Consider the following 65,872-nt stretch of genomic DNA (forward strand, 5'->3'; position numbering starts at 1 on the left):
GTACACGCCTTTAATCCTGGCACTTAGGAGGCAGAGGCAGGTGGATCTCTGTGAGTTCCCGAATGCTTGGTCTACATAGCCAGATATATGTTAACTAAAGTCATGTGATGAGACTCTGTTTCTAAAAACAAGAACAAAAAGAATGCAAAGGCACTAACATCTACCCTCTGTGACTGCTCCCATGTCCCTTCTGCTTCTCCGATCAGTCTTGCTATGCTTTGGCAATCCATTTTTTCATGTCCTCAAACATTCAACTTCCCTCAGGGAACTGTGCGGGTTAGCTTTTGGGTTTTTGTTGTTTTTTTTGTTTTTTCAACTTGATACAACTGGGGTAGCCTGGGAAGAGAAAACCCCAACTGAGAAAACATCTCCATTAGATTGGCCTGTAGGAAAGAATGTGGGGCATTTTCCTAGTTAGTGATTGATGTAGGAGGGCTCAACCCACAGTGGGCAGTGCCAACCTGGGCAGATTGTCATGGGTTTTATAAGAAAGCAGGGTGAGCAAGCCATGGGGAACAAACCAATAAGCATGCTCCAGTTCCTGCCTCCTGGTTCCTGGCCCGACTTCCCTTAATGATGGACTGAAAGCTGAAAGAATGAATGAAACTCTTTCCTCCCTAAGTTGTTTTTAGTCATGTTTTATCACAGTAACAGAGGCAGGGGCTTTTTTTTTTTTTTTTTTTTTTTTTTAGCTTCTCTTCTCTCATGTCTCCCTGTCTATGTGCTTACTTACAAAATTTGGGCTGAGAAGATGTCTCAGTGGGTAAGAGCACTTGCCGTGCAAGCATGATGATTTGAGATTGAATCCCTAGAACTCCTTAAAAAAAAGCCAAGAGGGCTGGAGAAATGTTTCAGCAGTTAAAAGCATGTACTGCTCTTACAGAGGAACCTAATGTGGTTTCTAGCACCCACATCAGTAGCTCATAACCATTTGTAACTTTAGCTCTACAGAGTCCTAGCACTAATGTGTACACACCCACACACAGAAGTGAAAGGCAGGTATGGCCTCATGGTTGGAGTGAGGACAGAGACAGGAAGGTCAGTCACCTTGCTGGTCACCAGCCTAGCTCCAACCTAGCCATCCTAGGTTCAGGGAGAGACCATGTTTCATGGCAATGAGGCAGAGAGTTATAAAATAGAATACCAACATCCCCTTCTGGCCTCCAAATGCACACAGGCATGTAGATCTGCACATGTGTACTGCATGTACCACAAATGTACATAACATTGTGTGTGTGTGTGTGTGTGTTGCTAGGAATCACACCCAAAGCCAGCACTCTACCATTGTACCATGAATGTCTCTTAATTAAGTTTGTTTATTCTTCCCTTTTTGTTGAGCAGCATCAGTTTCTCCCTTTCTAGAGAAACCTGTATCCCTCTCTGAGCAGACTGATGCTGCTTTTCTCTGTGAAGACTTTTCTGAATCTTTCAGGCAAAACTAGTCACTCTTTTTTTTTTTTTTTTTCTGTATTCCTTTCATACTGTAAACAAATGTAGCATTTCAATGTTTTATCCCAAGGGCCCTCACTGCTAGCAATTAAAGGATTCCTCTCTTCTTCCAGCCAGTGGACAGAAATGGTAATTATTAGACAGAATTAAGAAGAATATAAGATTGGGAGATGTTAGAAAAGGTTGAATTCCCAGCATAGAAAAGTGTCCCCCCCCCACCTTAGGTCCTAAGAGGGAAGAACTGCAGCCCCAATGAGGTAGAGGACATGTAGGTAGGTGCACTTGAAAAGATTCAATCTCAGGACTCCAGGAACTGTAGAAGTGACCCACTGTCTCAGATGGGAAGATAAATGTCCACTCCTCACCCCCAAGCCAGGCAGTGGTGGCACACACCTCTTAATCCCAGGATTCAAGAGGCAAGCAGATGGATCTGTTATTTCAAGGCCACACTAAATTACATGAAATTGGTCCACTCAAAAAGAGAAAACAGCTCCCACAAAGGTGATCTCAGCATTTGGGATCACACACTTAATCCTAGCACTTGTGATACATACAATAGGAGCAGATATTCAGTCTGGAGCATTTTGGTCTCCAGCAACGTTTGGAGAAGTAGTCTCCTGCCACACTGAGGACAGGGTAGCCATTTTTGTCTGAGGTAGAGGTAAGAGCTAGTGGCCAGCTGCTTTGCTTTTCTGCCCTTTAGCTTGAAGCTCGACCCAATATCTATCTCTGGGTTTTTATTTTTCATTTATAGCTTGGTAAGGACAGGATTCACTAGGAGAAGAAAAACAAAAAAAGATTATGTACTAAAGTAGCCATAGGGTCTGGCTCTCAAGTATCAGGAGAGTATGCTTGGGGGCTGGATAAATGATAGTGAGTTTTAAAGTTGTATTGGGAAGAGTTTACCAACATTGAAGTACTTTCCTTTGATACAGGATTAGACTTGCAAGGGACCCAAGAGATGATTCTGTATACCACTGAATACCCCCCTTTTGTTACTTTATCGATATAAATCTTGTTTAGAAAAAATAAAAAAGAAACCAGAGCTTGCATGGATCTACACTACAACCTCTGCATGTGTGTTATGGTTATTGGCTTGGTGTTTTGTGGGTGGACTCCTGACATTGGAAGTCAGGGTATCTCTGACTCTTTGGCCTGCTTTTGGGACCTTTTCCTCCCACTGAGTTGCCTAGCCCAGCCTTGATGTGAGGGTTTGTGCCTGGTCTTTTGTATCTTGTTATGCCATGTCCAGTTGATATTCCTGGGAGGCCTGCCCTTTTCTGGGGGAAGATGGGGGAGTGAAGGAAAGGAAAGCTGTGGTTGGGATGTAATATATGTGGAAAAATAAATAAATATTAAAAAAAGAAAAATCAAGTTCATTGCTCTGAAAAAACAAAACAAAGAAATATGTAATGTTTCATGAACCCCATGCCATCCTTCCACAGGGACCATCATAACCTCCTTATCATCTAATATTAGTTGATGTGCTGTTGAAGTAAAACTAGAGGATGCTCTTTTGACACTGAAGAAAACAACAAGCCTAATCCACATTGAAGCAGAGATTACCGTAACTGCATAGGAAACTATGGTGAAATGAATCAGAAGACTCAGAATACAGACAGTGTAATGCAGACATGCTGTAAGAGAGGCCAACTGACAACAGCCAATACACTAAATCAAAACCTGTCATATCATGTGGAGTAACAGAATTCAGTGCCTCCTTCAAAATTTTAAAGATGCAAGGATGGATCCAGGTGTGGTAGCACAGGAATGTAAGCCCAGTCCTCAGGATGGAAGATCACTACTTCATGGCTCCTTGCTCTGCATACATAGTTGCAAACCACTCTGGGGGTGGAAAGGGAGGGAAAGGTAGGAAATAGGGGCAGGGGAGCAACTGAGAATGAACACAATGGTACCTGTCATATTCCCACCTAATTCAGAAGTCTGTATTCTGGGGAACATATGGATATGATAGATGATAAGTAACCAGCTTGGTAAGCAGTGGATGGATACAACTATAGCTGCTATTCTATCTATACACAATGTAGAGAAACTTATCATAGCTTAGTTACCTGGTGTACAGCAGAGATCTGGCAAATGTGCTCTTTCCATGCTTAGCTAGAAGAAGACCACTATAGGATGGGAACAGTATACAATCATAATAATTGTCCTAAAATTAATGTTCACATGCCTTCTGTCACTTCTAACACAAAGGGCCAAACGGTTTGGCCTTTGTAGAAGATCACATCAGTCTAAATGTGAAGTACACTGGAGGGCATACTAAAGCATGGAAGAGAAATTACAGGAAAATCCAGAGACCTGACATACCCGTTTTGAGGGTTTCAATGATCTGGCCATTTCCCTCCAGAGTGAAGAACAGCCATTTCCACTTATTAGGACCAGCAAGTACATTTTCTAGACTCCTTTGGGTTTTAGAGATGACAGGTTTTTCATTTGGAATACTTCCATAACCCCTTTGTCAGTTGATACAGAGGCTGGTAGCCTAGGTTGGGGCCCAGGGTAAGAAAGATTCAAAGTTGAGTATGAGTAACACCATGACTTGGTCCCATGACACTGTAAAATCTCTAGCTATCTGGCTCAAATAATTAGTATTTCACAAATTGCTAAATACAATTGATCCAAAGTCTAACTGATATGCACTTAATATATGCTAGTCCCTATGCTGAAAGCTGTAAACAAAGAAATAAAACTTAAGCCATTGTTCCCAAGAAGCCTAGAGTCCAATTTTACTTGCATACTTAACTCATCCATTACTTTTCCTTCCTCTGACATTTTGCAAGAATTTTATTTTTTTTTTTTTTCGGGGGGGGGTCAAATGGGGAAGACACTTAAGAACAAGTTTCTTTAATATATATTGCAAACCAGGTGTGATGACACAGTTTTGAGGTTGAGGCTAGGACAGAATGATCACAAATTCAAACCCAGCCTAGTGAGATCTGTCTGAGCCAGGAAATATTGCAAATTGGACTAAACCATTATCTATTATTGATGAAAATAGTTATTCTTTGCCAATAAAATCCAATGTTTACTGAGTACTCACTATGTGCCATGTTGTTTCAGCAAACAAATCACTCAAGGCACATAAGGGGTAGTAGAACTAAGATGAGGATATGGGGCCACTGCTGGCACCCCAAATGTTTTTCCTTGCACTAAGCAACTACATCCTATCTCCTCTGTAGTGAAAAACTCTTTGATCTATCCCAACTCCATTCTCATCTGAAGCACTCATGGCAACAAGCATTCCAAAGAAGTCTTCTCATCTGTTCAGCAGCAGCAGGGCTGGCCTCACACATGCCAGGCAAGTGACTTTATAACTGCACCACACACCCCCCAATCAGGACTTTTTTTTTTTTTTTTATCCTATGCTCCTATGTTGGCCTTGAATTTATAAGGCACATGCCAATATATCCAGCCCTTCAATAAATTTTTGTAGAGGATATTCAAATGTCCTCCCTCTAGGATCATTACTTGCCAAGAACTGTCTCTCAAGCTAACTTTGACAGTGACAATGGCAGAAGAAAGTGTTTCAAGAACACAAAAATCCTGCTAGTAAGCAATTCAAAATCAGAAGAAAAAAAAAAAAAAAAAAGCACAGCCAGACATCACAGGAATAGAAACTACATTATTTTCTGAGGCTAGCGTTGCCTATTTTATTCTTATCAGCTTCCACACAGACCAACATTTATTTGTGCTTCCGTTCAAGGGTACATCATCATACTCTATTTAAACGAAACTATAAATCCTTAAAAATAAATGCTAAATACTCAATTAAAACAAAGCAATCAAGTATGTTTTATATACAGCTTTTCTGTTAGGATCTGGTAGGCTTCTTAAAATGAATTTAATGGAATCCTATAAGCACTCATTGATTCTTAAACTATCATCTGATAGAAAAGAGATAATAAAATAAATATTGATAGTCCAACTATTTGTGTGTCCCCTAAATAAATAAATGAGATGCTTAAAAAAAAAAAAAAAAAAAAAAAAAAAAAAAAAAAAGACAAAGGCCAGGCGTTGGTGGCACACTCTTTTAATCCCAGCACTCAGGAGGCAGAGGCAGGCAGATCTCTGTGAGTTCGAGGCCAGCCTGGTCTACAGAGCTAGTTCCAGGACAGCCTCCAAAGCTACAGAGAAACCCAAAACAAATAAATAAGTGAATAAATAAAAGATGAGGGGCTGTAAAGATGGCTCAGCAGTTAAGAACACTGACTGCTCTTTCAGAGGACCTGGGTTCAACCCCCAGCATCCCACATGGCAGCTCACAACTATCTGTAACTCCAAGATCTGACACCCTCACACAAACATACATGCAGGCAAAACACCAATGTACATAAAATAAGAATAAATAAATTATTTTTAAAAAGACTATACACCTAATCAGGTATGGTGTTGCATGCTGTTAGTCCCAGAACTTGAAGGTACATCTGTGAGTTTAAAGCCAACCTAGTCTACAAATCGACTTCCAGGTGGACCAGGAATATACAGCAAGACCCTGTCTCAAAAATGAAACAAAACAAGCTACACATCAATTTCCTGCAATCTGTACTTCCCCTTCCTTCCTTTCTTCTTTTCTTTCTCACCTTTCCTTGCATTATTCTTAAAATTTAAGGCAAATATCCCTAGGAAACTCAGGCCTAGGATGCATTTAAAAAGCATATACTTAGCAACTACTTAAACATACATTTATAAATATAACTACTGAATTCAATATTTATGCCAAGAACTACAGATTCCTAAAGTTTCACCCACATTTTTACCTATATTCTATGCCCATTTACCCTGAAAACAGAAGTTCTTTGTTGAGCATTTCGATTTATTTTTGTTAGAAAAGGGAACATATAGAATTCATTTTTATTTCATATAAAAATATCTTTTTTTCCTTTTTTCCCAAGACAGGGTTTCTCTGTGTAGTCCTGACTGTACTTGAATTCTCTGTGTAGACAAGGCTGATCTTGAACTCACAGAGCTTTACCTTCTTCTGCCACCCAAGTGCTGGGATTAAAGGCATGCACCACTACTACCTGGTCTTTTAATTTTATTTTAAAGTGTGTGTTTATACAAGTTCAGTTGCCAAGGAAGCCAGAAAAGAATGTCAGATGCCCTGGAGCTGGAGTTGCAGACAGTTATAAAACACCTGATGTGGGTGCTAGGAACTAAGCTCGGGTCTTCTACAAGAGCAGTACCCTCGCCAGTGTTGGTGGCCCACGCTTTTAGTCCCAGCACTCAAGAGGCAGAGGCAGGCGGATCTCTGTGAGTTCGAGGCCAGCCTGGTCTACAGAGCTAGTTCCAGGACAGCCTCCAAAACAATACAGAGAAACCCAGTCTGGAAAAAACAAAAACAAAAAACAAGAGTGCATCCTTAACCACTGAGCCATCTCTCTAGCCATCAGAGTAATGGTTCTTTATACAAAAGAAACGCCATAACGGAGAGCTGAGAGCTGCTGACAATAGGATAAAGGGGGAAACTGACCAGGATTAACTCTCAGAAGCTAAAATGTGATGACAATGCAAAGGGAAATATATATATATATAAAGTTCTGGAGTTATGAACACTGGCTCTGGAGTTATGAACACTGGCTCTCTTCCAGAGGACCTAGGCTTGACTCCCAGTACCCACATGGTGCCTTACAAATGTCTCCAGTCCCAGGGTATGAGACACCATTTTCTGGTCTCTATAGGTACCAAAAATGCACATGGTACATACATATACATATAAGCAAACACCCATACACATAAAATAACAACTTAAAAAAAAAATAAAGGTGCCTCTGAATAGATGACAATATCCCTTCCTAAGAGAATTCCCAACATGAGACTCCCAGAACTGCAAGAGTAGAACAAAGTTTGCTCTCAAAAGTCTTGTGCTGCATTGGTGATGAAATTTACAGTAGTCTGGTGATGTGGGTGGACACGGTCACACATGTCAGAATCTGGGCAGAACACAGATTTCCTCACTTCTAACCATACTCTCTCTTTTCACACACTACACTGCCCATTGCTCTCTGCTTCAGGGTACGTGCCTTTGGGCAGTTAGAGGAACAAAATTCTGGAGTAATTAGAGCAGTTACAGATACTGACCTCACAATGGATGAGACTATTCTAAACAATGACATGAGAATTCATTTGAGTATGGAGAGTAGAGGGAAAATAGAAAAGGGACTGTAGACAACAACAGAAGCACTAGAGGAAATAGTCTCCTCTTTTGTACTGTTATTTTATTATTGTTATTTATTTTGTTAAGTCCATATATTATATAAAACATAACAGGAAAAAAATCAACAAATTTATAAAGTAAATTGAAAATGTTTGGATGAAAAAACACAGGAGCTTTGCCTTCATGTCTATAGATCTCTCAGTATGCTATTGGTCTTGCATCTTAAGCATCAAGGAAAGATATCTAGCTTGAAACAAAAGTTGACATGCTGTAAGGTTAAGGGGCAGTCAGTCTGGTGATGGGCCAGGAAATAATAGTCTTTAAACCTTATCCTAAAATATTGGCTATAATAAATGCTGATATGCAAAACACAAGCTTTTATCAGACAGCAAGAAGAAAACCTGAGTGAATGAATACAACTTACCTCCAAGTCCTCTGAAAGGAGGTAAGTCTTACCATTGTTCCCCCCAAAGCATTATTCTAAGCATGCAGGAGGGTGTTATGAGCAGCTACAATCAATCAGTTCTACCCAGAGGTAAGTTCAAGGCCAAGAAGAGGAGAGTGGCTGAAGAAATTCTCCTGGGGCTAGTACCATTTCAGACAATGCCCATTTATGCTAGGAGATAAGTCTATAGCCTATGTTCTTTTCATTCAAAAGGACAGTCCCAGTTTCAGCCTTGCTGAAAAAGAGGCACTCTTTCACCTGCTACTGACAACAGCTAGAAAACAGGATAAGCCTGGCATAAAGTTATTTAGCAAGCACATGCTAGCTATTCCAGTTTGAAATCTACCAAACCATAAATGTGAAGGGAAATAAAACGTTGAAGATGGAGCTGTTCTTCAAGGTGAAGAACAAAAAGAGGGATTAGGCACTCTCTCAACTCTGTATGGAGAACTTCTGTCTCAAGCTAGGCAGGAGATACGAGTATTATCAAAGGCTGACCAGCCCATTTCAAGACCAAAATAGAGAGGTGGGGGCAGCAGGAAGAAAGCTAACAAACGGAGTATTTCTGGATCTGACTAGGAAGTAAGTCTAAGGCAGCCACACCAAAGGTACCTGACTTATGGCTCTGGCAGCAACCCAGGGATAAAATATTTTAAGATGTTTTCAATCCAGAGAAGTGTATAAAAAATATTAAAGTAAATTGAGCAAATTAAAACCAAACTTCCAACAGTAGGAATCGCTTCAGATCTGTAATCAAAGATACTCACTTTTTATCAATTTTGTGCAGTATTAGGAAAAAAAAGGTAACAAATGTAAAGATTTGTTTTATTTCTACTGGGGAAAGGTGAAGGGTGGAATAACTGTTACCAATTGGCTGTCCACTGTATACACACATACCCACATACATACATATACATACACACCAAAAGTTCCCCCCAAAAAACAAAAACCACCCTCAAACTGTACCAATACTTCATATTTTGACCAAAAGAATAGATCCTGGGAAGAAGTGCAAAATGCAAAATCAAATGACCGAGAAATGCTGAACAAACAGCATTATTAATATACAAAATATTTATATTACTGAACTAGTAACAGGTGATGTTCTCTGTGTCTGTAAAACTTTGGAACAACAGAGCTGATTGTTAAATCTAGTCCATGCCAGCTTCCAAAACCCAGAGGATTTTAGTTAGCTTCATTTTTCGATGCTTCATCAAAATTTTCTACAAGATCTGACAAAAAGAAGAAAGGGGAAAAGATAAATAAAATGCAAATGAATCAAAATCATTACAACTAGCATTAGTCAAAAAACAGAAAAGGCAGAAATGAACTAATGATACTTCAGTTAACAACAACTTTTATAAAACAGTGATCTTATGGAAAGGGCCTTTAAAAGTGTATGTAAAAATACTAAAGTGACATTTTTATGTCAGTTTAATGCCAATAATTTTTTAAACTTATTTTACTATTTTATGTATATAGGTGTTTTGCCTGAATGTATATCTGTGTACTATGTGCACATAGTACCCGAGAAGACAAAAACAGGGTGTTGGATCCCCTGGAACTGGGGTAACAGAAGGCTATCAGCCACCATGTGAGTGCTAGAGACTGAACCCAGGTCCTCAGGAAGAGAGGCCAGTACTTTTAATTGCTGAACCATTTCTCCAGCCCTCCAATAAAGAATTTCAACAATAACAATGTATACTAATAAGAGGAATTTCAATTTAATATATGCAGGCAACAGAGCTTTGTGGAATATTTTCTGATTCTAAGTTCTGAGTGAGGGAGTTTTTGTATTTTTATTCATCATATCCTATCACTGGGATCTCAGTCTGGACTCTCTGGTCTTTATGATCTCTGTCTAAAGAATTTAGACAAAACACAAAGAAACAGCATAAAAGACAGGTAGATTCATTTACAATTACTCAAGGAGTTAAGTGTGTACAATGCTTAGGGACCATTGACTCATGATATCATGTCTCCTTCCATGGCCAGAGATGGAACTTAGGGAACATTTTCCTGACCTGAAGTTCCAGTCCTTGGTTTTACAGGCTGATGACTATGAGGGAGGAGGCCATAAGTTGGCCTTCCAAGCCAACTAACATCTACCTAGGAACTTAACACTATCCATATCACTGTAAATCAAATTATACTCAGTCAAAAAAAAAAAAAAAAAATCTGAAAGTCATCAATAAGGGAAAGGAAATAATTTATTTTTCTTAGCTTAAGAAATGACACTATATTATTTTATGTGTGTGTGTGTGTGTGTGTGTGTGTGTGTGTGTGTGTGTGTGTAGGTCAGAGAACAACTTGTGCAACTGGTCTGAGACAGATTTTAACACTAATAAATGTCATTTACCTGGAACATCATCATCCTCTTCGTCAATGTCCTCTGGTTTTGGTGCTTTACTATCCAATACTACAAAGAGTTTATGTGAATATTAGTCACTGAGAACAAAGAACACCTCTAATGCTTATCCTCTCTCTGTCTAAATCTCCTATGGCTATTAAATAAAGGCAGTCTAAAAATTTACTTTTATTTTTTTGTGAAAGTAACATTAAAAACTACTATTTTACATTAATTATATATATACATATACATATATGTATATATATATATATATATATATATATATATATATATATATTAACTGTAGCAATAATTCCACTGTACAGTAAAGGTAAAAGTTACATGAAAAATGAAGAATTTTACAAGCTTGGGCAAAAGTATTTTCCATATAAAAAAATATTCAAGACCTCTTCTCCATTTCATTTTATCCAAGTAACTAGCTATGCAGTATGACCATATGACCACTGAAATAAGAGGCTTTTTGATGGCTAGAGACAAGACATGCCTGAAATCAAGACGAACTTGGAAATTCAGAGTTTATGATTACCATGTTTATAATGGTAATACTGTATCTAAATGTTCTATAATACATACTTCATTAATTAAAAAAAAACTAAGTTTTATGAAGCACAGAAGTGGTGTTATAGAAAAGTATAAGAATTATCCTTGTAGGTAAACCCTCTCAGTTTAAGTAAAACACTGTTTTTTTGTTTTGTTTTGTTTTTGAGACAGGGTCTCTGGCACAGGCTGATCTCAATTTCCTAGACAGTTGAGGATAGCCCTGAATTTGTGTCCCTTCTGCTGGAATTACAAGTATGTGCCATCACACCCATCCAACCAAAACCTCATGCATACTAGGCTAGGATTCTGTCAACTGAGCTACACCCTTAGTTTCAGATGGGGTGTTTTTTTAAATTACTAAGTTTCTTAGCTAAAGTGGGGAAGAGGGGAAAAGTACTAAATTGAAATACATACCTTGTCGTGGGAACTGTTCAGCTAACTTCCTAAGGCTTGTTAAGCTGTCAGCACCAAGCTGACTTAATATTCCAGGAAGCATTTCTGTGATTGGTTTGGCTTCTGCATGACCAGTAATTGCAAAGGTGTTAGCGGAGAGGGAAGCTTGGACTTTGGGGTTATTGAAATGAATGACTGTCCCATCATCTTTAATCATGTTCACCTATATGGGCACAGAAAACAATGTATTTCATATATGAGACTCAACTAAAAATATCTTCAAAAAAGGCAGTTCTATCAATTATAGCATTTTACACAGTAGCAATCCCATAGCAATAATTAGCTCAGCAGTGAATATGGCAGAGAAAGTTCCTTGCAATGGACTACAATGGCACTGGATAGCAAAGATTACTGGAATTGTTAAGAAGTCACCCAGGCCTAGAAGTGGAGGAAGTGGGGGTGGGGGGGGTTAAATCTCTCTCTCTCTCTCTCTCTCTCTCTCTGTGTGTGTGTGTGTGTGTGTGTAGCCCTGGCTGTCCTGGAACTCAAGAGATTTCTGGCCTCTGCCTCCTGAGTACTGGGATTAAAGGCGTGTGCTTCTCTTTAAAATTTCTTTTTTTTTTTTCTTTTCTTTTTCTTTTCTTTTCTTTTCTTTTCTTTTCTTTTCTTTTCTTTTCTTTTCGAAACAGGGTTTCTCTCTACTGCTTTGGTGCCTGGCCTGGAACTCGCACTGCAGACCAGGCTGGCCTCATACTCACAGAGATCTGCCTGCCTCCATCTCCTGAGTGCCGGGATTAAAGATATGCGCCTGGCCTTAAATTTTTTATTTCTTACTTTTATTACTGTATAAGGGCATGGTGGGGGTGTACATGTGGAGGTCAGAGGCAACACTATAAAGTCATTTCTTTTCTCCTTCCACTGCTGTTGTGGGTTCTCAGGTCATCAGGCTTTTGAAGAGTGTCTTCCCCATCCAGAATTATTATTTTTAATTAGATACAAGGGTCTTGTGATGTCCTCAAGTAGCTGAGGCTACAAGTTGGTTGCTAGTTTGTTTGGCATGCTCTGGAGAACTGTGGTGTATGTCACGTGCTAAGCTAAGTCTATCCCCAGCTCTTTACTTTTTATTTTGAACGAGATTCTTACTAAGTTGCCAGGCTGGCCTGTAATTTGTGATTCCCCTGCCTCAGCCTTCTAAGTATCTGGAACTACAAATCTTCACTTACAGGCCTGATAATTTTCTCTAATTCTTAAACACATCTTCTCAACCACCTTCACTAATGTCTGCAAACAAAGCTCTCTCACCACTCACCCTCCATGACTTGTATTATTAATAATTGGGAGTCCTTTAGCACCATCCTGCCACTATTTCTTTAGCTTCTATCAATCTGATCTCATTATTTCACATTAATTTATCTCACTGTCTTGGGATTTATAGAAACAGAAGAGTGAATACATGCTATTTAAATTATTTCTCTCTTATGAATTTCCTTTCTGCATTTGTTTTGTTGTTGTTGCTTTGGTTTGGTATGATCTCACCCACACAAGTTAAATGTGTAAATAATTTCATTCCACCATGTGTTTGACTCCACTATAAAAGTCACCTTGATGATATGTGCTTATTATATAAAAGGTCAGGAGAGTTACACTTAACTACTTCAGAGGCATAAAACTGTGCTGTCCATCATACAGGTGCCTTGTGCCCTCAGTGTCAGTGGGAAGTGGGCTTCTCTTCTTCAGGGGGATCCCTCACAGCACGGGGTGGACAAGGGAGACAGGGGCTTCTAAAGTTTCAGGCAAAACTTTAAACAGAGAAAATACAACTACATCCCTGGAAATTACAAAATAACCCTACAAATTATTTCTAATTGTGGTGTGTGTGTGTGTGTGTGTGTGTGTGTGTGTGTGTGTGTGTGTGAGAGACAAAAATCACTATCTGGGTGACAGTAGTGCACACCATTTAATCCCAGCACTCAAGAGACAAAAGCAGGGGAAATCTCTGTGAGTTCTAGGCCAGCCTGGTCTACAGAGTGAATTCCAGGACAGCCAGGGCTACACAGAGAAACTATATTTCAAAAAACAAAATAAATAAACAAGCAAATAAATAAGGCATTCACTATTTAATTTTATATCTTTTCTTTTTCTCAGTACTGCACTGGACTGTATTTAGCATCTTTTAATGTTTTGTTTTTAAGACAGTCACACTATGTAGCCCTGTCTGGCCTTGAAATTATAGAAATCTACCAGCCTCTGCCTTCAAAATGCTGAGATTAAAATTGTATAATACCATGCTCAGTTAATTTTAGGTTCTTTTAAGTATATCATATGTAGTAAGCATTCAATACTACTGCTTTAAACAAGTGCCATTATAATTCAATTTATAACAACTTTAGAAGATAAATTATATTATTTTGAGGATGACTGCAGCTTTGGTAGAAAAGTTAAATATTTTAAAGTGGCTAAGAGCCTGGGAGGCCAGGGAGGTAACAGTGGTTACAAAGGGAACTGCCCTGGATTTGCCAAAAGACAAAAATAAAGGAAGATTGTTACAATGGTGTTTCCCAAATCACATGGCTCAATAAAGGATTTCTACAAACACTTCTGGGCATAGAAAATGGAAACATTGGAATCTGAGACAATCTTGACGTACAGACATTGAAGTCATAATTGATTTGAAATCCATATTATGCTAGAGAAGTAAATACAGAGGACAGTGCTCTTGTTTTAAACACTATACCCCAGGAAAAACTTAAGTATGAACTAGCTTCCCAACTTACTGTTTAGTTTCTTTACTCCTATGTCATCCTCATGCTTAAAACATTCATTTGTTTATAAAACTCCAATTCTATGCAAACTTGTCAAAAAGGAAAAGAAAAAACATTACACATGTGTGGAGAAAGAGTGTGTGTGTGTGTGTGTGTGTGTGTGAAAGAGAGAGAGAGAAAGAAAGAGAGAGAGAGAGAGAGAGAGAGAGAGAGAGAGAGTGTCACTGGCTACAAAGAGGCCAACATATGATCAAAACCAACTCATTTATGAGTTTGGGCTTCTCTTTCAGAGACTGGAGGTTGAGTCCTACATGTCTTTTCATTGTAAAATGCTGTTTGTCTCACCTGAGTGTGACAAGTAAAATGAACTCCATTTCAGACTGTGGGTAAATTTATTCATGATGGTTTTAAATGAGGTGGTGTAAAGGATGCAGCTGCATGAATAGAAAGGCCCAGAAGAGTGGAAAGCTAATCTTAGAATATAGAGAATGCAATACTAGAAATTAAAAAGGCCAGACTATTTCATTTCTGGTGTGTTTTCTTTCCATCCTACTAAGCAAATGGCAGTTATGTAAATCTCCTGGGCACAAGCTGTGAGAAACAACCAAAGGATGAGTTACAGGGCTAAATAAGATCAGGCAGAACTTACAAAGCAAGCTGTACACATTTCCTAAGTGTTTGAGTAATGCAATGTATATACAGACAAAGGGCAGTCATCCTGCTGGCCTCAAACTTGTAATTAATAGATTTCTCTTATTCTAAGACATTTCTAAACTCTCCAATCACAGTATTTCTGAAAATCATTATATTGTTCAAGTCAGGGTGTCACAGGGTGTCAAGTCTTCGAAAGCCATGAACTCACTATGTCACTATGTATACCAGGCTGGCCTCAAACTCACAAAATCCATCTACCTCTGCCTTGTGCATGCTTGGACTAAAGGCGAGAGCCACCACAACTGGCCCATTACATGTTCTCATACATGCATATAATGCTGAAAAGCTTCTTTTTTTCCCCCTCATAAGAAGCTGTATTTAACCCAAAAGTACATGAATAAGTCATGGTATCTATAATCCTCTACATGCTCCTTAACAAAAATAGTTTAAAGCTGACAAAGGTATGTAAGCAAATGTCTTACTACTGAAAAGATTAACTTCATAAAGGCAAAAAAAAAAAAAAAAAAAAGTAAAACTTCTCACCTTCTTCACCTTCTTGGTTCAAATAATTGAAAACCTTACAGTTGCTACTTTGTATCATTAATTACTTCAGTATATTTTCCTATACTTATAGCCTGTGAAGACTAGAAGATAATATGCTGGAAATGGAATGGATAGGAAGTGGTGAGGGTATGCATGCGCCTATTATAATAGCCATCACTAATTCTCTGTGTAGTTCTAGGGACTGTGACTCCTCAAACAATTAGGACTTAGTGGGGGTGGTATATGGTTTTAATCTCCACTCAACACTTGGGAAGCTAGGCAGGAAGATTGTGAATTTGAGGACAACCTGATCTACATAGCAAGACCTTGTATTTAGAAGAAAACTGGAGTGACAGTATCAACAAAGGAATTAACAACACAGTTTAATAGATGTTACAACAAAAGTATGTAGGGGCTAAGAGAATTCAGTGACAGAAAATTTAGCTAGTGTGCATGATGTCCTGTGTTTGATTCCTAGCAATATGCATGTACACATGAGCTCGAGTTTTCGGGAGCTCACGTATACACACACGTGGAAGGAGACAGAGAGAGAATATCTAACTTTTCTTTCTATAAATATTTGATTGCTACCAGAAAGGCTTCTTTGAAGAAGTCATTTGTACATGAAGATTTGAAAAAATAAGAAAGTCAATATCCTTGGAAATACTAATGGGAATACTAATTTTCTGTTTATGCATGGCCACAAGGCTTACTTTTTTGGGGGGTTAGAAGGTGATGTGGAAGGGATAAAAATAGAGGAAAAGGCTAAAAATAGGAAAGTACAACTGAAAAGATCAAAAGTGAGCTAACAGTATAGTATGAACTTTGGTTTTTAACATTTCTTAGTTCAAATCTAGAATTTCAGTTATTATCTGTGACACTATGGGGTGGTGAAATTCTGCAAGCATTACCATTTCATTTGTAACTAATAACTCATGGGGTACTATAAAGCTGAAGTGGAGTAATACATATTTATATGGCTAATTGTCTCATAGTTTCCCACAGATTATGTTAGAAATGACAGAGGCTATGAACAGTATTTCCTCACCACCTTTGACTAAGTGGTTAGTATAGCAGATATGCAGTAAGTGTTGACTATCATTAAACCCTTTAGTATGACAATTATGATAGGCCTGTGACCTTAGCACAGCATTACAAGATCGATAGTAGTTGAAGAGATCAATGAATACTAACTAGGGCTGAAGATACAGCTCAGTAATAAAAGCATGCTTGCGTAACCCTGGGTTGAATTTCCAATACCTCAAAAAAAAAAAAAAAAAAAAAAAAAATACTATGTCCTTATTTCACTATGAAACATTTATTTTAATAAATTGTAATATGAAGGGCCACAGGAGCTGGAAAGATGGTTAGGTAAGACCTGCGTTCACATCCCCAGAACCCATATAAAAAGCTGGGAGTGATTACTGGTGACTATAACCCTAACACTTGATGAAAAGAGGGAGACAGGAGGACTGCTGGGGCTTGCTAGTTGCTAGCCTAGCTCCAGGTTCATTGAGATAACCTGCCTAAAAGGAATAAGGCCAAGAATGAGGATGATGGCTTCCACGAAAGCATGCAATACTGGCTGGTTGTGTGTGGCAACTTGACACAAGCTAGAGTCACCAGAGGAAGGAGCCTCAGCTGAGGAAATGCCTCCATGAGATCAGCTGTGAGGCACTTTCTCAATTAGTGATCAATGAGGGAGGGCCCAGTTCATAGTGGGTGGTGCCATCCCTGGGCTGGTGGTCCTGGATTTTATAAGGTAAGCTGAGCAAGCCATGGGAAGCAAGCCAGTAAGCAGCACCCCTCCATGGCTTCTGCATTAGCTCCTGCCTCCAGGATCCTCCCCTGTTTGAATTCTGTCCTAACTTCCTTTAGCAATGAATAGCAACATGGATGTATAAACTGAAAAAAACCTTTTATACCCAACTTGATTTTTTTGGTCATGGTGTTTCATCGAAGCAATAGAAACCCTGACTCAGACACATGCAACACATGCACATATGCATGAACCTCCACACATATGCTCGAGTTCATGCACACACACAGAGCATTCTGGAGCTGAGGCAGAACAAACAGTCATGAAGCCTTCTGAATTTGAACAAATCATTTAGAAATATATGTCCTTGGAGATAGATAAGTAAACACCACAAAATGGGTTGGTCTACACTTATAATCCCAGCTCTCAGAAGGCTGAGGTAGGAGGATTACTGAAAGCTAAAGGCAACCTGGGCTACATGAGACCCTATCTCAAAATAAATAAATAAATAAATAAAACACAAGCTGGGTGTTGGTGGCACACACCTTTGATCCCAGCACTCAGGAGGCAGAGCCAGGCGGATCTCTGTAGTTCGAGACCAGCATGGTCTACAAGAGCTATTTCCAGGACAGGCTGCAAAGCTACACATAGAAACCCTGTCTTGAAAAACAAACAACAACAAACCAAACCACCAGTGTGGTCTACATAGCAAGTTCCAGGCCAACCAGGGCTACGAAGTGCAATCCTGTCTCAAAAAAAAATATACATATATATAAAGAGAGGGAGAGAGGGAGAGAGGGAGAGGGAGAGAGGGGAGGAGGAAAGAGGAAAGGGGGATGGAGAAGGAGGAGAAAAGGGAGAGGGGAAAGAGGGGAGAGAGGAGAAACAGGAGCGAGAGGGAAAAGGAAGGGGAAGGGGGAGGGGAGAGAACAGAGTACCAACATTCACTTCTCTCTGATTCCCAGATGGATACCAGCTCATGTTCCTGCCCAGGCCTTCACCATCATGATGAACTATACTCTCAGACTAGGAGTCAAAAGAAACCCTTCCTTCAAAATGCTTTTATCAAGCATTTTGTCACAGAATGAAAAAAAATAATACAATAGACTTTTTTTGGGGGGGGGGGTGTTAAGGCAGGGTTTCTCTGTATTGCTTTGGAGCCTGTCCTGGGACTAGCTCTGAAGACCAAGCTGGCCTCGAACTCAGAGATCCACCTGCTTCTGCCTCCGAAGTGCTGGGACTAAAGGTTTGCGTCACCAAAGCCCGGCTACAAAAGACTTTTAAAAGTTATCATTTTTGAAAGATCCCTAATAAATCCAATCAGCTAAGTACAATCATAGCATTATGGTGGTGGAGGCAGCTATCCAGTGAGACAATACTTAAGCCAGACATAGTGACAAACACCCTTAATCCCAGCACTCAGGAGGCAGAGGTAGGAGGATCTCTGACTTCAAGGCCAACCTGGTCTACATAGTGAGTCCCAGGATAGCCAGTACAGATAAACCCTGCATCAAATACACCAAAATAAATAAGTAATAAAAATAAGGAAGGAATCAAATCAGTATAAAGTTTGTGGAAGACGTAATAGAGACTTTGTAGTACAGAAAAGTGAATTTAGGGTACAAATAAAAGTCTCATTTAAGAAAATACAGGGTTTTACTTCTATAAAATCATAAGAAAAAATAACTTGCTAGGCATCGGTGCACATATTGTTAAATGGCAATACTAAGGAGGCAAGATAACAAGTTAGAGGCCAGTCCAGGATACAGAGTGACCGCGGGGGGGGGGGGGGGTGGGACAGAAAAAAGAAATCTTATTTTACATTAAAATTCAAGAGCAGTTTCATGATTGTCATACTTGTAAATACCTTACATCTGAAAAGTCTGAAGAAAATCTCTAACTGCCTACTAAGACCATTTTATCCCCAAAGCAAATTTAACCCCTATACTCTTTCAAATGAAATAGTAAAGATTCTTCCAAGCTATAGTTTTAATTTGAAAAATCAAAAGAACTGTGCATGTGCCATTATATTTTATTCATACCTCTTCAATACCAGCTATATTGTTCACAGCCAGTTTCTTTAGAGAACTCTGAAGCTTTTTGTCATCAGCAGTAGCTGTCCTATGTACCACCTTCTTCTTTCTGCGAGCTGTACCCTGGAAAATAATTAGACAGAGGTGTCAATATGCACAGTGACTGGCAACAGCAATCACATCCTCCTGGCCACAATCTAAAATCCACATTGGAAAAACTAACTAAACAGCAGTGATTAACAAGACCATGGAATCGTGATACTCAGCTAACACCTGAAGGGCAGCTGTAGGGAGTTCTTACTCTTACTTTACCATTTCAATACACTATGTTTTAAAATACTATTTGTTAATAGAACACAATTTATAACTCTTAAGACCATCCAATGTGCTTTATAACAACTTTCAAGGATTGTATGCTTCATAGAATACCTGTTAGCCCCTGCTAATAAAGTCTAAAGATGATCCAAAATCTTTGTAACTATTATATACTGAGAATCAAATCCCTACTACGTGTGTACACCAGAGTACAAAAACCCAGAAAGGAAAAAGACAAAACAAAACAAACCAAAAAAAAAAAAAAAAAAAAAAAAAAAAAAAAAACCAGGATTTTACTTAAGTTCTTATATTACAATAAAAGGGAAGTGTCAACAAGTGCTTAAATAAATTAAATCACAGGGTTGGAGAGATGGCTTAGAGGTTAAGAGCACTGGCTGCTCTTCCAGAGGTCCTGAGTTCAATTCCCAGCAACCACATGGTGGCTCACAGCCATCTGTAATGAGATATGGTGCTCTCTTCTGGCATGCAGGCAGAACAGTGTATACATAATAAATAAATCTTTAAAAAAAAAACAAAAACAAATCACTTCCAACAGGGTAAGGGTATGGGGAAAATACACACACACACACACACACACACACACACACACACACACACACACACCTAGAATGGTTGAAGAGCAAAGCACAATTTTACTAGAAATGAGACCCATAACCAGGGAGGAGTGATCCAAGCAGAATGAAACAAGACTTTCCCATCTAAGGTTGCATCAGGGAAACTGGACCTAGAGGCAATGAGACCAGTCAGGGGGCTGGAGCACAAGTATGGTGAGAGGTGAGGGATGGTCACAGGCCAGACTGTCACCAGAGACAAAATAACTTTTGATGGGTTAGATGTGGGAAATGACAATAAGTCTTAGGATTTTGGCCTGAAGTTAAAAATAATACTATTTACTAAGTCAGAAAAAGCTCTTTTCTGTATTGATAATGAGAAATACTGTGGTGGGACATGGCTCAGTGGTTAAGCTCACTTGTTGCTCTTCTAGAGGATGCTAGTTCAAATCCTAGCACTCATGTCAGACAACTCACAACTGCCTGTAACTCCAGTTTCAGTGGATCCAATGCCTTCTTCTGGCTCCTAATGACATCAGCAGACACAGAGACACATACACACAAATAAAATTTAGTATCAGAGCTGAAGTACTAACAAAAGCATAGGCTCTGAGGTTAGCTCTTTCTGAAATAAGGAGTGATAGACAAATGAGGTCTTTAGTCTCCTAGTAGCTCCTGCAGCAGTCCTCAGGAACTCAGTCTTACTGAAGAAAGGCTGGGGTTTCTGTCTCAGCAATCCCAGTGGGAGAAAAATGTTCTGGTTGCAAAGGTTATGAGGACATCCAGTTGCTAACAGAACACTACATAAATGGTCATTTATTTGTGAAGCATTCCTAACTCAAGGATAGCTTAGTTGCTTGCTCTGTATTTTTGTACAGGATCTTGCTATTCAGTGAGGCAATCCTGCTTCAGCCTCCCCTGTGCTGTGATTACAGAGTGTGCCACCAGGCAGAGCTACTCTATTGAAAGGGTCTTCAGGTACTTTGATTAAGCTACTATGTAAGTAGCTTATACACACCTGTAATCCCAGCATGCAAAAAAGGCAGGAGGATTGCTTTAAGTTTAAGGCCAGTCTAGCCAACATATCAAATTCTTGGGCACATGGACTTCAGAGTGAATCTCTGTCTCAAAAAACAAAAACAATTCAATATATCTACAGACTTATCAGTCTGCTAATCTTCTTTCATCTCCTAGATTCTACAGTTAGTAAAAACCACAGTCCCACATTCTAAAATCAAAGCTTAGGAAACACCCTCAATTTTTTCTCTCTGTTCTTCATCCCCCCCCCATATTCCATTTGTCATTAAATCGTGTCAGTCCAACCTCTAAATTTGTGTTCCATGTTGTACAATAGCTTCTACATTGTTTTCCATTTGATCCCATTTTCTACACTGCCACCAGTTCTAAAACAGCCACAGCCATCATTTCCTCCTTTTTTTTTTTTTTTTTTTTGTTGCCTTTTGTTTTTTTTGTTTTTTCAAAACAGGGCTTCTCTGCATAGCCCTGGTTATCCTGCAGACCAGGCTGACCTGGAACTCACAGAGATCCACCTGCCCTGTCTCTGAGTGCTGAGATTAAAGGTGAGAGCCACCACCACCTTCTGGCTTTTTGTTAGGGACAGGGTCTCACTATGTAGTTCTGGCTGTCCTGGAACTAGTACTCCAGGTTGGTCTCGATCTCACAGAGATCCATCAGGCTCTGCCTCCCAGGTGCTGGAATTAAAGGCCTGTACCATCACACCTGGCCATTGCCTTCTTAAAATCCTTCAATAGTTGTCCTCTGTGGATGGTTAAAATCCTGAGCTCTTTAGAATGGCATACAAAAAGTAAGATGGAGCCCAAACTACTTGGTCACCTCACCCTTCCATTTTCTATCTAGACTAGCTGTCCCAAACTAAAGCCAGCCATCAAGTTCCATTTTTTTCTCCAGCACCCAGTGGGAATTTGCACATATGCAAATGACAATGTCCATTTTAGCCTACCCCCACTGTTTCACCTGTTGGTCTCAGGATAAATTCTTATTTATCCCTTAAATCCCAGCATGACTCTTCTAAGTAAAATACTTTGTTCTTGCTATTCCTCATTGTAATTGTGAGCATGGCTTTCTTCCATGTTTCACTACGTTCAATGTCAAAAGCAAGAAATCTTGTTTATTTACTATGCCTGGTACAAAGTATTCTGTTAACAGCAGATACATTAATGTGTGTACCAACCACTACATTAAAAAGACATAATTATGGGGCTAGGAATATGACTCCATAGATCAAGTGCTGTGTCAAGCATAAGGAACTAAATATGGACAACCAAAATAAAAACTGGGGACGGCAGTGCACACCTGTAACCCCTGGAAGGTAGAAACAGGAAGATTCTGGAAGCTCACTGGCCAGCCAGATTACCTCAATCAGCAAGCTTCGGGTTCAGTGAGAAAACATCGAAAAAAACTGGGTGGGGCTGGTAAGATGACTCAGTAGCTTAAAGTGCTTACAACCAAACCTAATAACCTCAGTTCAATCCCCAGAACCCACATGGTAGGAATGATCTGTTGTCCTCAGATCTGCAAATGTGTGGTTTACCACACATTTTCAGATATGCATGTATGCATGTACACACACGTGTTTATACCACAAAATAGATATAAAAAATATGGTAGTAAGGAACAGAAGATATATAATGCTCACCTCTGGCCCCCACATATGCATGTGTCTATAAACACACACACATGGATAAACACACACTAAATAAGTAAATAAATGTAATCGTAATAGGGGCATTAGGCCCTTCTAGGTATATCTAGTTGTTACAAACCTCTAGTTTTGAATTGTTGACCATTGTGGCTATCAGTGTGTTAGTAAGACTCCACATCACCTAAGTCTGTCACCAACAGAGAAAAGTACTAGTCACTTCTTCCCTTCTCCCTCTACTGTCTCTACCCTCAAGAGCTGTGGTTATGATCAATGTAAAGCACAGTAACAACAGTTATATAGTGTCCTATCTGCCCTTTCTCCATAGTGATCTACATAGGAAATAAATATTGGTCTTTCTCTTTTGCAAACATTGTACTGGGCAAAGATGAGGGTGCAGTATTCTCCTTGAGCCTCAGGCCACAACTGAAGGGAAATCAAGATTTTGGTGCTCACAACTTCCTGAGGCTTTAAGTATGCAGGATATAGAAACTTATGTTCATGCTCAACAGTGTGGAAGAAAAATTAGACATCTGGGAGGAAAACCTGGCAATCCACAAAATGTATATTCTCTTCAAACATCCCCAGTTAAATCACTTGTGCACCTAACCACACAGTAGCTACATTTCATCAAGATAAGGTACACCTAAAAGCTACCATTCCCTACAAGAGAGGCATAACAGCTACCCTTTATTTACCATTCACCTTGTGTCAGATACCATGTTAAGTGTTTTTAAACAATGATCTGAGTTTTCTTTTTTTAGCTTTTCTAGACAGGGTTTCTCTGTGTAGTGAGACTGTCCTGGAACTCACTCTGGAGACCAGGCTGGCTTCGAACTCGGAGATCCACCTGCCTCTGCCCCACAAGTGCTGGGATTAAAGGTATGCACCACCATTGCCCAGCCAATGCTCTAATTTTTAGAAGCACTTTTTATATTTATTTCTATTCTGCAGATGAAAATAACGAAAGCTTATTGGTAACTTATTCATGTCACACAAGTAGCTGCTGAAAGTTGGGATTCAGGGGCTGGGACTGTCTCAATGGTTAAGCACAAGCATGAGGACTGCTTTGGGTCCCCAGAACCCACATAAAAGCCAGGTGGGTGTGGTGGCCCCTACAATCCCTGCATGTGGGAGGAGCAAACTGGGAACTCTTGGAAGCAGCTGGAAGAGATTCTGCCTTGATATGTACGGGGGAGAACACATGAGAACGACCTTATCCCACATTACCCTTGGGATTCCACATGCATACCACACACATACATACCAAAAAGAAAGAGCAGGAGGGGCCAAACAAAGGTGTCTATTTTCATTGCCATCAGAGAGAAAGTCTTCTAGTTACCTGTTTTAGATCTAGACAAATTGTTATCAAACAGGAATGTGGTCTGATTTTAATCACTGAAAAGATTTTGGACTTAATGACCACAAATACAAAGTAATAACACTCTCTCACAATCAAACATTCTCCTACTAGTTTGTCTTACATCACACTCACCTTGCCCCCTATCCGGACCTGAGCTTGAAGTTTGGCTAACTTTTCTTGATTCATGCTGTTGGTAAATCTAGGGGGGGAAAATAGATTTGTTAAATTTACTCTTTTACCAAAGTTAAAAATTTATTTATGCAAATAATACCTTTTGTTTCACTGAGCTTGAAGTATGTATTAACATCATAACCTTATCATTACTATCTATATTCATAATGGTGATAACCTGTTCTAGCTTCACAAACCAATTTTTAAAATAATTAAATACCACACTAGAGTCAAACATACAAATAGCAAATGAATGGGGTTCAAAGTCGCCTATTTAAAGATCCTTTCTTAAAACATGACTCAGTTCTCTGGTATTCAGAAAAACCTAACCAATTATGAAATCTCAGTAGGCAAGCAGGCTTTTTCTTCCAAAGACTTTCAAAGCAGAGAACAGTTACCCCAAATGGTATTAGCAAAACCTTCAAGGAGATTGTTTTCTCTGGAATCACATTCTGTATTTCTTATAAAGGAAAAATATGACACGAAGGAAAAAGGATAGGCAAAGAAGAAATTGAACAATGGGCTGTCAGGCTGTCAAATATAAGCAAGTCACGTCCTCTGTTCAAGGTCAGATGTGTTCATAATGGGAAACTACCAGATTTACGAACACCGGCTAATTCACCAGCACTGAGTTAGTTCATCCTAGACCTTGCACTGATAGAGTATGTCACACTTAACAAGGTATTATTGCATATAGGGTAAAATGTTTCACTTTTCACTGCACAATTTGACAAAGATGTATCTTGGCTACATTAAGTTCGGAGAGGAAAAAAAAAGCTTTTCTAGCAAATTTTGACATTTGAAGATTCTAAGGACATTATAAAATCATGAATTCTAGTCTGGTTAGTGACACTCCTGCTGGAGAACAACATGCCATGTTCTAGAAACAAATAAAAGCTAATTCAAGTCTTGTTTGACTTGCTCTGTGACTCACCAGATCATTACTAAGATGTGAAGAAGGGAATAGGCTATTATTAAACTTTTTTTCTTTTACTAATTCTCTAACCTTGTAATTGGGTCATTCAGATGAGAAGAGTACCATTTTTTACATTTGAAAAGAGAAAAAAAAAAAAAAAAAAAAGAAAAAAAAGAAAAAGGAAGAGAGAACCAAAGCATGTAAAGCATGTAAAACTACTAACCATTCTGAACTGGCATTGGACTTAGGGAACTGACCTGATATATCACTGCTGTAAGGCTGAATCCATTTCCCAAATAAAAATTAGAACCCATGGCTTCTCACTTTGTTCAACATTCTATCACGATGGTCAAGCAGCTACAACTCTTGTACAGGAGGAGCTGTGTGTAGAATCCAAAGTCTTAGATGTGTGCCAATCTTAGCTCTGCCACAGACTTAAATTTGCTGACTAAACCTCAATCTTATATTCAAACATTCACAAAAGAACTAATGTTCATTTTCCTCTAAGGACTACAGCTATGAAGGTATGGTGAAATAAAGCATTTACATTTCTTGCAAAAAGGAGGTCAAGAGAAAATATTAGAACTAAACATAGGACAAGCACTTTGGGACTATTCTGCATTTTGAGTAATAATCCCAAAGAAGAGAGGTGAAGGTTGAAAGACAAAAGAGTTCAGATTTGTTTGAAGCAAAATTCTTTCTTATGATGTAGAGGAAAGAATGATCCCATTCCAGGTGGTCTGGGTAAGAAAATTAAGAAATCTCATCCTAAGGAGCACCTCGGAAAAGAGGGACACTTTAGGGAGCTTGGGAGCTTAAAGCAGGAGGGGAGGGAGAAATGTGGCCTTTTGTCTCTCAGCTGTTGGGCTGTGTAGGATTCAAGTAGGAAAGAGATTTAGATTCAGTTTAATCTTTACTTGGTATCTTTAATTGTACCTGTCATTCTTGTTTTGTGTGTGATATCATCTCAGATACCCGATAGTGCAGCAGGGCATAAATTATAAACAAAACAGCCTTATTTCTGGTTTAACCGAAAATAAAGGCCTCCCAAAGGGAGAAGCCATTTCCCAGGGCCACATGATCAGAGTTGAGTCTGCAAGAATCCCTTTTGGAGGGATTCGTTTCTCAAGGATTCCCGAAAGAGTAAAATGAGATGAATCAGTATTTATTGAATGCCCAAGTTCAGGTACTTGCATATACATCATGTTTACACAAAGATAAAAATAATTTGAACTTTCGACCCTGACTTTTTAATGTGAGATTCTCTAATAGTAGCAAAAGCTGTGGAATCAGAAAGCCCAAGGTTTTGCCTCTTAGGGCTTTGGAAAGGTATTTAACTTCTTTGAACTCATTTGTTTCTCCTGCATTAAGAAAAGTATACCACCACATACTTTACTGGGTTGAAGGATAAAGCTTAGATTACCAAGTTAATGCAAGACACTTAATAGTTGGTAACTATTGTTACCACTCTTCCAGAGGACCACTGATGATATAATGAAAGAACGTGGGAACGGAAGTTGAAACCGCCATTCACTAACTGTGTAACACTGTGCCTGGCGATCAGTCAATCGGTGTGATGAGGTTATAAGGACCGGCTAACTGTCTCAGAACCAAGTTAGACTTGTAAACAAACACTGCCATTAAAAAGTGAAGAGCGCTGCAACCTAGTTCGGGCCCAGGAGGTGGGGGGCCGGGTGCTAACCTCAGTTTCCCTATCCGTAGATTGGGAGGAGCAAACGAGATGACAACAGATAAGCTGTACAAAGCTCAAAGAGTCTGACACTGTTGTTGTGAATAATGAGTGATGGGACGTGGAGGGTTCTACCCTCCTGGGACTGGATCTGCAAGGCCAGAGCCCGGGCCCGGTTCCTCCACAGCGGGCGATGGTGCTGGGGACCTTCCCTCAGGTGCCGACCCCCAGCTGCGCCGCCCGTAACCGACAGGCCGGGCCGGCCGCCTCCGCCCCCACTCGCCGCGCCACGGCGGGCGGAAGTGGCAGCCCGAGCGGACGGCGGGTGTCGGGAGGGGAGGGCGGGGGGAGACCGTGCGCAGCGGCCGGAGGCCGTGGGGTGGCGGGCCCGCCGGGGGTCTCACCTGCAGCGGGGAGGGTCCTCCAACACCAGCACGCGGCAAGAGCAAGATGGCTGCCTCAGCTGAGACAGAGAAAGACCGCGGCGGCGGCGGCGGCGGCGGCGGGAGCGGCCCACGTGACGCACGGCCCCGCCTCGCCCGCGGGAGGAGGGGTGGGGAGGGCATGGCATCCGCGCGCCTCCCAACTACAAAGCCCAGCCTGCCTCGCGCACCCCAATATTCCGATTGGCCGCGCGCGGGTGCGGGGACCGAGCTGCATCCTGGAGGTGGCGGTCCCCTCGGCGTCCCATTGTGTCTCGCTAACCTTTTGTCTTGGGCCTAACGGAAAGGCCGCCTGGGATTTAGTTTGGGTGTATACTTTGTTTGGATGTCGTTCACTGAGCGCTAAGTAAGCTCTGATGGACTCCAGTAGTACCAGGAGGCAAGGTCGGGGAATGTTGACTTGTTAGGTAGTAGAAAGGAAAGACATACTCGACCCAAGACAGAAACCAACAGATTTAACGGAAAGAAGCTTTACACTTTAAGTGATTGTAGTGACTTATGTCCGGGTTCCCTCGGCCCACCCCATCAGTTGTGCAATAGGAGGCCCCAAACAACCAACTGAGCTTGCGTCAGTTGGTTGCATCATGTTTGAGTGAAAGACTTGAGTGCGGATGCAAGGCGGAGAAAAGGTCCAGAGCTTCTCCAAAGTGCATGCCTGCAAGACAGACGCGTGCACAGCAAAACGGGCTTACTGGGTCTCTTCGGAATCCCAAGCAGAAATCTAAAAATGAAATGCTGTTGTTCAGTCTTTTTAATTTGTACGGGGAACGGGAAATTGCAAGCCAATGAGTGACCTGTCCTCTGTTGTGAGAAGCTGATCTCACAGATAATATTTGCATTTTGAATATTTAGTACAGTGGTCCTTGGGAGGGAGGGGCTAGACTGGAGGTCAGACGCAATTAACAACGGTTTTCCGGAACCTCTCCCCAGCCCCCACCATCTCGGTCCACCTTATCGGGCTGTGTCCCTGGGCTAAGACATCCAGGATTTAGATAAAGCAAACTCGAAATGTACTCCCCCAGCCTACGTGATCTGCACCTTTAAACTTACTCCATTCCAAAGCGGACCCCGGAGGAACCGCCCACATCCGTCTAACATCACTTCCTTCAGTGTTTGAGGGGAAAAAAAAAGAGAAAGAAATCTAGGAATCCGAGGGGTTGGGTTGAGCGGCGATAGGAGAGCGGAGCGGACCCTCTGCTGGTAATCTCGGGTTCCCTCAGTCCAGTGACCCTGTGCAGCTACCACCGTGGAGATGTCGCTCCGTTTCGAGGCCACCTGTTTGCTGTGCTTCAGTTTCCTGCTCCTCATCGCTTCTTCAGCAGGACGCATTGGACTTGGAAAGGGTCAGACCTCGTTCTTACTGTAATCTTTGTCGACCCCGAGCTGTTTTCTTGTCCTAACACTTTTCTTCTCTCGCTGTGTCTTAGGCCACACCAGATTCCTTTTTATCTTACTCAACTGCTTCAGGAGATTTCTTGGGGTAGAGAGTACCATGTCGGGAGAGGATTTAAGAGAGAGAAGTTGTACTTGAGGTTTGCGAAGATATGGCCTTTAATTTAGGACTAGGTTGTTTTAAGAGTCCAACATGTGTAGTGTTGGGTGCTTGGGAAGCCTTTAGAAACCGTCACCATTCTGCCAGAAGAAACAGGGTCGCTTGTTACCTGTGTATCAGAGATAGCCGCTTGGGTCTGAAGATTCCTCACTACCAGGAGATGCAGAAGAAAAAAAAACAAATGAAGGCTAGGTCTTCTGCTAGGTTATCAACAGTTGTCTTTGGTGTTGCTCAGCTAGTGTGTTGGATGAAACTGATTTTTTAGATTGAGGGGTCAGTGGTTACGAATGAAGGTTAGGAAGTGTGAACCGTACTCCAGCTATTACCCACATCTTTCTGAACTTGAATACATTCTCATCAGTTCTTTTTTGAAAGCTGAATGGAGTAACTGGGTGAACTGTAAATGGATCCCAACCCTGCTTTGATTATTTTTGTGTCTTGACCTTACTGTATGGGTTCCTCCTGCTGATGCTGGTGGTGTGTATGTATGTGTGTATGCGTTAAGTGTGGTATTTGCCCACGTGTATGCTGGTGCATGGCACACGTGACTAAACCAGAAGAGGATGCTGGATGTTTTTTCTCTTCTGCTTGTTCTCCACCTTATGAGACAGGGTTTCTCATTGAACCTGAGCTCACCGTTGAGGCTAGAGTAGCTGGCCAGCTCCTGGGATCCTGTTCCCAATGTTTGGAGTTATATGCATGAATTGCCATGCCAGACTTCTATAATACCGTTAAGATTTGAACTCAGGCTCTCTTGTCTTCACAACTATTCATATCCAATGAGGTATCTCCAGGCCCAATCATGCTGTTTTGATTAATTACTTATTTTTTTCGAGATAACATTTTTCTTTGGAGCCAGTCCTGGAACTCACTCTGTAGACCAGGCTGGCCTCGACCTCAAAGAGATCCTCCTGCCTCTGCTCCCAAGTACTGGGATTAAAGGCTTGTGATGCTGCCATCACTCAGCTATTGTTTGGATATAATGTTTCTCATTTTTGCATTCCTTGCTGGGCAGTGAGATTGAGTGAAAACTCAGTGGACCTGAATGCAGTTACCTATGTTAGTATTGATTTTTGATTGCCAGTCATATTTTGGTCATTGACTTGGGTACTAAAGACATGGCAATAAAGAGAATAGACAAAGTTTTTGCTTCCATATTCAAGTCACAAAGAGAGTGAGAATAGGATAGATTCATGTCAGATTAATAAGAGATTTCAGCTTTTATCATATAATACTGCAGTAGAGTGGGAAGTAAAAAAGCTGAGGAGGGCAAGGGAGCTGCCATTTACTTGAGTTATGAAGATGAGAAAAGACTTTTCTAAGGTGATGTGTGGATTTCTACCTACGAAGGAAGTGGTAAATTGCACAGTGAGTCCTAGTAGGTCAAAATGTTTCAACTACTCATAATCCTATTGTAAAACAGACTGTCCTATGTATTGCTTACATATAGATTCTGTAGTCATAAGATTACATCATACTTACCCCACCTTAAAAAAGAAAAAAAGGGTTACCCGAGGCAGGAGTTCCCAAGATTTTTAGTGAGTCTTGTCTCTTCCAGGATGTCTAAATAGTTCCAGCTCTTTCCAGAAGATACCTTGGCCGTGTGCAGAGAGGAAGGACTGAGTGACCCTTCCTACCTTCTCCCAGAAGTTTTCCTAGTGAAGAGCAAACACAGCAGTGTGGAGTGTGTGCTATACTGGAATTATTAGGCTTAGATTTTAATCTTGGTCAGGCTGGTTAGCCAGGTCTGGTCTTTCTCCGTGACCATTTATTATTAAGTGTGAGGGTTGGACTAGAAATGTGTTCGGAGGGTCTTGCAGCTCTAACATTCCACTGTCTGAAAACACTCACTCTTCTCTATTGACTAGAATCTAAAATATGTCATCCATGATGAGAAGCATGACTAACATTTACTTCTTGTATGCTAGCTTCAGGCACTGATCTGTCCATTTTTTTATACAGTGACTAATTCTCATAGTAACTCTATGAGAGTGGGTAATATTTTTCTTGTCATCCCCATTTCACAGATGAAAAATCTAAAACGAAGCATTAGGAGTTAATTAGGAAGTAGACAGCAGAAAGATCAATCCCAGAGCCCATGTCCTTAACCAGTACACCACTCTGGCCTCCAGTGCAGAGGAAAAAACTAGCCATTCATGTCCTCATCCTGCCTGTAATAGAAATAGATGACATCAGTCTCTGGAATTACAAGTTGACACAGTAGCATTCTATGCCCTGTTTATAGCCACAGTCTATTCAGCATTTGTGCAAATGATAGAAGGGCTGAACTAGGATTGCGCTCAGCTTTCTGACTGCAGCCATCACTTGGCCACACTGTTACTCTGCCTTTAAGTACAGTGTTCCCTATCTCAGGCCTGGCTGCCAGCTCTGACACTTGACCTTCCCTTATTTAGGTTTACCAGCTGGAGTGTGGGTTGATGCCTTTCTAATGTCTTTAAAACAATCTTTAGGACAAAGAGCTTGGACAGTGACATAAATGCAGTGTTTGCAAATGGCTTTTCCTGTTTTAAACATCATCTGGGGGGAAAAAAGGAGCTGCTGAAGTGGGAGCCCTTGGCTTCCTTTGCAGATGACTGGCATAAACTCTTGCAGGTGACACCACAGGAAACTGAACTGTCTTCATGGGTTCCATGCTGCCGTGGCTTAGGGTTATGGGTGCTTACAACTGTACCTATGTAAGTCTTTCCCAAGAGGAAAACGAAAATGAAACAAAATGTCCCCAGGCATTGGTGTTCTCAAGGTGCATTCCTTCATTTATTTTTTAACTTTCGTTAGTGAATCCTGGAAGTGTAGTGGTTGGCTCTAGCTGTAGAGATGCAACCACCTGCATTCCAGTTCTAGCTTTGCCTCTCACAGGCTTGTGGCCCTCGGCCAGCTCGGTAACCTCAGTCCCCTTATCTGTAAGAAGAAAGGATAGAGTTAGCACCTCATAAGGTTATTCTGAGGAAAAATAAATTAATACCTGTAAACACATTTTAAAAACTGCTATGCTTAAAAATATATTATCAATTTTGTTTTTGTTTTCATAAGCTCTTACACTTTTCTTCTTGCATCTGTGATAAATTCAAGAGAGCTGGTTACCTCCCCACCTGCCTCTAAGTTGCTATTTTAATGTATCTATTGATGTTTTTTAAAACTGGGCAAACAAAAGAGAAGTCTTGAGAGGTGGTTCAACAGAAACATTTGCTAGACAAGTGTGTTAACTTATGTTTGATTCCTGGAACCCCCGTGAAAGTGAAAGTAGAGAATTTATTCCATAAAGTTTTCCTCTGACCTCTACACAAGTGCTGTGGCATGCACTCCCATGTGCACATATGCACACATACTTACACACACACATTAAAAAAAGAAAAAGGGAAAAGGAAAGATAGAGCAGAAAATACACGTATGCCTTTTGTCTTTCACACTACTCATATTAGCACTGACACATTTACTAATGAAGATCTCCAGTTTATATTATGTTGAACTCTTGGTGTATCTTTTGTGCATTTTGACAAATGTAATCACACTATTAGATTAAGTGGGACTCTGTTTATCTTGATGTATGTGTGTGTCCATGCATGTGGAGACTGGAGGTCAACCTCAGGTGTTGTTTTTCAGATGGCCATCCATTTTTGTTTTTGAGAGAGGGTCACTCTTTGGGACCAGGCTCAGCTAGCTGGCTAGTGAACTCTAGGGATATTACTTATGTATACCATCAGGCCTAGCTTTTTACATGGATTCTAGAGATTGAAGAGGTTCGTCACCCTTGTGCTTTAGAGACTGAGCACTAAATTGGATAGTTTAAACAACAGAGATTTATTTATATTTTGATTGATTCTGAAGGCTTAAAGCAGAGATCAAGATGTTGGCAGGGTTGATTTCTGCTTGTTATGGCTCTCTTTTCTCTCTATATTAACATGGTCTTCTATCTGTGTATATTTAATCTCCTCTTTGAAGAATTAGGGCAAACTTCATTACTTCTTTAAAGACCATGTCTTCAGTCAGTGTTATATTATAACATACTGAGGATTAGAACTTCACCATAGATAGGGGGAGACATTATGCAGTGTTCAGGCTCTATCAACCTGGATTTGACTGTGCACTATAGCATTATAACATAGCTGGTGTCACAAGCCCATGTAAAGTGGGCTCTGGGGCTCCAACTTTACTGCCTGAGATAGCTCCTCAGCCTCTGGTTTGTTTGTTTGTTTGTTTGTTTGTTTGTTTTTGTTGCTTGATTTTGAAACTAAATTGAGTGAAGCCCATGCTGACCTCAAAACTGAAACACTTAGTGTGACCTTAAACTTAGGATCCTCTTGTCTCCACCTCTTGAATGCTGGAATGGCAAATGTACACATACTACCTTTTCCTGGTTTAGATTTGACAATTTATTTTGTGGTTCCATGAGTTATTTCTCTAAACACTTCATATGTAGTTTTTGTTCTCTTTTGTTTTTAATTCTGTGGTTGATAATCCTAGTACCTAAAACCCTCATGCTCTAACTCTGCTGCTTCTGGTGATGTGTGTGTGTGTGTGTGTATTTGTGGATCTATGGTGGTGAACTCACAATAGTTGTTCATCGTTAACTACCCTAGAGTCCTTATGTGGGGACTGTTTTCCTCTAGAAAGGTTTGATATTTACTAAGGGTGGGGGTGGGTGGAAATGAACTGGGTTTCAGACCTGGAATCCCTCTAGTTTTCTTTTGTTTGTTAGTAGGAGAGTCTCAGGCTTATCTCAAGTTCACCAAGTCATAACAAATGTTTGCTTTTGGGGTGGGTGGCCTCACCTTTTCTTGTTCTGACTTCAGCTGACTTTGTGTTTGCCTAGGGATTTCCATTATTGCTGAGATTCCATTCTGAAAGACTGTTTTATCTAGGATGTCACTGTTGTATGTGTGGGTGGGTATCCCTGCAGGTCCTTTAGTCCTGCACGTTTCCAAAGCAGGATTCAATTGTCCAGGTTTGAGGCTTGTGATTAGAGAGATGAGGAACACCTTCGGTACCTTCCAGGGCTGGGCATCCTCCCAAATTCACTCTTGATGATTCACTCTTCAGGATCAAACCCTGGGCCTTAGGCACGTGACACTCCCCCTCCCCCTTGGCCAGCAGCCTGTGCTGTTGAGATGGAAAAATGATGATCGTTAGTTTGACAATTGCTCCTGTGTGTTAACACTGCGAAAATTAGATTGTAATTTATTTGGGGAAAATAAATTTCTGAAAGACAAATGTAGTGACTGAAAAGGCACAAGGTTGGATGTTAAATCCCAGGTTGGTTGTTTAGCAGTGACATAACCTGGTATAGCTTACTGGCTTCTCAGAGTCTCAGCTGTAAAAAAAAGCAGAAGCTGCTCCATAGTGATGTTCATATGTTGTGTTAACGTTTTTATGTTCTTGTTTATTATTCGGCAATGATAGGTAGGAGAGACAGTTATTGTACCTATTTGAATTCCGGGAAGTATAGAGAGGGGAAATGGTGAATTCTTGTCAAGGTAACGTGAATTGGCTTGTATAATGTGCTGTACAAATGTAAGGTAGTTCATAATAGCAGATACAAGGAACATCACAGAAGAGGGGGCAAAAAGAATAAAAGCCAGAGGATGGGAAGGAGAGCTGTGAAAGACTCTCTTCTGGACCAGAACTCACAGCATCTGTGACTGCCTGTACAAGGGTCTCACAAGGCCTCAGTCCCCTGTGAGAAGGTATAGGTAAAAAGGCTACTGGACACACCAAAAAATGAGTTCTTAGCACAAAGAAGATTTATTTGCCCCAGAGGGATAAAGGGCAAGGAATAAGAGACAAAGACAGGAGATAGAAGAGGAGGAGGGAGAAGAGAAAAGGGGCAAAGAGGGGGGGTATTTGTCCTGGAGGGACAAAGGATGGCCTCTGGATAGAGAGGAGACAGACGTGGCACATAAGCCAACGGCAGTTTATAAAGAGAAAGGGGGAAACCCTGTGTTAGGATGAGTTGGTTTCTTTTAATTAATTGGGCATGTTAACTAGGGTTTTAACTTAAGAATTTAATAATTCTCTAACTAATAGAGCCAAAAAGGGGGCTTTTGATTACTCGACTTCAACACTTTGAAAGCTAGACCTTGGTGGTCAGCCTCAGGAAGAGGAAGTGGCCAAATAAGGTGGCTGACTTAAGAATGTAATCTATGGGTTAGCAAGGAGGAGAAAGGTAAAAGGCAAAACCTGTGGAGCGATGTCTGCCTTGGGCTTGCTGGAGCCCTATAATAGATATGTAGCTCAGTGGTTGCTGGAGAAGGAGTCATTCCACAGTGGTGTAGCCATTAGTAAGTTGCCCTTTCTCAAGTAGGTAACCTCCCACCCAGGCTCATTCAAGCAACCCTAATTAAATGGACACATACACACACAAATAGGAGGGTGACTTACTAGGAAGAAAGGCTTTAATGGGAGGGAAAAGAATAAATAAATGTAAATAAATAGCAGCCAGCATTATGATCACTAATGTTTTCTGGATATAACATCAGATTTTCAAGAACTCTTTCTTTTATGGAGTACATACAACAGTCATGTGTACTGCTAAGTGCTAGGGAAACAGGAAAAGATCCTAGAGGTTTGGTCCCAGCATTTAGGGAATTCCTTTTGGAGTGAGGGAAATGGACACACAAACGTTTGAAGATTCTGTCTGGAAAATGCTGTGGTGGGACAAGAATGGAGTGGTTTGAAAGTAGGCCCTATCAGAAGAAATGCCCCCTGGGCTTACACCTTAGTGCTGAGTTAGTTGGAGGCAGGAGTTGGAAAGAAAGGCAGAGGTGAATCAATTATGAAAAGCCTGGAGGGGATAGGGTACAGTGCTGCATGTAAAAAGACAGAAATATTTCTGTGTCATGAGTCATAAGAAAAGTATAGAGTGAGGTTGCAAAAGTGGATGGGACGCTTTTATTTGTTTTGTTTCTTTGTTTTTAAGACAAGGTCTCTGATGTAGGGTTAGCTGTCCTGGAACTCTATGTATACCAGGTTTGCCTTGGAACTCACAGAGGTCACCTGCTGGCTCATCTCCCTAAGTGCTAGAACTAACGGTATGAACCACCACACCCAGCTAGGTCTTTCGTCTTATTTTTTAAGACAGGTTTTCTCTGTGTAGCGTTGACTGTCCCGTGGAACTCCGATTTGTAGACCAGGCTGGTCTCAAACTCTTACAGATCTGCCTGCTGTGCCTCCCAAGTGCTGGAACTAAAAGGATATGCCACTACTGCCCAGCCAGGTCTTATTTTCATACTGAAGCCTTTGTAAGTGATCCTTTGAGAGTTGACTTTTTTTTTTTTTTTTTTTTTTTTTTTTTTTTTTTTTTGAGATAGGGTCTCTCTGTGTAGCTCTTGCTGTTCTTGAATTCACTTTATAGACCATGCTGGCCTTGAGCTCATGGAGATCTTCTTACCTCTGTGTCCTGAGTGCTGGGATTATAGGGGTGTGCCACCACCACCCTTGGAGAGTTGACCTTTCATCCTTGTAACATTAGATATCCTCTGGAAATTTCCTTACTAAGCAGTTATGTAATTGAAAAAGATCATGGGGGCAAGGGAGATGGGTCAGCAGGTAAAGATGCTTACCACAAATCTTGCCAACCTGAGCTCAGTCCCTGGGACTCACATGGTGGAAAGAGAAGGTCAGCTCTTGAAGGTTGTCCCCGGACTTCCACACAGAGGCTGTGGCGTATGCATATTTACAAAGAGGTAAACAGATGTAGCTTTAGAGAGAGAGAGAGAGAAACATTCTGGCTGAATTGTAGGAATAATGACAATTGATGCACCTACCTGACCTCATTTATTAGTTCCTTATACCGATATTCAGAGGTAGAAATTAGTGTCTTGATTTTATAGAAGGCGAGATTGGGGCTTAGATGACTTCATTCAAAACCACATACTTAATGGGAATTGAAGTTACAGACCCATGTCTTTGTGACTCTAAAGCTGTACCATGTGTCATTTCAGTGATGTTTTCTGATTAGAGTGTAGGACATTCTCATTCATTCCTACAGTATTGTTGGCATAGCATTTCACATCATTATTTAATCCCCATAACAATTATGAATTAGATGGTATTATCTCCATTGAGAGGCATGAAAACAGGCTTGTGGAGTAAGGACTAGTCATGGTTCAATATACCCAGAAAACAGTGAGCTGGGTGTTGAGCATCAAGCTCTTAGCAGAGGAAAGCCATTTTTTTCCCCTTGCTTGTGGATCTATTACAAATATGTCTTACTTCTTCCTGTGCTATGTGTGCTCTTTGTTCATTTTATGCATGTTTATAAGGCTCTTTCCTCCTAGGTTTTGGAGATCATATTCACTGGAGGACTCTAGAAGATGGGAAGAAAGAAGCAGCTGCAAGGTATAAAGCATGGTGTTGCGATGTTTACACTAACAAAACTTTCTAGCCATTATTTTATCATTGCTTTCAGGTGAAGGGCCATGTCAAAGCCCCACAAGAACTAAATACTTTCCCAATAACAAAAACTCAGCACTTACGTGTACTGGGAGTTAAATAATCTGAATTAACTCATTTAGTTTATTTATTTTATGTACATTGGTGTTTTGCCATGGGTGTCAGGTCCCCTGGAACTGGAGTTACATATAGTTGTGAGCTGTCATGTGGGTGCTGGGAACAGAACCCTGGGTCCTCTGGAAGAGCAGCCAATGCTCTTAACCACCAAGCCATCTCTCCAGCCCTAATTTCCACATTTCTATGAAGTATTTTTATTTTCTTTTTTAGCAATGAGGAATTAAGCCACTTAACAGTTAATTTTTTCTGGACCATAAGTTGGTATAGAGCAGAGCTGTGTTTCCAATATCTCTTTAGGTCCTTTCTAAAGAGCTTGTGCTCTCAACCAGGAAGTTATACTGCATACTAGCCTAAAGCTAAAACAGTGTTACATTTCAGGCTTGTGTAAACAATCCTATGTGTAAAGGGCTGGGGGAGGAGACAGAGACCAGGAACTGTCATGTTTATAAGGATTGGTTTGTTTAGTCTTCACAACCTCTGAGACTGGTACACCTATGAAATAACTGTTATATTTTATAGAAAAGAATACAGAAAATACTTTCCTGTATTCAAACTGCTATGAAGTGGCAGAGCCAGGACTTTCATTTCTCTACTGTACTATATTGGAGACTTACTCTACCCCAACCTATGTGTCCTGTATTATACCACACTACTGGCACAGACTTGCTCACACTTAACAGCTTCTGCACCTACCAAACTAGTACTTGCTGTTCCAGAACAGATCCTACAGTATCATGACACTGGGTCTCACACCTTATGTAGCAGAATTGCCAAATTTAATAATAGAAATAAAAGATACCCAGCTAAATTTAAATTTTACACAAAAGGAAAATAGAATATGTCAATGCAGCTAAGTGCAATTTTTAAACCTCTTAGATTCAGATTTAATTGGAAAATCTGCACTATGTTTGTTCTTTTTAAAAATTGTTTGTGGACACTTAATTCTCCCAGTTAAGACTCTTGATTTCCTTAGGGGGACAGTTTTATGTTCATATAATACCATGGGGAAAGATGTTGACGATTGAAATAGTTGTTTTGAGTAAACATTTACTAAGAGCTACAAGGTGTAAGAGAAATCCTGAATAGAGAAGCATGATTTGTAAATTGCTTTCTGTATGCTAAATATGGTGCTAGTGATTTTGTGGAATGCCCATTAAATCCTAATTAATAAATAGGCATTTTCTTTGACGACCGGGCAACCATATTCGCTTAAGCCTGTTAACATTTGGTGTAAAGAACTGATGCCATTCTGACCTCTGCGCCTCCCTTTCTGAGAACTAGTCAGTTCAGCATTCCGTTTCCATAGAAACAAGGGATCGGGTCAAAGCGTAGAGAAACAGGATGTTCAGGTTTCTTTTCCGGTTCATACCGGAAGTTGACGCAAACGTCCGCACATGGGTGGCCCTAGAGAGGATGCCGCTGGTAGTGTTTTGCGGGCTGCCGTCGAGCGGCAAGAGCCAGCGTACAGAAGAGCTACGCCGGGCTCTGGCGGCCGAGGGCCACACGGTGTACGTGGTGGACGATGCTTCGGTGCTGGGCGGTCAGGACGCGACGGTGTACAGCGACTCTGCCCGTGAGAAGGCGCTGCGTGCTGCGCTGCGGGCCGCGGTGGAGCGGCGCCTGAGCCGGCAGGACGTGGTCATCCTGGACTCGGTGAACTACATCAAGGGCTTCCGCTACGAGCTGTACTGCCTCGCGCGGGCCGCGCGCACGACGCTCTGCCTGGTTTACTGCATACGCCCGCTGTGGCCGAGCCGCCGATCTGAGGAGGCTGACGCCGCCGAGAACTGGGGTCTGCCTGTCAGTGTGAGCTGGAGGTCGCGCCTCGAGGAGGAGCAGCGCGCCGCCAGCCCGTTTGCAAATGGGGCAGTCCTGCCTGCCTTCTCCCGGGAACCGGATCCAGAAGAAATCCTGCCATTAAATCTTCCAGCGGTAGGCACCCTGGAGCCCGAGAAATCTGCAGAGCCTGCGCCTAGTGCCTTTCCTCCCGAACTTTTGGAGTCCTTATCACAGCGCTTTGAGGCTCCTGACTCTCGGAACCGCTGGGACCGACCTTTGTTCACCGTGGTGGGTTTAGAAGAGCCATTGCCCCTGGCTGAGATCGGGTCTGCACTGTTTGAGAACCGGGCCCCCCCACCCCATCAGTCCACGCAGTCCCAGCCCCTAGCCTCTGGTAGTTTTCTGTACCAGTTGGATCGGGCCACGAGCCAGGTGTTGACTGCCCTGATGGAAGCACAGAAGAGCGCCGTCCCTGGAGATGTGTTAACGCTTCCTGGCACCACAGAGCACCTCCAGTTCACCCGTCCCCTGACCATGGCGGAGCTGAGTCGCCTCCGTCGACAGTTTATTTCCTACACAAAAATGCATCCCAACAACGAGAACCTGCCTCAACTGGCCAACATGTTTCTTCAGTATCTGAGACAAAGTTTGCACTAATGGAGGTAGTGGGAGGCGGCGATGGTCCTGCCTAAATTCACTGTACATTGTTTATGAAGAATGGTCTAAAGGTGTGCAGAGCGCACTGTAGTACTAGGGTTGCTAAGTTTGACTGACTCGTCTTCTTGACTGCCTCTGTGCCTGTCAACACCTGCGTGTATAGCATAAGCTGAAGCATAGAGGTTAGCTCCAGAAATCTCAGGTGGGCAGGGTTTTTCTTTGGTTGGACTCTGCTTGGGGATACTGCTTCAGGATGGAGGAGGAGAATTGTTTTAAATCAACTGTGAGTAGAAAACGACGGTGATACAGTTTTGTACGGCCCTTCTTTCATACTACAAGTATTTTTGAGTACAGTACTTCTTGCTATCTACCCTGGAGCTTTGAACACAGATACATCATTTGTTCTGGGAAACATTTGTATAAAGACAACCATTAGGTATTTCCTCTAATAAAATCTTTTAAAATTGTCTCCTGGACTCTAATGTTATTCCCAAAACTTAATTCTAATATCTATCCATTTAAATGAAGGATACTATAATGGCAAAAAAGAACATTGGTTTTGGAATCGGTCTTTTTGTTAGCTCTTGTTAGTTTTAAGCAGAACTTAAATTTTATGTGGTCAGTTATTTAATCTCTTGGAAGTCTTGGTCTTTCTGGATGGGGCTGGGGATTGAATCCAGAACTTTGTACGTCTGGGCAAATACTCTACCATTGAGCTACATCATAGATTAATTTTATTTCAACGAGACCATTAATAGTATCCACCCTAGATGAGTGTGTTGGCCATATGCTTGTAATCCTAGCACTCAGGAGGCTGAGGCAGGAGGATTGCCTTGAGTTCTAGGCCAGTTTAGGTTACATATGAGATGGCTGATCATGCAAGAGTGCAAGCCAAACAGTCCCAAGTTCAATGCCCAGGACTACACCATGAAAGGAGAGGACTTCTGATCTCCAGTGTGCATGCTGTCTCCCTTGCTTGTTTGATCTCCTCCTGCCTGGAGCATTCATGGGTGAACTCACACTCAAATATAATTGTCACAATGGGCAGTGGTAGTATATACCTTTAATCCCACCGCACAGGGAAGCAAAGGTAAGCTGATCTCTGAGTTTGAGGCCAGCAGGGTCTACAGAGTTGAGTTCTATAGGACAGCCAGAGCTACACAAGAGAAACCATGTCCTGAAAAACCTAAATACATATTTTTCACATTCAAGTAAATATAATTATTTATTGGGGTGCAGGGCCTCACTACATAGCCTTGGCTAGTCTGTAACTCACTAGACCAAGATCGGCCTCCAGACTGCTGGAGTTAAAGCCGTGTGTACTACGCCTGGCTCATAATTGTGATTTTTTTTTTTTTTTATAGTTTCCACCCCAGGGTTGTTAGTAGGGCTGTGTAGTTTAATGCATTTTAGTTACAGTCACCTGCATCCTGTCATCTGTATACACTTGTCCTCCAATGGTTTATAAGCCTTTACTAATATCAAAGGCACAAGTCAGTTCATTCAGATTCTCAGTAAGCCTTAGGAAGGTAGCTAAATAGTTTACCTAACACTTTCTACATGAGCTACCATGTAGAATAGCACTGGTGTATAGTGAATACTGTGTTTGATACCAGTAATATTGTATGGTTATGGACATTGGGGATGTAGACACAGCACCTTGTCTCAGAAATTATAAATGTAATGGAGAGAATGCCTGAATAGGTGCTGGGAGGGGTGGGGGTCGGAACTCAAGCTGTTGTGCTTACACAGCAAGCATTTTACCCCCTGTGCCATCTCCCTGGTCCTATGGATAATTTCATATCCTAATTTTATACTTAGCATACTAATGGAAGGCTTTTTTTTTTTTACATTTTCAATTATTGTGTAATAATCACTTAGAGATACAATAACATCTAAAATATTGTAATTTGATGTTTTTAGGCTATTCTACTTTTTACTTTTAAAGCCCAAATTTTTAGAATCTATGGAAATGGAATTTGCAATAGTTCTTATAATAATAATCTATCAACTAGTTGGATTGTTTTACAGTTTTCCAATTGAAACCATTCAACAGTAATTTTTTTTTTTTTTGGTCTGTTTTTTTGAGATAGGGTTTCTCTGTGTAGTTTTGGCTGTCTTAGAACTCACTCTAGACTAGATGGGCCTCGGATTCACAGAGATCCACCTTCTTCTGCTTCCCAAGTGCTGGGATTAAAGGTGTGCACCCCCACCACAAAGCCAAGAACATTTCTATGCAGTACTCTCTGACTCAACAAACTGATTGTTTTGTTAGCATACTTTTGAAGGATTTTTACTAGAATATAATCTCTTTGTTTTTAAGTGGCTTGCCCCTGATGGTGATCATCCATAAATCTTGGTGTGGAGCTTGCAAAGGTAAGTACAAGTGTTTCACCTCGACTTCGGTCTTGAAATGTGTTATAATTGTTATAGTGTTGTTGCTGGCAGAGCACTGCTGTTTGCCTTGAGCCATACCAAAGAGATGTGACATATTCGCCCTCTTCATGAAATTTGAAGTTATTTTTTGCAGGGGGCTTGAGGAGGGATGGAGAGATTAAGAAACAGCTAGGTAGTGTATGAAGTTAGGCACTTTAATGTCATGGACAGGACATCTAAGCAGAAACTGGGATTCTGTACAGAGGAACATAAATGGTTTAGGGAAAGGAGAGAATCAGTTATAAGCAGAGGACATTTGACTGTGGTGTGTGTTTTTTATGCCTGCTATGTTACCAGTCAGGTTTTTTTCACTGATACACCTGGTTGAAAAGTGCAGCCGGGCATGTAGCTGCCCGTAATTCTAGCACTCAGAAGCTAAAAAAGAAGCATCGGCACAAGTTTGAGGTCACCCTGGACTACAGAGTGAGTCCCTGTCTCAAAAATAAAATAAGATGAATAAGAGGAGTGTAAAAGCCAGGTACTGTAGTGCATGCCTGTAGTCCCAGCACTTGGGAGCCTGAGGTAGGAGGAGCAGAAGGTCAAGGATAGCATGAGTTGCACTGAGAGACCCTGTTTTATCTTGAACTTTTAAAATTTCAGTTAACTTTTCTTTCATAATCATTTTATTTTATATTTTATTTTATGAATGAATTTTTTGCCTGCCTGGATATATGTGTACCACACTTAGGCTTGGTGCCTTCAGAGGATAGATCCCCTGAAACTAAAGTTACAGATATTTGTGAACCAGCCTGTGGATCTGGTTATCAAACTCAGGTCCTCTGTAAGAGCACTAAGTGTTCTTAACCACCAACCCATCGCTTGAGCCCAGCATTTTATTTATATTTATTGTATGAGTGTTTTTTCTTTTGTTTCGAGACAGGGTGTCATGGAGCCCAGGCTAACAGAAAACTCACTGTCTAGTGGAAGATGACCTCAAAGTGTAGATCTCCCAGCCTCCCAAGTGCTGGAATTACAGGCATGAGCCACTACTATACCTGGATACTGGGGATCTAAGATGGCACTGTGTGTGCTGAACAAGCACTTTACTAACTGAGCTCCACCCCCAACCCAAGAGACCCCGTTATAAAAAACAAACAAAAAGCCAGACATGGTTGGGCCTCCTTATCCCAGCACTTGGAACATGAGAACTCCAATGAGGTCCAGGACAGGGTCAATGCCCACCCCTGCAACTACTAACATTGGGTTTCCCTTTCCAGTTGGAATATAACTATAAAAAGCAAACTGTGGGGGCCAGTGAGATGGCCGGCAAGTAAAGACACTTGCTACACAAGTCTAGCATCAAGTAAAGGTGGGAAGAAGGAGAGAACCGACTCCACATAGTTGTCTTCTGACCTCTGTGTATGCTGTATGGCACATGCATATACTCTTTCTCTCTCTCTCTGTGCGCGCGTACACACAGTGTGGAGGTCAGAGGACAACTTGTGGGGTTCTATTCTTCTGCCATGTTACAGGGTTACAGGGATTGAGCTCTGGTCATCAGGAGTGGCAGCAAATATCCTTACCCACCTAGCCATCTCTTAAGCTCATAAATAATTTTTTTTTTTTTTTTTTTTTTTTTTTTTTGAGACAGGGTCTCACTACGTAGCCCTGGCTATGCCAGAACTCACTGTGTAGACCAGGCTAACCTCAACCTGGCAGGGGTCCTCCTGTTGTGTCCTTGATTAAAGACTTGTGCTACCACACCCAACTCCCCATTGTGCTTATTCATAAATGAGACTCCCAGTTGGGGTCACATCACAGTGCAAGTGCTAGAAGCAGGGCGAGAATTTAGGTGCCCAGTTCGTGTTTTATGATAATATTTTTTAAAAGTTCTTGTCCTTATTACTTGTTATTGTTGTTTGAGACAGGTCTCACTGTGTGGTCCTGGCTGGCCTGGAACTTGCTCTAAGACATGGCTAGCCTGGAACACAGAGAGTTCCACCTATCTCTGAGTCTAGACCTCTGGAAGTAAAGCTGATTCTGGGGATCAAATTCAGGTTGCCAGGCTTACATGGGAATTGCTTTTACCTGCTGAGCCATATTATTGGCCCCTATTTTGTGGTTTTTTTTTTTTTTTTTTTTTTTTTTTTTTTTTTTTTTTTTTGAGGCAAGGTCTTTCACTGGAACTTGGAGCTACCAGATTAGGTGAGGCTGGCCAGCAAGCTAGCCAGTCCCAGGGATCCATTTATTACTTCTTCCTGGATGCTGCAATTACAAGTGCTTGCTACCATTCCCTTCTTTTGGGGGTGGGGGTGAGTGCAGGGGATTGAATTTAGGCCCTCAGGCTTACATGCACACTTTATAGACTAGGCCATTTCCCCCAGCCCTCAATTCTGGTTTTTTAGACTTGAAAGTTTCAGTTATATGAATTAGCTTAGCAAATAGCTGCCCCATCAATGAGAATTAGTGATGTTTATACTCGTTAGTGTTTGGGTATGATAATGTTTCTGCCATTGCAAAATCTTTTCTTTTTTTCTCCCTAGCTTTAAAGCCAAAATTTGCAGAATCTACAGAAATTTCAGAACTGTCCCATAATTTTGTTATGGTAAATCTGGAGGTAAGATTTCAAGAGGTTCCCCCCACTCACCTAACACACACATATACCTCCCCTGTGAGGTACTGTTTTAGATTTAGTATAAAGTGATACTGGACAGAACTGCTACTTGTATATGTTGTTTTTCCTCTTGACCTCTAATACTAAGGTTTAGATGAGAGCTGTATTAGAAAGCCATCTGGCATTTGAGAGGAAGTAGAGATAGAGAATTTGAATAAGTGCTTAAAATTTGGAGTCTTCATCCTTAGCTCTTGATTATATTTTACATTTCCATATAGCTTTTCTATATAGGTAGTCATATATAGGGGCCTCAACATTCTGTAAATTATGATTCCATTGAGCGCCTACTAAATGCTTGGCCGTGGTAGCATATGTGTAGCCTTCCTGTTTCCTCGTGGAAGCATCTTTTACATACTTCACACAGAATTCAGGTCCTGGAATCCTGACTGTTAGAATATAAGTCCTAGACTTAGAAGGGAGTGTTTAGGTCATTGGTATTGTTCCCATTTCATAGAAAGGCACGAAATCAAGTGTGATTTTGTCAAAATCCTAAGAGCCTGATAAGTGAGAAAATACAGTGACCAAGATGTGCTCCCTTCCAGGCCGTACTCTTCAAGTATGGTACCATGTAGTACTTTACAATGATGCTTCTAGACATGCGTGATTGTTTGCTTAAACGTGGGTCCAAGAATCTTCTGAACATGTAAACAGTCAACATTGAAGCATCAAGCATGTCCCTAGTGGATAGCCCAGTGCTAATTAAAGCAGTTTAAATAAATGAGCCTACTTTTTAAATATATAATTTTTTAATTTTATGTTCATTGGTGTTTTGCCTGCATGTATGTCTGTATGAGGGTGGCAGAAGCCCTGGAACTGGAGTTACAGACAGGTGTGAGCTGCCTTGTGGATGAGTCCTGTGGAAGAGCAGCCAGCGCTCCCTCCAGCCCCCATAAATGGCTCTCTCTATTTAATCCCTGTAATGGGAACCTTGCCACACGCTATAAAATTACTGTTTATTTCCTATGAACAGTATCTTATTACTTTCTGAGGTAAACTGGAATTTCTCATTCATAGAGGGCAAGATGCCTCCAATGAATATTCTCCAACTTCAGAAAATGTAGTCACAATGTCATTTTTTACTCATTCATTCAGGAACTACTGTGTATGAGTCAGTGATACAGGATTGGGAGTGCAGCCGCAAACAAAACAAAATTCCCTTAACATTCTGGCATGGGAAAACAAGTAAAATGAAATATACCAGATGGTGTTTAATGCTGTGGCTGAAAGTTAAGGGTGAAGGAGATAAGATTACTAACAGTTTAAAACAGGCCGCTAGGAAAGAAGACTATATTTGATCAGAAATCAGAAGTAGAAAGGGGAGTGAACCTGGTGGATGGTGGGGAAGTATGTCCAGCCAGCACAAGCTCAGAAGCCCAAGTTATAAGTGTGTCTGGCTTGTTGGATGACAGTTAGAATAAGCAGGCTCGTGTGGCTAAAGATATCTGAACAAGGTAGAACACGAAGTTTAAGAAGCGTTAAGGGAACACGGGCAGGTCATGGAGAGCCCCCTGGCTTGTGCAAGCCTGGGGTCCTCTGAAAGGTTTTGAGGAGAGGAAGAATATGTTCTTATCTAAGACTTATATTTAATCTTAACAGGATGAGGAGGAGCCCAAGGATGAAGATTTCAGCCCTGATGGGGGTTATATTCCACGCATCCTTTTCTTGGGTAAGGCAAAAGAACCTATTGGATGACTCAGGATAAGATGTTGGTAGGGAGAAATGATAAGCATTGGAATTATACTGGTGATAAACTGAAGTGTCCAAAAACCAAGATTCGAGATTAAGGGACCTGGGGCAAGGTGCTGGGTGCCTACAATTCTAGCATTGGAGGATCATGTGTTTGAGGCTGGCTTAGGCTGCAGAGAGATCTTGTAGTGGCAGTGGGAAGAGTATGAGTGAGCATGAACAAGCTTTTCCCATTAAATAACTGCTTCCATAGGGAAGCACACAGAATGTGACCTTCCATTGAGTCATTCATAGTCATTTGGACATCACCCATAAATCAAACATGGTGTTAGACATTAGGGATAGATGAATAGTTTCCACCTCGGGTTGTATGCAACTAAACCAATGGAAGAGCATCACCAGGCATGTGTCTTTCAACACTTTTTGTGTTGTTTTTTTTTTTAAAGACAGAGTTTCTCTGTGTTACAGCCTTCACTGTCCTGGAACTTACTCTGTAGGTCAGTCTGGCCTTGAACTTGTAGAGAGATCTGCCCAATTCTGTCTCCCAAGTGCTGGGAAAGGTGTGCATCACCACACCCAGCTTTGTCTTTCAAAAGTGGTGGCACACATGTGTGATCCCAGCCCTGTGAGGCAGAGGCAAGAGAATCAGGAGTTAAAGGCCAGCCTCAGTTGGAAGTTTGAGCTGGGTGGTGGTGGCACATCTCTTTTATCCCAGCACTGGGGGGGCAGAATCAGGGAGACCTCTGAGTTTCAGGCCAGCCTGGTCTGAGTTCCAGGAAAGCCAGGGCTGTCTCAAAACAAAAACAAAAACAAAATAGAAAATTTGAGGTCATCCTAGAATACATGAAGCCCTATCTCAGAAACAAACAAACAAACAAAAAAAATTAATATACAGAAAAATTTTTTCCAGATTTAATGGATGATACAAATAAGGAAATGTGTGATATAAATATATTTATCAAGCACAAAAGGAACATTCCATAAAGGGGGTAGCATGGTAAGCTATGTTCAAGGAAGTACATGGAGTTTTTTTACAATTTTAGTATGAATTTCTAAAAGCCGGTGGTGAAAGAATGAGCTACAGAGACAGGCCTTATCTCCTGAGGGCCTTGAAGTACCTTTCTGTTGAAATTACTGCAATCCTCACACATTTGTTTTTAATAGATCCCAGTGGCAAGGTGCGTCCTGAAATCATCAATGAGAGCGGAAACCCCAGCTACAAATATTTCTACGTCAATGCTGAGCAAGGTACAGTTCTAAGAGAAAGGAGGCAGAATGGTTGATCCTGTGCAAGATCTGTGGCCGGACTGTTTCTATAAGTGTGTTAGCTAATCATCTCCCACATGACTAGCTTTTGGCTAGATTCAGATACAATTGAAAGATAAAACTGAACCTTTTCCAGCTTCTTAGAGTCCAGTGGAAGAGCTAATAACTGTTTAAAAGCTGAAGGGCTGAAGCTCATGGAGGCAGTTATTGGCTTCTGGCCTCAGTTAATAAGCCAGAGTTGCATTTGATTTGTTTTGTTTTTCCATCGCAACTAAACATTCTTGTAAGAATCCAGAGGAAGAGGAATGCAAACTGTTCGCTGAGTAAGCAAGCCAAAGCAGTTTCATAGATATTAAATTAAATGGACAAGCAACATAAGAATTTGTCTTTGGCTCTGGCAAGATGGCTCAGTGGGTAAAGGCTTAAGGAAAGACAGAGGCAGCCCAGGTGTCTTCTGCATCTCAGGGAACCCTCCCATGCACTCATTTGCACTTCCAGGAGGGCAGGGATGTCAGTGCAGGTCTATGAGTGGTGGCCCTGCAATGGCAAGGTAGGAGCTGGACTGAGCCAGTCTCTCTTGGGATCAGTTCCTTTCATGGTGTGCACGTGCATACGTGTTTGCTCACACATCTTCGTTATCTCTACAGGGAATGTGATAAATGCAGCAGTCATATCAAAGGCATAGAGGGGCAACAGGAAGGTTCCCTCTTCCCTGCGTGTCAAGTGAGCATGTGCAGTCACATTAGGGGTTAGCCAAAGTAACAGCATTTCTGTAGGTATTAATAGTTTATGGAATAAGTTTTGTAACTGTCAGATATAAGTAGCATTCTCTCCATTTATAGGCAGGGAAAAGAGATCCATGACACAATAGACAATAGGGCTGAGTCTAGAAGTAGATGTTGAGTTCGGGTCTTATGCTCTTCTGCTATCTCTCCTAAAACATTTAAAGTCTGTGTTTGTTGTCACGTGTCAGGTACTAAAGACGGTCCATACTTACCCCACCCTTTACCTCCATTCCAGTTGTTCAGGGGATGAAGGAAGCTCAGGAGAGGCTGACAGGTGATGCCTTCAGAGAGAAACACCTTCAAGATGAACTGTGACACAAAGGAGTATTCTGGAAGAAAAGCAGAGGGGAGGGAACCAACCCAGAACAGTCACACCACCAGGAAACCAGGCTTCTACCTACACTGGGGGAGCTCTCACTGTGGAAGAGGCGTGCTAACCAGGCTGGTCTGTGCATCCAGCAGCATGGCCCACTGCGTTCTGCTCCTCCTCTCCTAAATATCCATTCCTTTGAATGTAAAGGATGAAGCTATCTGATACAAAACTTGAGCCACTTGGAGATTTACTCCATGTCAGTATTTATGTCTTTACCCATTTCCTCCTGCTGTGCTCACACTGAACGGAGACGGGAAGTATCTTTTCTATAGTGTTTTTTAAGAAGACATTCTCCTGTTCTCTTGGTGATAATCCTGGGCTTCTTCCTGAATTCCTGTGCCGTTCCTTCTCTGCTCAGGCCTCCCTGCTTGCACGAATGTGTGTGGAGAATGGCAGTGCGCTGGGACTCAGCCCCAACCGGAAGCATGCTTTCCCTGTTGCTGTTAGAGAAACTCAAGCCTTCAAGCCCTGTGTGGAGCCATTTTGTCAATTCATCAACTGTATTTTTGTACTGGGGTTAAAACAAAAGATATTAATTATTTCATTAAGCTTTAATAAAACTTTGAGTGGAAAGATGCTATGGTGGCCTTTTGTTATTAGAAAGGGAAGAAGGGTTACAGTGGAGGGTGAGGAGGAAAACTGGCCTAGGACCTGTGTTCCCCCACCTACATCCAGGTGAACACCAGGGCATGTCCTTTGTTGTTGTTATTAAGGGTAGAATCTTATGTTGTCCAGGGTCCTTAAAAACTCTCCCATATCAGCCTCCTGAGCTCTTGGAAGAAAGACGAGGGCCTGAGTTCCCTCTGCCCTACTATCACTTTGAGCATAGCACAGGCCTTTTCTCTATCCTGGATTTATTGCAACAGCCCTGTAACTTGCCTGCTTGCCTGTGATACTCTCTCCTGCAGCCCATCTTATTTGTCTTCCTCAGAGTGACCTTTTCAGGACACTAATTTATGTCATTTCCTTGCTAAAAACCTTTCCTACTACCTTCAAGATTATGTACTCCCTTAAAAATGTTGAGGTCTTCAGACTGCCAGGCATCTGCTAATTGCTCCTGACAGCCCTGAAAAAGGTACAGAATACTTTTGATTCTTGTGTATATGAGTGCATCTGTGCATGTGTGTGCCACGTATGTGAAGGTACGTACAGAGGCAGAAGAGAGCATCAGAACTCCAGGAGCTGGAGCTTCGGGCAGTTGTAAGCCTCCTGACATGGGTTCTGGGAACTGAACTCTGGTCCTTTGGAAGAGCAGCAAGAACTCTTACCACCAAGTCACCTTTCCAATCCCGCCCCACTTTTTTCTTTACTTTTTAAGACAGGGTTTCACCGTATCATCTTGGCTGGTCTTAAACGTCACACAGATCAGGCTGGCCCGGAACTCAGAAATCTACTGCTTCCCAAGTGCCTTGAGTAAATCTGTGCTCTGCCATGTAGATTCTTTTTTTTTTTTTTTTTTTTTTTTTGAGACAGGGTTTCTCTGTGTAGCCCTGGCTGACCTGGAACTCACTCTGTAGACCAAGCTGGCCTCGAACTCACAGAGATCACCTGCCTCTGCCTCCCAAGTGCTGGGATTAAAGGCATCACCACCAATGCCTGGTGAAGGTAGGTTCTTTTTTATTGGATCTCTTTAAACACCATCAACCGGCCTCATTTATAGGAAAGAGAATGTCGGAGGATGGAGTGTGATCAGTCCTTAGGTCCTAGACCACATAAACACTGGATTTTAACCACAAAGGTCTGACTGCAAACCCCTGTTCTCCTACCATGACATCTCTGCATTCTGAGGTGACTCACTGGAACAGTTGGTTTCAATCTGGGGCGTAGTAGGAAAGTTTCTAGTGCATCAACATCTTTAGTGACTCTATATCTTCATGCTCTGAAAAATTATTTCCCCAAAAAACTGAATTGTAGAATTAACACATGTGCCAGCAATTCCACTTGGGAATGTAACAAAAAGATTTAAAAATAGACCCTTGAGTGGATATTTCTACACCCATTTTCAAGGCGGTATTATTCACAAGGCCTGAAAATGGAAGCAGATTATGCCAGCCGATGAGTAGATGAATTACAAAAAAGAAAGAAGGAAAGGAAGGAAGGAAGGAGTGGGGCAGGTAGGATGGCTCGTTGAGCTATGGTGCTGAGTTACATATCTCCAGACTCCACATGGTGGGAGGTTCTCTGATCCCTCTCATGACCATAGCCCCTGCTTCTCAGCGGAGCAGACCTAGACCTCCATAACAAGAAAGAAAACAGTAGTAAAGCAGCTCTCGGCATCCCCTCTGTCTGCCAGGTCTTCAGCTGGGTCCTAGGAACACCACATACTACTGAGTGTAAGATCTGTGCTAAGCATATAATACCATGACTGCTGAGGAGAAAAAAGTTACAAGCTCAGTGACTGAGACTGCTCGATAACCTTCCAGAGAAATCTTCCAAGTTTAGTTTCCAGCGTTCAAGTCAGGAGTCTCACGACTGTTAGGGTCCTCGAGAGGACCCCCATAGACGACCACCAGTCACGATGCAATTAGCAAGAGCGGTTTTTTTTATTATACCACATGCATGTGGGGTGGTACACACCTGTACAAAATGGCAACAATGGCCTGGAGAGGGACGGGTAAACTTTAAAGCCCAGCTGTAGGATTCTATTTAGGATTGGCGTGCCCAAGTGGCAATCATATCAGTACATTTCTAATTGGTTGGGGCTAGCAGGTGGGCTAGGGCTATAGTTTTTTTTTTTTTTTTTCCATTGGGCAAATCTGGACAAGTCCCAGGCTTTGTCCTTATTGGTTATCACCTGGTGCAGGAGTGGGGTTTGTCCCAGGCCTAGGACTTGCAAGAATTGAGGCCTTGTTCTTAAGTGAGTTATTAGGGGCCTGCTACGATATTTGCCCGGCACTCTCAACAACCAGGGATCTGATGATACCTTTGTTCTCCTGGCATCTGAACTCATGAACACACACACACACACACACACACACACACACACACACACACAATTAAGAGTAACATAAATATTAAAAAATAACGTAACACCAGGGAGCCTTCATGGGACTGACCTAGGCACTCCACGTATGTTACAGTTGTGTAGCTTGGTCATCTCGTGTGTGGGACTCCTAACAGCAGAAACGAGTTGTCTCCTACTCTTACTGGCTTTTGGAACCCTACTCCTCATACTGGATCACTTTGTGCAGCCTTAAAACATGGGGAAGTGCTTAGACTTACTGCATCGTGACTGTCATGCTTTATTGATACTCAAGGGAGACCTGCCCTTTTCTGGATGGAGACGGAAGAGGAGGGGATTGGGGAGTGGGATGGGGGATGGTGGGTAGGCTGAGGCCAGGATGTTAAAAAAATAAATAAGTTACAAACCATCCATTTGGTGTATTTCAAAAGCTGCAATGTTTCTTTTATCAATGAGAGAAGTTAGAAAATCCTTCCCATCCCAAAGCAGCAAATACAAACACTTCCCTGAGAGTCACCAGCACACATAGGGTACATCCTAGAAAAGGGTGAGACAGCTTTCTTTTGCCCACCTTTATCAGTTTCATCAGAGGGTGGAGAGAAAAGGCTGCTTTCCAAAGGGAGTATGTTATTCAGCAAGGCTTTTCCAGGTGGGGAACACATTTGCTAAATGATTCAGGGATTAGAATGGAGCCTCCTCCCCCACAGCTGCTGAATGGTTAATGAGTTAATGTAAACAAATGACAAATTTAACTCCCCACCCCTTCAAAAACTAGCTGTAGGAGGAGAACACTAGACTATCCCAGATTCCTCTCTAAAGGCGGAGCAGCTTTAACAGGTGGAATTAACAACCTACTGAGCCTAGTTTTTAAGCTAACCAAGTCTTTTTCTTTCAGAACAGCAAAAGCCAGTACTGCTAACTTGTTTGAAAGCCCACCTTTACTCAAAAATGGCCAGTCCTGGGAGAGCAAAGGAAGGCTGCATACACAGGCCCTGCTCTCACACAGTGCATTGAGTGGGTTCAGGACATTTGTCTTTGTAACCTGAATGCATTTTAATTGTTAACCTCTCCTTGGAGTTTTAACCAGTGATTTTAGTATGACATCACCACCAGGAAGGGCTCAGGAGAGAATTTCACAGAGAGACACACTGCAGCTCTTTGCTTCCAGAGGCTTCAGAGTAGTACCTAGAGCTGGTCAGACCCATTCTCCAGGCTTTTCTGTGTTAGGCCTGAGAGGGCCACATATTGACAGCTGAAATGAAATATCAATGAACAAATGGAGAAACTGTGGTCTATTCATACAAAGGGTACTACACACAATAGAAAAGAAGAAACTGCTGATTTTGCAAGACATGAATGAATCTTTTTTAGGGAGTAGGGGGGATGGTTCAGGACAGGGTTTCTCTGTGTAGCTTTGGAGCTTGTCCTGGAACTCACTCTGTAGACCAGGCTGGCCTCGAACTCACAGAGATCCGTCTGCCTCTGCCTCCCGAGTGTCGGAATTAAAGGTGTGCACCACCACCGCCCAGCTCATGAATCAATCTGAAAAACATGCAGAGTGAGAAGTCAAACTGAAGCCAGAACTTTTAAGTGAAACTATAGCACACTTAGAATTATTGACACTGAGAAGCAGATCCGAGGTTGCCTGGCATTGGGGCTGGGGATGAGTAGGAAGTGACTGAAAAGGCCATAAGTGAGAATTGTGTCCATAGAAATGCTGATTGTGGGCAGTGCTGGTACCCAACGTCAATCCAGCACTCAGGAGGCAGAGGCAGAGGCAGAGGCAGAGGCAGATGGGTCTCTGAGTTTGAGGCCAGCCTGTTCTATAGAGTGAGTTCCAGGACAGCCAGGACTACACAGAGAAACTCTGTCTAGACAAGTCAAAATAAACAAAGAAATGTTGAGGTGTCAACACAAAACACAGCTCTTCCATGAAAGGAAAAGAGGAGTTGTTCATTGAGCCAAATATGTAGCCTGGAAACATGGATTCCAGTCGCCCCAAATAACATGTTCCAATGTGGAAATAGTTTTGTGAGGTTTTAAATAATTACAGAACAAAAGAAAGCCACAAGTTAGGGCACGTTCAAAATATAGTGGTGAGAGTGGGAATGTAGTTCAGTTGGTAGACAGCTAGCTTAGGGTTCCATCCCCAGTAATACGTAAAACCAGCATGGCAGACACACTGCCATCCCAGTACTCAGGAGATAGATGGAGGCAGGAACATCAGAAGTTCCAGGGCATCTTTGACTATATAGCAGGTTCAAGGACTTGGGCAATGTGAAAACTCGCCTCAAAACAAACAAATAAAATTCTGTTACATAGGAACATCAAGTAAGCAGGTTACAACAAAGGGGGCAGATCTATGCTATGGATCTCAATTACTATCTGAAGATATCCTTTCTTTTTAGATTTATTTTAAGTATGTGAGTGATGTGTGTGCACTTGTATGCATGCCAGAGGAAGGCATCATATCCCATTATAGATGGTTGTGAGCCACCATGTGGGTGCTGGGAATTGAACTCAAGGCCTCTGGAAGAGCAGCCAATGCTCTTAACTGCTGAGCCATCTCTCCAGCCCCCTGATAACGTTCTTAGGTTTTGATTTTTTTTTTAAGCTTTTAGTTTTTTTTGTTTTTTTTTTTTTCAAGACAGTGTTTCTGTAACTTTGGCTGTCCTAAAATGCTCTTTTTAGACTAGGCTGGCCTTGAACTCATAAAGATCCCCCTGCATCTACCACCCCCCCCCAAGTGCTAGGATTAAAGGTATGCACCACTACCACCCAGCTCATTCTTAGCTTTGAGTCAGCATAACTTAATGGTCTGTTAGGATAATACATTCCAAAAGATAGTCCTCAAGATGTCAGGTCAGACACAACAGTGGCCAGTGAATGGGTAGCTATTTAGGGAATAAAGGTAGGAGATAAATTGGCTTTGGTCTGGATCATTCAAGCTCTCAATCATGAAGTACTAGTCAGTCATCCTCACAGAACCTTTAACTTGGGTGTGGCTTTTTTCTAGGCACTTCAGTTGCCATGGTTATACAGGTATGAACGTTGGTCAACACTGAAACTTGAACATTTTATCACATATAACTTGTACCTTCGTATATACTTAATTTAAACGCATTTATCTCAATTCTCCAAAGTACAATCTTCCTGAAAGTTCAGTTTGGCTGACTGATATAACAGTGAATGCTGTGTTGGCTGATGGAAATAGATGCAGAGATCCACAGCCAAGCACTGGGCCGAGCTTGGGGAATCCTGTTGAAAAGAGGGAGGAAGGATTGTATGAGCTGTGTGTGTGTGTGTGTGTGTGTGTGTGTGTGTGTGTGTGTGTGTGTGTGAAGGTCATCACAAGGGAACCCACAGAACCTGGGCTCATGGGAACTCACAGACTCTGGACTTGCTACCTAGGGTGTCTACATGTGTGTGACAACTGTGTAGCTTGATCTACTTATGGGACTCCTATTAGCTAGAGGAGGGCCTGTCCCTAACACTTTGGCTGGCTTCCAGAACTTATTCCTCATACTGGGTTGCCTAGTCCAGCTTTAATGCAAAGGGAGAAGCTCTATCTCAACTTGATGTACCATGCTTTGTTGACACCCATGGGAGGCCTGACCCTTTCTGAACAGAAACAGTAGAGGAGTGAATGGGAGAGGGTGGAATAGGAGGAGAGGAGGGAGGGGAAACTATGGTGGACTATATTGTGGATGACTTTAAGATGTGTTACATTGGTTTATGCTGTGTAATATTTGTTTAATGATGCAAAGTTGTGTTGCATTCTTTTATGTTGCATTTGCTTATCTCTATAAAGTGGTGTTACTTTGCCAGCCTAAAACATCTGTTTGGTCTAATAAAGAGCTAAAAGGATGGCAGCTAGTCAGGAGAGACAAATAGGAGAGGTTACCAGGCAGAGAGAATAAATAGGAGGAGAAATTTAGGGAAGAGATTGAGCAGGGAGTGAGAAAAGGAGGAGGGGGAGGATGTCAGGGACTAGACTCCCAGCCATGAAGAAAGAAGGAAAAAAGATATCTAGAATAAAGAAAGGTAAAATTCCACCAGCTGTTGGTGGCACACGCCTTTAATCCCAGCACACTGGAGGCAGAGGCAGACGGATCTCTGTGAGTTCCAGCCTGGTCTACAAGAGCTAGTTCCAGGACAGCCTCCAAAAGCCACAGAGAAACCCTGTTTTAACCCCCCCACACACAAAAAAAATAATTCTAGAGGCTGCCAGGCATTGGTGGTGCACGTCGTTAGTCCCAGCACTTAGGAGGCAGAAGTAGGCGGATCTCTGTGAGTTCCAGGTCCACAGATTGAGTTCCAGGACAGGTTCCAAAACAATATAGAGAAACCCTGTCTCGAAAAAAAATCCTAGAGGCAAAAGGCAGTTAAAGAGAAATGAGATAATTTAAGTTAGAAAAGCTGGCTAGAAACAAGCCAAGCTAAGACCAGGCATTCATAAGTAAGAATATGTCTCCATGTATTTATTTGGGAGCTGGGTAGCGGGCCCCTAAAGAGTGTGTGTGTGGGAACTACAGTGGGGTTATAAAATAAATTAACACATTTAATTAATTAATAAGTAATAATAATAGTAATAATGGAGTGAGCTGAGCAAGCCATGAAGAGTGAGCCAGTAAGATGTATCCCTCTGGGATCCTGCTTCTCTGCTCCTGCTTGAGTACCTGCTCTGTTGCCTTTAATGATGGATAATTTGGAAGTAGAGGCCAAATAAACCCTTTCCTCCCCAAGTTGTTTTTGGTCATGGTGTTTGTCATAGCAACCAGAAACCTAATTAGGCTAGCTCTTTCTAATTCAGGATCCAATCTCCTGAGCATACTGGGTAGTAGTATATAGCAGTAAATATCCTGACATGATGCTGGCTAACCAATGTGTTGTTGTACATCAATCTAGGCCTACAAGTAGTGAAAAGGTGGGAATGGGTCAGAATGTCTTTTCTGCAATATCATTTATCAAGTTAATAGATAAATAAACGCATCACCCTCCATCCTTGCACACCAGAAAACTGAGACTCATCTTTGATCTTTTAAATGCACTCCTTAATCACCAGCTACTATTCTCTCTGTCTCTCTCTCTCTCTTTTTTTTTTTTAGGTTTTCCTGGCAGGACCTTGCCATGCAGTTCTGACAGGCCTGGCACTTGCTATGTAGTACAGGCTGGCTTCAAACTCACATAAATCTCCCTACCTCAGCCTCCCAAATGCTGGGGTTACTTACAGGTGTGTGCCACCACAACATATTTCAATATTTTAAATTGTATTTATTTTATGTGTATGGCTGTTTGCCTGCATGTATGTCTATGTACTATGTACATGACTGATGCCTGCAGAGATCAGAAATGGGCACTGAATATCCTAGATATGAGCTAGGGATGGATGTGAGCTACCCTGTGGGTGCTGATCCCAAACCCCAAGAGCAACAAGGGCTCTTAACTGCTGAGTTTGTTGTTGTTTGCTTGGTTTTTTGGTTTGTTTTTGTGACAGGGTTCCTATGAAACCTTGGCTGACCTCAAATTGGCAATTATTTTCTCTCAGACTCTCAAGTGCTAGGATTATATGTAGGGGCATGGTACCCCGACTTCCTCTAAATAATTTATACGTTCATTGCTCTCTTTAAAAAATGTTTCCCTGCCCCCTTTTATCTGTAGCTTGGAAATCTTCAATGACCTTTCGCCTCCATTATTGTCAACATTAAGTCTAAAATCAATGGTATCGTTTAAGTAGCAGAATAATTTACCCAAATCCTCCAGTTTCATGGTATATTATTCTCTTAACATTCGTTTCCGGCCATGTAGCCTGCATATACTATATAATCTTTGCTTGATGAACTAGGAAGTGGCTGTATAAAAACATTACCGGAGGAGACAAACCATCCTGTGTGGCCAGAGAATAAGGTCCAAGAGGTTTGATAGTTGGTGATAAATCTATAGGGGACAGGATCTGATTAAATTTACCAAAGGTGTTTGGTTTTATCCTACATCGAAATGACACCCCCCTCCCCAGTTTTACTTATTTATTTATTGTTTGTTTGTTTAGGTCTTCTTAATATCCATGAATACTTAGAAAAGTCACTTAATATTGTAAATCTTAGGTTTCTGCCTCTGTTGATTGGTTTATGAGCGTTTGTTATATGGATATACAGAAATCACCCCAGCAGGTGCTTATCAAACGTTACTTCCCTTCTAGTCAGCTCTATTTCCAGGTTTATTTCAGCACCATGGCTACCGGTCAGGCCACAGTGCAGTTCCCATTTTAGACACAAGAGGGAGAGTGAGATTAAACCTTTGCGGAGTGCTGCAGGGCTTCCTTCGTCTTCTTTAGCAGGCACCTCGACTCATTTGATATAGAACTAATAACTGTTCTTCAATTCCATGGAAATGTATTTGAAGGAAAGTCTTTGCTGAACACAATGTATTTAGTTTTAAGAGATGTCAGTGCTTTTTAGTTTTTTTTGTTTGTTTGTTTTGGTTTGTTTTGTTTTTTTTTTTTTTTTTTTTTTGGGTTTTGTTTTTTTGAGACAGTCTCACTATGTAATCATGGCTGAAATTCATTGAGTAGAGAACAGGCTGGCCTCCACCTCAGAGCTCATCCTGCATTTGCCTTCTAGGGTGCTAGGGTTAAAGGTGAGATCTCTTTAAGTAGCTGATGTCACTGAATGTCTCTTTATGTACTACTCCCTTAAGTAATACCTTTGAACTTAATTCCTTTAAGGAGCCCATGTGACTATTCAGATTCTCAAGTTACAGAAAGAAAGACAGTAACATTAACCCAGTCCTGTTGGGTCTTAGAACTAATTCTACTCAGTTATTTATTTTAGATCAAGTCCCACGTTTGACAGAGAGGGACCATGGATGAGTGGCAGGTGACAACTTACGAGCTTGAGAGTCTGTAGGGTTAGTTCACAGACACTAAGGAACCAGAGCAGACTGAAGTGCGAGTCACTGCTGTGTACATGGTCTTGGCTTACCAGAGAAGGATCTGGACCTGCTACTTACTGTGCCTGTTTATGTTTCCCAGCATCTTATCTTTGTGAAGATACCTCACCAGCTTTTATTCTGTTTTCTCCACCCCAAATATCTTAGAACATCTATTCTCTATTATATAGGCTAAGCTCTTTCAAAAGTTAAATGTTACCAACCCCTCCCTCAGATAATACCCTACAACATCTCTATACTTTCCTGGTCATCAAGTACATCACCCTTGGTGCTGATCTCAGGGCCTGGCTTACCTCTCCTGTCTCACTCATCACCTGCTCAAGGCTCAAGAGATTCCCTCAAGACTTGGCATCATTTACTACCTCTTGGGTCTTGGCTCATACTAGTCCATCCATCTGGGCTGCTTCTTTAAGCACTTAATGCCTACAGCTCCTTAAATTTCAAGTTTGCATCCTAGGATCAAGCGTGCCAGGCCTAAGATCTCAAACTCCTCCCTACTGACTCACCCTACTATGGGAAAACAGCTACATTTTGCCCAACACATTGTCTTAGTTTCTTCTCCTGGTTCTGTGACAAAGTATCCTGACAAAAGCAGCCTAAGGGACATAGGTTTATCTTGGCTCACAGTTGGGGGAACAGAATGAAGGGAGGGAAAACCAGTAGGAGCTTAGAGCAGCTGCTCACATTGCATCCATAGACACAGAGGGTGATAAATGCTTGTGCTCAGCTTGCCTTCTCCATTCATAGTGTAGCATCCCGTCCCTGGGGAATGGAACCACCCACAGTGGCTAGGTCTTCTTCTCAGTTAACCTAATCCTAATCTCCCTGGGCTTGCCCAAAGTCCCATTTCCAGGTGTCAAGCTGACAGTTTTCCCTGCTCCCAGTAGCTAAGAGACCATGAGCCAGTTCTTGCTTGTTCACATTTAAGATGCTATGGTTTGTTCCTCTCTTCCATAGGCTTAGTGTGAAAGTCAAGGAGATGCCAGATGTGAAACTTCTTGTGAACATATTCATTCAACAGATAACTTCTCAGCCCTTCTAAGGCTGGTCCTGAAGGTGCTGTGTTAGGCAGTGATGTGGTCTTGGCTTTTATGGAGTGGAGGTTAGTGTGTCTTTCAGCTTGTTGCACCAGTGGCTAGCCTTCCTATGTTAGTTAGCTTAGTGTCAACTTGACACAGGCTAGAGTAGTTTGGGAAGAGGGACTGTCAACTGAGAACATACCTCCATTAGACTGGCCTACAGGCAAGTCTGTCAGGCGTTGTCTTGATTATTGATTGGCAGGGGAGGGCCCAGCCCACTGGAGGTGGCGCCATCCCTGAGCACCTGGGTCTCCATGGCCTCTGTTCCAGTTCCTGCCCAGACTCCCTTTGGTGATGGACTCTGATATAGAAGAATAAGCGAAGTGAACCCTTTCCTCCCCAAGTTGATTTTGGTCATGGTGTTTATCACAGCTGTAGAAACCCTAAGACAGCCTCACTGTCTCATAATAGCACCACTGTAAGAACCAAGCCTTTACTATATCAATCCATGAGAAACAGTTTGGATTAAAACTGTACCAAGGGGCTCAGGAGAATCTTTCATCAAGTGAATGACATCCCAGGGAGAGGAAAAACGAATGCAGACTCATAGAGATGTTACAGAGTGGGTCATGCTCAGAGCAGCCCAAATGGTTTAATGTGGATACGGGTCTAGACATGAGGAGTATATGGCTAGGAAGGAAGGGAGGGAGTGGAAGAGTCACGTGCTCATGTTAAAGAGGTGGGATTTGGAGGATGGCAGTGGAGTTTATAAAACACTCAGGCAGAGGCCTCTGGGGCCATGTGGGGTGTGGTATAGGCAGCAAGCATGGTGTTATTGGGAGTAGGACAGTAAGGAGGCTTTAGCTACAGAATTGAAAGGGAGGGAGGGCATGGAGCACTCCCGAGAGGTAGAATAGACTGGCACAAGTAAAGGGATGGCAGGGCAGGCAAACAAGAGGGAGGAGCAGTGGGTGTTTGCTGGGTTCTGGTCACGGCACATCTACATGGGAAATGTCTTCTGTGTGTGTCTCATATTTCATCCCTGATAGTGCTGCTATGTTCTGGCCATGGAGCAGGGCTCTTGGTGTGTATTTTAACCAGGTTTACTTCATAAAGAGATGCGAATGGGGAGAATGGACCTGCATGTTCATTTATTTTGCAGGTGGAGACTCTGAAATGCAGAAAAAATCAGCACAGAAGGTGGTGTTGGAGATACTCACCATTTGTGTTGTTACCTAAATCTGTTTCCTCTTCTGATGTAGAGTGGAAAAAGCCATCGGACTTTTGCTCCTCTGTTTATATGCTGTGACTTAGACTCCACCCTAATCATAGGTAGATTTGATTTCATCTTTTCTTGACTCTGGCTGGGCTTGGGGCTTGTTTTAGCCAATAGCTGCAAATGAGATGTTTTGAGACTTTTATTTTATTTTTCTAATGGATAATTTTTTAAATTAATTTGTTGTGTATTGTTATGAGAGTGTCAGAGTCCCTGGAACTGAGTTACAGACAGTTGTGAGCTGCTGGGAACTGAACCTGGGTCCACTGCTCTCAACCCCTGAGCCATCTCTCCAGCAAGTCTCCACCCTCTGAGATTTAACTTTAGGATATGTCTTCTACCTTTACCCTCTTGGAATACCATCATGTGGCTACTGCGTGGTTGGTCTAGACTACTGATGAGGCCACATGGAGAAGAACTGTGGTGCCTGGTCCTTGGCCAGCATCGGTTGCCAAACTTTTCAACTGAACGCATCTTGAAAGTGAGCCCATATGACACTAGGAAAGGGGCCAATCAGCCACCCATAGAATTGTCATAAATAATAAATGATGACTGTTCCAAGCAATTGAATTTGGGGAGCAGTTCATTATGACTGGAGTAACGTCTTTGTTCATTCCAAATGGCATCTACTTATTTGGCTACCTACTTTGAGCAGCGATTCCCATTTTATGAAAAGCATTGGTTTTATGTCTCATGTAAAAACTGTGACCCTGGAGCACTATCCTAGCAATTAGAAGAAACTTAAGGCAAATTTATTTGTAGAAATCTTAAAGGTATCCACTGAATAACCAAAATGAATCTAATAGAAAGTGTCCTGAACTTAGACACAGACTAGAACATCTGATACCTGGTTCTTCCATTTGTCAAGTGTGTGATGTAAGCTTTTTCTTATTTATAAAAGGGGATTGATTTGTAGTGTTGGTTTACCTATATGCTGAGTTTAGACAAAAGATGTACCTTAAAAATGAGGGTATGCGAGGGAGGGAGGGAGAGGGAACTGGGATCGACATGTAAAATAATTAAAAAAAAAAAAAAAAAAAAACGCTTTGACTCCAAAATTTAAGTTGAAGAACAAGCTACTGGGGAAAAGTATTTCTATTTTTGTTTCCACAGAAAATGAAAAGATGTGGATTCCTTCCAGACTAATGTGGTTTGATCACACCAGACCGCCTGAAACAGAGTACAAGCTGATCCTACATTCCAAACAGCTGGACAAAACAGCCCTACAGACTACAGCTAGGATATCTGAATCTTCTTCGAATCCCCCAAGACAGCGCCCCTTACCAGCAGGAAGTAGTTTGGAAAGAACGACGCCCAAATTCCCAAATATTGTGTATAAATGTTTGTTTTCATTTAATTGGACTTTGTTATATAAAATTAAATAAAAAATACTCTATATGCAAAAAAAAAAAAAAATGAGGGTATGCCTGCAGAAACAGCTAACTTGAACAAGGGGGAGTTCATGGACCCCAGACTGACAGCTTGGAAACCAGCATAGGATGGAATGAGACCCCCTACACATGGGTGTCAGGTAAGAGGACTGGGCAGTCTATGGGGCTCCTAGTAATGGAAGTGCATTTATACCTAGTGTATGAATGGACATTGGGAGCCCATTCCCCATAGAGGGATACTCTCTCAGCCTAGACACATGGGGGAGAGCCTAGGCTCTGCCCCAAATGATGTGACAGACTTTGATGATCCTCCATAGAAGGTCTCACCCTTTCTATGGAACAGAAGAGGGATAAGATGGGGGCTAGTGAGGGGCATGGGAGAATGGGAGGGAGAGGGAACTGGGATTGATATATAAAATAAGACTATTTCTAATTTACATTTTAAACAAAGGAAAAAAGATTTAAAAAAGAAAAGAAAAGATAAAAATCAAGGGTATGAGCAGGGGCCTTGCATGGTTAGACTGAGGATGAATGTATTTCCGTGATTATAATTGATAGCCAATTTGATTCAATGCAAAAGGCAGAATTTCATCTTTCTGTTTTTTTCTTGGGCATTTGGATCTAGAAATGATGACCATCTAGAGTAATTTGATTTAGTTTATTCTTATCTATGGTGGTCAAGCTCCAGTGAATAGGGACATAGGCTACTGGGGACATAAATGGCACAACCCAAATGCCAGGGTCATCTTTTTGTTCCTGTAAGGGACAAATGGGCTTGGACCTCATTTTTACATTTCACAATTCTTGTAATTTCAAGCTTCCCCACATGGCTTCTGTAAATCCCATGAACTTTTTATTGTTACCTCTACCTCCAGTGTCTCTTTTCAACTTGGACAGACTGAAACAAGCTCAATTTCCACACTCAAGCATCACCACATCCCCTTCTCAGAATGCATCCCTAGGACTTCCATTGGCCTTAGGGATCACAGGAGGTGCCACATCATCTGCATGACAAACCACACAACTTCTTTGTCTATTCTAGTACTTGTTGACCTTCCTAGAATGAAGTATGGAAGTGTGTGTTGCGGGGGCTCTTCTGGCTCTCTACCTGTGTAGTAGCTACTTTTATACTGACTTTAAAAAAAAGTGTGAGCATGCACATGCGCATGCTCATGCTATGGCACACGTGAAGTCAGAGGACAACCTCAGCAGGCAGCCTCTCCTCCATTGTGCTTTGATACAGGGTCTCTTGTTTGGGCTGCATATGCCAGGAATTCTCCTGTCTCAGCCTCCTATCTCACTGTAGAAGCTCTGATCACAGGCTGGTCCTACTGTGACTGGTTTTCCCTGGGTTTTGGGGATCCAAACTTAGTTCCTCATGCTTGTGGGGCAAGTGCTTCACCCTCTGAGGCGTCTCCAGCCCTGCACTGACTTCCTTACTCATTTTTCTTCTTCCTTCTCTATTACTACTTCTTACTTTGCTGAGTGAATTCCAAAATCTTTTCTCCCCCTTGGTTTTGTTTGTTTTGTTTTGTTTTTTCAACACAGCATTTTGGTCATCCAGTTTCCCAAACTTACATTCATCAAGATCTGGCACTGAAGAACAGGGTCTTCCGTGCACTGGGATACACGCTTCTAAGAAGGCAGCTGTGGATAAAATGCCATTTTTTTCTGTTGTAATAACCACAGCATTTCATATTTATTAAGTACTTTCCGTGTGCCTGGCATTCTGTCAAGTGCTGTCCAGTATCATTTTCCCATTTGATGGTCACAACAACTCTGAGACAGTTTTTGTTACTGATTTTCCTAAAGATAAGAAAGGGGTGCATATGTCAGAAAAATGAGGTAGCTGACCTAAGATCACTCAGCCAGCAAGTAGTAGAATAAGATAAAAAAGCAAAACAAACAAACATAAAACACCTAGTCTTTGTGTGTCCAAACCCCCCTCCCCCTTCTCCCATATTTACATGGCCTTTCAGGGTAGAGAGGAGAAAGCAATCAGACCCGAGGCTACATGGAAGCAATGCCATCTGTTCTCACATTGTTTGCCCACTTTGAAAGGATTGTTTTCCATGTTATCTCATTGTTCCTGTGAGGCAAGGCTAGTTGCTTTCCATCTCATCCAGTTTGAAATGAGAAGATGAAAGTAGGCCTCGACGAATCAAGTTCAGCACAGGGTGTTGTTCTGTTGTGATGGCGGTGAGTAGGAGGGTCAGGTGTGACTGTAAGTGTAAAAGTGAAGAAATGTGAAGAGATCAAGAGGCCCCATTCGTGACTGAAGACGCCAGGATGGTGGAGCCACAGCTAGTGAAGACGGTGCCCCAGCGACTGAGGTCTTCAGTGCACGGGGAGTAACGAGGAGTCAGTGGTGAGGCGCCATAGAGAATTATAAGGCCGGGAGGCGAAGGAGAGCAAATTTTTGTGTAAGGGTGGGTGTGGCAATGCTGCCCCCACCTCCTGGGTGTTAGGAAATGTGGGGAATAAGAAAGCCAGGAGCCTTTCTGCAGAGGGCTACCGAGGCGGTGGCGGCAGTGCCCAGAGGAGGATAAGCTTTCAGCAGAGATGAAGAGGTAACCTGAGTACTCCAAGGATGCAGTGGGTAGAACCTGAGTGCTAGAGGAAACCGGGAAAGATGGAAGCCAAACATGCAGTGAGAAGCGGTCCTGACCGACAGTGAAAGGCCTGTGAGTCTGAAGGAGAGACAGGGAGGCTGCACATCTGGACTGTTCCCTGGGCTGGTGAGAAACATCTCAGACAAGTCTTAATGGAACTGAGAAAAATCTGGCTTTGTTTTCTGACTCATACTTCTAAGATCTGGGGTGGAGACGACTATGGAAACGGACAACGTGGGGCGGTGGTGATGCACACCTTTCATCTCAGCACTCAGGCAGCAGAGGCAGGCAGATCTCTGAGCTCCAGCCCAGGCTGGTCTTCAGAGTTTGTTCCAGGACAGCCAGGACTACACAGAGAAACCGTGTCTTGAAAAACAGAACCAAAAACCAACAAAATAAAACAAAATGAAAAGGACAATGAAGGGCTAAAGAGATGGCTCAGTGGTTAAAGAGTACTGGCTGCTCTTTCAGAGGACCTGGGTTCGATTCCCAGCACCCATATCTCAGTTCACAGCTATCTGTAACTTCAGTTACAGATAATCCGACACCCTCATACAGACACATATACAGGTAAAACACCAATACATAAAAAATAAATACATAATTTAAAAAAAAAATAAAAAGGAAATTACTCTAGATCCAACTGTCAGCCCAGTGACCTCAGGACAATGGGAAATGAAGTCCAACCTCCTGAATCTACCACTCCTGGAAGTGTG

General features: G+C 41.9%; 3 protein-coding genes across 4 annotated transcripts; 2 read left to right on the forward strand and 1 right to left on the reverse strand.

Annotated features, from left to right (window-relative positions):
- Nucleotides 1–8,873: 8,873 nt before the first annotated feature.
- On the reverse strand, nucleotides 8,874–27,437 carry Btf3l4 (basic transcription factor 3 like 4). 2 transcript variants are annotated; one of them, XM_051188438.1, is made up of 6 exons: nucleotides 27,236–27,437; nucleotides 24,187–24,253; nucleotides 19,134–19,247; nucleotides 11,395–11,596; nucleotides 10,429–10,488; nucleotides 8,874–9,301 (listed from the first exon to the last, which is right to left on the reverse strand). In XM_051188438.1, exons 1-6 carry the CDS (start codon nucleotides 27,400–27,402, stop codon nucleotides 9,255–9,257), a joined length of 657 nt encoding a protein of 218 aa, XP_051044395.1. In that variant the 5' UTR covers nucleotides 27,403–27,437; the 3' UTR covers nucleotides 8,874–9,254. The 2 variants fall into 2 exon arrangements, with proteins under 2 accessions (XP_051044395.1, XP_051044397.1); XM_051188440.1 differs by lacking the exon at nucleotides 24,187–24,253 and having other exon boundaries at nucleotides 27,236–27,412.
- Nucleotides 27,438–28,450: 1,013 nt separating this feature from the next.
- On the forward strand, nucleotides 28,451–49,524 carry Txndc12 (thioredoxin domain containing 12). The gene is made up of 7 exons (XM_051188441.1): nucleotides 28,451–28,617; nucleotides 37,121–37,181; nucleotides 42,112–42,164; nucleotides 44,708–44,781; nucleotides 46,435–46,504; nucleotides 47,689–47,772; nucleotides 48,811–49,524. The coding sequence occupies exons 1-7, from the start codon at nucleotides 28,527–28,529 to the stop codon at nucleotides 48,888–48,890; spliced, it is 513 nt and encodes a 170-aa protein (XP_051044398.1). The 5' UTR covers nucleotides 28,451–28,526; the 3' UTR covers nucleotides 48,891–49,524.
- Kti12 (KTI12 chromatin associated homolog) lies at nucleotides 38,323–40,255 on the forward strand. Its single transcript, XM_051188435.1, has one exon. It carries the CDS (start codon nucleotides 38,694–38,696, stop codon nucleotides 39,786–39,788), a length of 1,095 nt encoding a protein of 364 aa, XP_051044392.1. The 5' UTR covers nucleotides 38,323–38,693; the 3' UTR covers nucleotides 39,789–40,255.
- Nucleotides 49,525–65,872: the final 16,348 nt, after the last annotated feature.

Source organism: Phodopus roborovskii, unplaced genomic scaffold (genome assembly GCF_943737965.1).
Source record: "Phodopus roborovskii unplaced genomic scaffold, PHOROB, whole genome shotgun sequence".
Classification (NCBI taxonomy): domain Eukaryota; kingdom Metazoa; phylum Chordata; class Mammalia; order Rodentia; family Cricetidae; genus Phodopus; species Phodopus roborovskii.

Bases quoted from the DNA above. Each gene is read 5' to 3' on its own strand.
- Kti12 (XM_051188435.1), top strand. From the start codon at position 38,694: ATGTTCAGGTTTCTTTTCCGGTTCATACCGGAAGTTGACGCAAACGTC.
- Txndc12 (XM_051188441.1), top strand. From the start codon at position 28,527: ATGTCGCTCCGTTTCGAGGCCACCTGTTTGCTGTGCTTCAGTTTCCTG. The intron at 42,165-44,707 runs GTAAGTACAAGT...TTTTCTCCCTAG, and splicing joins TTGGTGTGGAGCTTGCAAAG to CTTTAAAGCCAAAATTTGCA. The intron at 46,505-47,688 runs GTAAGGCAAAAG...TGTTTTTAATAG, and splicing joins TCCACGCATCCTTTTCTTGG to ATCCCAGTGGCAAGGTGCGT.
- Btf3l4 (XM_051188438.1), bottom strand. From the start codon at position 27,402: ATGCCATGCCCTCCCCACCCCTCCTCCCGCGGGCGAGGCGGGGCCGTG. The intron at 19,248-24,186 runs GTGAGTGTGATG...ATTATTTTCCAG, and splicing joins AGGTCCGGATAGGGGGCAAG to GGTACAGCTCGCAGAAAGAA. The intron at 9,302-10,428 runs GTAAATGACATT...TCTTTTTGTCAG, and splicing joins AGAGGATGATGATGTTCCAG to ATCTTGTAGAAAATTTTGAT.